The following is a 72,089-nucleotide window of genomic DNA, read 5'->3' on the forward strand; positions in this document are numbered from 1 at the left end:
TTGCTATCCTCCAGTCTTCAGGTTCAATGGAGGATTTTAATGATAGGTTACAAATTTTTACTAATAGTTCTGAAATTTCATTTTTGAGTTCCTTCAGAACTCTGGGGTGTATACCATCCGGTCCAGGTAATTTACTACTCTTCAGTTTGTCAATCAGGCCTACCTCATCTTCTAGGTTCACCGTGATTTGGTTCAGTCCATCTGAATCATTACCCATGAAAACCTTCTCCAGTATGGGTACCTACCCAACATCCTCTTCAGTAAACACCGAAGCAAAGAAATAATGTAATCTTTCTGCAATGGTCTTATCTTCTCTAAGAGCCCCTTTAATCTTAAGAACTATTTTTTTACAGAAAGGGTGGTGGCTGTGTGGCACAACCTTCCAGTGGAGGTGGCGGAGGCAAAAACAGCATCTGAATTCAAGAAAGCATGGGATAAATGTAGGGGATTTCTGATGGGAATTGTAAGGGCTGGTTAAATTGGACAAATGGGCAGACTGGATGGGCCATATGTTTTTTTCTGCTGTCAGGTTTTTATATTTCTGTGTTTCTATTGTACATTCTCATATCCAAGATGCGACTACAGTGGAGAGGTTGGATAGCCTCCTTCTTGTGTGTTTGTAGATGGTTTCTGAATGAGAAAAACAAGGCCTCATTAGTCCACCCAAGCCAACATTGTTTAAAACTGGAAAGTACTGGGGTAGAGATGCAGCACGCTTTCAGGACTGCTCAGGACATTTCTCTGCTAGACAAGTTCTGGGTTTAGCCTTTCTTAATAGTTGCTGCAAGAGAATGTCATCCACTGGAATTTCATGCTCCCCAAAATATGATTTAATGGTTTCCAGAATCTGATGTCATCCACTGAATTTTCACAATAGGCAAAGAATGATGTTTTATTGTTTTATGTTTGATTTATTGAATGACCTTATTGAATGGTGATTGATAAATATGTTCTAAATAAATAATTAAATAAAATGTCATCATCCAGTGGAATTTCATGGTCCCCAGAAGATGATGCCATTCTCTGGAATTTCCCAGTCTCCTAGGGAAGATGTCATCTGATTGAACATTGTAGCATGGTCCCTGGTAGATGAATCATTTTCTCATTTCAGATGTTAATCCCTCTCTACAAGAGCAATGGCCAAAAATGATTCCTCAGCTACTGAGCAGGACTTTTTATGTATGCATCTGCAGCACTACAGTCACCAGGCGATCTGAAATCCCTAAAAAAAAAAAGTAATTGAATCCTGTTTATGGTCACTGCTTTGCATGCCTGAACTTGTAGTCTTGATTATCTCTGGTAAACCAGATCTACAAATTCATTCGTGCAACCAGAAAAATCACAAGAAACCCTAATGGTGACTGATAACATGGAGTCGGGCTGCTACCTCACCAAGGTCAGTCCTCATAGACGGATCCAGTCCCCATTTTATCCTTTTTATCCATGAGCATGCAGTTCCTGCTTTTCCTGGAAATATAAGTCCGCAGGTGCAAGGGGGCAAAACAGATAAGAAAGAGGACACCTGGGGATTTAAGCAGATGCGTTGTCAGTGTCTTACAGATTAGCTATCCACACAGCAATTGAAAATCTACCGTACTATTGTCTGCAGGAAGCAGACTGTCCTTCCCAGCTCAGCTCAGGGATCACCTGTTGGGGTTACCCAAGGTTAAGCACTGATGACAGTCTGCCCTTAAAGGTCACTTGTTGGTGTTACCCAAGGATAAGGACTCCAGATGATCAAGGCTGGCCTGTGGTCACCGTGTCCTATTCCCTTACCTGCAGCAAAAAGGCATTTCAAAGCTGGAGAAGGAGAATGTGCCAATCACGTCTGGTCCTCTCGTCTTTCTCATGGCTGCTACCTGCAGTGTGTCTCCCCAGTCTTCCCTCACCCTCTTTCTTGTTACCCTTCTCTCTCCACCCCCCTCACCGCACCATTTCAGTTAGCTCAGGGACGCTTTTTAGCAGCCTAAGCATGTCAGGTGTACCGAGCCAATGTGAGACTCATGGGGTCCCCCTTGGATTTTGTGCCCGCAGCCAGCACTCATCCACAGGCCAAACCCACCCCAAATGGCAGCCCAGACGTTGCCCCTTTAAGGCACTATTGCAAAGCAGTGCTGTCCTGGATCAGCCAGAGCAACTATTAAAATTTTATGCGACGTGTAAATGGGCCAGCTCTCCAGCTTCCTCGCCACCAAAGAATGATTTATTACTCGCAAATACCACAGAACTAATTAGTATAGTAATTAATTAATACGAATTTGCATATTTGCATGTGCAATTAGTGCAGTGGAGTGATTACTCTGAAAATGAGAAGTTTGGGTTGTCAGATGTTAGTGTGAAGTGGACTGGAAAGCCCCCTATGCAAAACCATCTCAGCTTGCACCCGGGCACACGAGCGATGTGTGGAGGGGCCAGCCGGGGAGCGGAGAGCAGATCGCACCCCCCCCCCTTGCCATGTAGGCCTTTCTTCCTTCCCATGGCACGGCTCCAAGCTTGCTGGAATCAGACCTCATTGTTATGCATTCGGTTTCCCTCCTGTAGCTGAGCTGTGTGTAATGGGACGGTGCAAGCTGTTTCCCAATCAGCCTCTGGTAATAATAACATCCGCGGTCCTTCTCTTCCGTACACACGTGGAGGCTGCACCATGTGTGCTCCTCCAGCCAGGGTCCAGCCTTCTGCAAAGTCCCTGCTGTGTCATGCAAGATCCAGACAGGACCACTCAGCCCTGTTACAAAGTCCCTACTGTGCCTTGCAAGATCCAGACAGGACTACTCAGCCCTGTTACAAAGTCCCTGCTGTGCCTTGCAAGATACAATGCAAGACCACTCAGCCCTGTTACAAAGTCCCTGCTGTGCCATGCAAGATCTAGACAGGACCACTCAGCCCTGTTACAAAGTCCCTGCTGTGCCTTGCAAGATACAATGCAAGACCACTCAGCCCTGTTACAAAGTCCCTGCTGTGCCTTGCAAGATCCAGACAGGACCACTCAGCCCTGTTACAAAGTCCCTGCTGTGCCATGCCAGATCCAGACAGGACCACTCAGCCCTGTTACAAAGTTTGTGCTATCTCATGATAAAAATAATAGGTAAACACTAGGCTTTGTTACAAAGTCCCCACAATGTCATACCAGACACAATACAGGAACACTCTGTTACTAAATCTCCACTATTTCATAGCAGATATAATACAGGAATAGTCAGCCCTGCTAATATGTCCCTGCTGTGCTACACCAGGTATATTATAAAGGTCAATCAGTACAGGCACGTGATTGCACAGAGTTAAAAGGAAGTTTCTGCAGGGCCTAGCCCAGGTATTTCTCTTCCAGCCAAAAATTCCACCCCTTTCTCTGTTCTTCACAGAAGACAAAAGATGGACTGCATCAGAACTGAGCGATTTTTGCACAGTGCACAAAAATTATGCTTTTTATTTTTACTGATACGCTACTGCAGGCAGCAGAGATTGTAACTCTCTCTTCATGTATTTCTACAGGCTGTGGGAGATTGAACTCTCCTTGATAGCTTTCTGCAGGCAGCAGGGACTGGAACTCATCTTGGTATGTATTCCTACTGGCATCTGGTGTCTGCACCTCTCAGTACTACCAATGCTTATGCAACTACAGGCAAATGGGTCTGGAGCTCACCGTGGCATGTGTTACTGCACAGGATGGGTGGGGATTGGAGCTCATCCTGGTGTGTATTATTATGGGCAGCAGGGATTAGAATCTATGGATTAGGACAGTCCCAACATCCCTGGAAATGGAAATGAACTGAGGCCATGTGCAGGAGTGGGAGGCTTCAGGACTTATTCTGCTCCCTGCAAACCGGGTCTGACTGTTGCCAAATCCCTCCTGTTAATCCATGACCTACTGGCTGCGACTGCACATTCGGCCTCCCGCCTGACTTTGTCTCTTGGAAGATTTAGCAGCTCTCAGGGTGGCACCCACTATGGGCACAATGAAAGGGCATGTTCTGAACAGCCTATAATGGTTCTGTATGTCACCCAGACGGGCGCCGGGGCAGCCCTGGATTTGTCAGTAGGCACCCATTGTCTCTGTGCCTAGAGTGGTTAACATTTAGGGACAGCAGGCTGGCTAAGGTTTGCTTTCTTCCAGCTTTTGTGAATTTCATTCAGCAGAGTTCAGCCTCCCTGCTACCCTGTAACAGACCCTTATAGGAGGTTGGGGGTAAAAGCACCAAAAGTGCCTAGGGGAGGCGAAATCCTAAATCTGTCCCTGCAGCAGTGACAGTCCTTACAAAAGGATTTTCTTTCTCTTTGCCCTGGCAGCTTCTTTGCATGCTGGCATGTTGAAAGTGCACAGCTGGAACAGCTGCCCCAGGGAATTGTGGGAGAGAACCACGCATGTCAAGAGAGAGCTTTAGAAAGAGGGAAAGGATGCCAGATGTTTAATGGGGTAGGACTGGTCCCTGCTTTCAGCCAGGCTGCTCTTGATGTTCTAAGTGCCAAGGAATGGGACCTTCCTTGCTGTTTGTTTTGTATTCATTGGGGCCAATACTCCCTCATCCCATTCTATTGCCTGATTAACAAAGCTTCCAGGCCCCAGCACAGCAGCGCACAAGCCTCTCTCTCTCTCTCACACACACACACGCGAGCGCATGCGCACACCCCGATTCTGCTGAGAGGGAGTAAGTACAGGAGTGAGAGGTGAGTCCCCTCTGCCCTGTGCATTCACTTCTGGGCTTCTTTGTTGTGACGGTCACTCACGGTACTAGTAACTACCAAACCGTGAGGCTGGTTAAGTGCTGTGGGAACCTGTCCACTGAGACCAGCAACTCCTTTCCTGTGGGTCAATGAGTGGCTGTGAGCTGGGGCCACACGTCGGAGCCAATGTACCCTGCGGCTGCACTTAGGAGTCTCTTCCCACGACCAGGTGGCACATCTCAGAAATGCCACTGTAAGTCAGGTTGTTCCACCTTCACTTCCCCCTCCCCACACTGCATGATAGGGAATTTTAAGAGCATTTCCTCGCAGGAAGCCTGGTGGCCGCACCATGTGTTTGTCACTAATACTATCTCCACTCTGCTCCCCTGGTCACAGCTGCCACACTAAATTGAGACATTCAGTCGGAAAGAGGGAGGTGGTCATGGGCTGCCAAAGAGGCAGCTTCTGGCTGAATGGCTGCCAGCATCGCCAGTCTCCCGGAGGTGGGCTTTGGCGACAGACTGAAAGGTCCTTTGCATTCTGAGAGACTGACCTGCTACCACAGAATCACAAAAAACGATTTTCTACACAAAGTATAGGTGCTGCATGTTTCCAGCTCTCTTACTCTCTGACACACACACACACACACAGACATGTACCAACACTCTCTCTGTCTCACACACACACACACACAATCACCCTCACAAATACTCTCTCAAAACACATGCATTCACACATGTATTGACACTCTTTCACCCACACATGTACATTCATGCATATACACACACCCTCACACATATACACTCTCTCAAACACACACACACACACACACACACACACACATGTACCTACACTCTCTCTCTTACATTCACATGTACATTCACACATATACACACACATATACATCATCATGCATACACACTCTCTCACACACACACAGACACTTTCTCTCACACACACATTCACACACATACACACACTTACACCTCATGCATACACACACATGTACTCTCTCTCCCACGCATACATTCTCACACATACACATACATATATACTATCTCACACGTACACTCATGCATACACACATATGTACACATGCACGAACACGCTCTCTCTCACACACACCACACTTTCTCTCTCTCTCATATATGCCCACTCTCAGAATCAGTTCCATGTCCACTCACAAAAACAGAGATACACTCTCTCCCACATATATATGAACACTCACATACAGGAACACTCAAACACGCACAGCTTCTTTAAAATGGATGGCAAGAAATTTGGTTTGGCTTCCTGCCATTTTGACTCTTTCTCTTCCTGGACTGCTTCCAAGTCTCCTTGGTCAATCTGGTTTAAAGCCTGTACGGGGAATGGCAGATCTGGAATGTGTGTTGACAAAGACTCGGTTAGCTTTCCTGCCGGGTATGCAGGCTACCTAAAGGGAAAAGACCAGAAGGATTTGCCAGCACTGCCCTTATTTTAAAGCAAAGGGGAATGTATCAGTGTTTGGCCAGGTCATGGAACGTTAGACGTTTCGTTTTCACATGTAATATCACATTTTTACATTTCCAAAGAATTTCGCAAAGCAGCTTATGATAAAAGTCATATAAATGGGAATATAATTCATGACAAACTAATTCAATAGACCAAAATTACAAAAAACAAGAGCACAAATAAAAAGCCCTAGGATTCCACTCAACCCAGTCCTGACTCTCACTGGGGAACAAATCAGCAGCCACATTAATATAAATAAACAGCAAATATCATTACTGAAATAGCATAAATCAAAAACCAACCATCATCCTCCCAAAGAGCTGATCCACCTTCTTCCCTAGTCCTAGAAAAAACGTCACCCGAAGGAAGAGGGAGAATTAATGCAACCTATGACTGATCTCTTAGCTTACATAAACCTTCTCAAACAAGCACTGAGATAAATGTAATGGGTTTTCTGTCTTTGATAGAGGAGGGTGGCAATGTATTTATTTTCTGTATCCTTCAAATCTCTTTACTCAGGTCAGGTGTGAGGGTTGCTTCTTGCCTTGAAGGAGAGTCCCACTACACACAGGGAATTCAGTGCTGTGACTTCCTCTGAGGAGCTCCAATGTGTCAGCTCAGAAGAAGTCACAGCTCAACTAAGGAAAGGACAAGGCTGGGTTCCAGTTGCTAGGATCTTCTGCACATGATCAAATGCCAATGCTGAAGGCTGATAGTGGGGTCCATGGCAGACAGTCTTGCAGAGCTGGAAATGCTTGGGCTGTAGTGACTCCTGCATGTCCGTTTTTTCATTTGTAAGCTCCATCTTGACAGCCTTCGTCTTCCTGCAGTGCCTGGGATTGTATCAAGGTCAGGGCCTGACCTGGTTACTGCTATAGCCTAGGCAGAATGGCACATACTCTCCAGCCTAGATTCTGAATTGTACCCTAGAAAGGTTGCAGCCTTGGTTAAGCTTGAGAGAAGAATAAAAGACCATAGAGTCCATTGTGAATCACAGGCAACCTCTGGACAAACTGAGCCACAGAATCAGATCACATGGGGGAGGGGTGTCCCGTGATCACACTTTCTTTAACATTGATACCGTTTGATGCAGGCTTGACCTAGGGTTGATGTTCACAAACATTGTCTCAAATGGCCTGGGTCATACCGTGGCATGCTTTGTGTCAAAGCTTAGTTTTTGAAAATTTGACCTTTTCAATGCCATTGATGCTTCTATACTCCACTCAAGTTTGAAATGACTGGGAAGGGCAGAATAGGGAAAGGTTAAAACTGATCTGAATCAATGATCTGAATCAAATGCTGGCTGCATTACTTACTGTCTCCACTTTTTTCAAGATGGCCTAATACAGTCCAGATTTTGGCCCCTGGCATGCACAGACTTTTGTTTCATTTCCCTAAGACAAGAGGGACTGTAGATCCATGCATGGAGGTCAAACCGCACAGGAATAACAGAGCCCTGGATCCAGGAGGGCAGAGCAGTGCCCATGTAGTAGGTGTTTGATTCTGTTCAGTTTCTCCCCCTCTGTACCAAGAGCATGGCAAGGTGGTTGCAGGCACTCTACCCCTTCCAGAGGGCATCTCTTCATGAGCCTTCCGCACTATCTCAGCTCTGCTGGCCTGAGCTTCTCTCCTTTGGGGAGCGGGAAGGCACCATCTGGAGCAGAGCACTGGCATAAGGCTTCTGGGAGTGACAGGCTGGATCAATGTGCTAATGTGTCTCCCAGAGTCACCGTAAGGTAAATGTCAGCAGAGGAAATGGATCCCTGTGCCTGCCTGTGCCAGGCAGCGTGGAGAGCTCCTGAGGCTGCCATGCTGAACGTGGCAAACTCTCGCTGACTATACCCCTCACTGCAGCTCAGATGTCTCTTCTGACTGCAATAGAATTAAAAACTATTATTTCACAGGGAATATAAAAAGATCTCATCTCCAGTATCGCTGGCAGTTTTTAAAAATAGACACAAACAAGCTCACATGGTATAATAATAATTACACATCTCCTGTAGCAAATATGCGCAAGGTAACACATGGATACAAAGATAAACATATACAGCAGTAAGTCACTTGTTCTAGGAAATACACACACGGACAAATGTGTACACACAGTTAGGCAAATGTGCATGTTGTTTACACAAAGCATTGTATATACCTATTTAGCCCAAGCAAATCTGCTGGATCCAGTAACAAAAAGATGGAGAGGAGCAAACAGGCCACGTGAGCCAACTATAACACCCTCCAACACGTGTGTCCTTGTAACCATGCAACACTAGCAGCACAGACACACTTCTGCAGAGCTGCCTTTCTGATTGCATTTTCACACTGCTTCCAGGCTGACGGGATTGGCACAACCATGCCTACCCTTCCTCCCCCACACCCCAGAAAAGGTAAATATTCGCACCGCCCTTTGACCTGCTCATTGTGTAACACCAGGGCAAGGTGAGTTCCACAAAAAAGGTCCAGATAGATTCACTGGCATGGGGTAGGGTGGGGGGGGGGGGGGGGGGGTTGAGCTAGTAAGGGTATTAACTGGGGATCTCTATAAAAGCAGGAGATTTTAGTGAGAGTGGCCAGTGAGAATGTTCTACAGACATTGCCATGATCACCTGTGCTGTTCTCATCATTATGAATCTAAATAATTGAGAGGGTGCTACTGTGCTCATCACCATCAGACACTGAAACATATTAAGTATGAATATAGCGCAGAGAACAGAAGAACAGATCTACATCAGAGCCCCTTGCAGGCACCTCTGATACCTGTCAAGCACAAATGCAGCATGGACAGCTGAAGAGCGGAGCTTCCTCAGAGCCCCATGCAGGAGTCTCAGTGATACACATAAAGCATGCATACAGCACTATAACACTGTAGTAACACTGCTGTAATGTTGGAGTAGCAGTAAAGTAGGACTGCTGTAACACTGCTGTTGTACTGCAGTAACACACTTTAATAGCTATGCAATGCTATAGTAACACTTCAGTAATACTTCTATAAATAATGCTGCAGCTACACTGCTGCTTTTTGCTCTTTAAAAGGGACTTTAACAGGATATGGTGTAGGAATGCTGGGATACTGGGCTTTGGTTTCCAGATAATGCACTTGTATAGAAAATAAAAGCGGAGCTGGGCCAGCCCCTTCTGGGTGGTAAGTTACAAGGAAGACTGTGTGAGTTTACTGCTCTCTGCATATGGGAGAAAGGTGGATCCCAGCAAAACTGAATTCCCTGCAGACACTTCTGCGTTTACCCAACCAGTGAAAATTCCTGTGAAATCTGCAAAAAGTCGAAAGGGAGCAGCATGTTCACCCACAGATCAAATAAAATATGTCTCACCCACTTCCCCTGCCCACCCCACTCCACTCACACAAAAGTAGCTGGCAGAGATGATGTGGTCGGTCAGTTGGTCGGCGGACTGAATGAGATGTTTGGCCAATGATTAATGAAACCCTGATCCCAGGCTGTGTCTATGAGATGCAGAATCCTGGGGCCCATCAGCTCCAGGGAATGCCATGCTGCGCACTCAGGCATTGGCTCAAAGGGCACATGCTAAACCTGTGCGTGTGCCAAGAGCAGGCAAATGAATTGTAATCCCCCAGAGAGTGACTGACTGATGCAGAAGGTCACAGAGCCCTTCCCCAGCTGCTCCGCGGAGCAGGAAATGGAGTAGGAGCTGGCAGCAGCAGTGAGGGGTACAATCCAGTCCTCCTTCCATGGCCAGAAGATCACCACGAGGAGAGAAAGGCAGCCTGGGAGATGATTAAAAGCCTTGGCATAAAGAAGAAAGGGATTGGGCTATTAGGTTATTGGGGGAGATTCCCCCTGAAAAAAATAAAGTGCAAATGTTGTAGTTCTTGGTGTGTGTGAGGCTGGAAGAATCCGGTCAGCACTGTGCATCATGCACTGCTGCCATGCTCAGGGAAACCTTTCTGCAATGGAGCAGGCCAGCTCTGCTGCTGACTCTTCTCATCCTCGCTCTGGAGCCCCCCCCCCCCCCCCCCCCAGACAGAACTGATCTCACGTTCTCTGTTCTTGTGGTGGCCATTTGCAATGCGATGACCAGGGGTCTGGGCATGGGCATTGGGACAAGGTCACCAAATAAACAATAATAATAATAATATCTTAACTGAATTATCATTTCAAGAGTTTTTCAAGACTACTGGGATCTGCCCCTGCAACATCCCAGCTCCTGGGCCCTGTCATCTAATGCCACCCACCAGCCTTCTCTCCTCTGTCTTTTTAATTACCTCCACCTCCCTGCCTGTCCCCAATCCTTGAGCTCTCTGCAGCCTTTGACAACATTGATCACTCTGTTATTTCTGGATATGGATGGCCTTCTGTCTGTCTAACCAGTTTTTTCCGCTCTCTGGGTGTCCCACAAGGCTCGATACCTGGGCTCCTTCCCTTTTTAATTTACACCTCCTCCCTAGACACCCACATCTTCTCCTTTGGCTGCTCTTCTCATCCCTTTGCCCTTGATACTCATTTTTCTTGCTTTCTCTCACCCATCCTCTATGGTCTTCTCTCAGCCTGTCTCTCTGCTCTGTCTGCTTGGATGAGTTTCTATTTCCTGATGCTTAACCCCTGGAAAAGCAAAGTCAGTGGTCTTCATCCGAAAGCATAGGGGATAGACTTAAAGATCTAAACTTGCACACCCTAGAGGAAAGGCGAGAGATAGGGGGGAGATCTGATAGAGACATTCAAATACCTCAAAGGTTTCCATGCACAGGAGATGAGCCTCTTTCAATGGAAAGGGTCTAGAATGAGGGGGTCAAGAGATGAGGGTGAAAGGGGAGAGATTCAGGAATAATCTTAGGAAATATTTCTTTACAGAGAAGGTGGTGGATGCATGGAACAGCTTCCTAGTGGAGACGGTGGAGACAAAAACAGTATCTGAATTCAAGAAAGCCTGGAATAAACACAGGGGATCCTCGAGGGACAGGAAGGAACTATAAAGTTGAGCCTGAGATGTGTATTGTCAGACTGAAGAGGCCGCATGCTCTTACGTTTCTCTTTTTCCTGACTCAGTCACCCTTTCCATCTCCATCCTGGTTTTCTTTATGATGACCCTCTCCCTCCTCCTCAGCTCTTTTTTGACTGACTCCTCTTCCAGCACTTTCACCTGACTGTCCCTATTCTAGACAAGCTGCCATGTGCTTTTAGGCTCTCTTGGTAAAAAGCTATCACCGAATGTCCAAGATACTCCCTCTAGCAATCTCCTTCAGTGTCAGCTAAAACCCTGCACCCCAGTGACTGATCTGTTCCATCTGTCCCACCCTTCCACTAGAACTAAACGTTCTCTCATATTTCATAGCTTGTCATTTTACTATTTATTGTACAGGATAAGAAACCCTTAATCATTGGCAGCTCCCTCCTTTGGTCTGAATGAGCAGTCAGTCCATCAGGAATCGCAAGAATGGCACTGATGTGCCAGTCAATCAGATACTGATATATTGTATGTGAATGAAGTCATGCCTACATAGCTGAAATAATTGTTCAGTGACTGAACCTCTGTCCCTTACCTTCTACAATAGCCAGGTGTGCTTCTGCTCCTTACCTAGAACAGTAAGCAGTGTGTTTCTGTCTCTTACCTGATATGATAGCAGCCAGGTGTCCCTTACCTTGGATACAATAGTATCCAAGTGTTATTTTGTCTCTTGCTTGATAGTAGTCAGGTGTTCTCCTCCTGGCCATTACTTGGTACAATAGTAGCCAGGTATTCTGCTCACTGTTACCTGATACAATAGTAACTAGATATTCTCCTCGCCCTTACCTGTTACAAAAGTAACCAGATATTTTCCTCACCCTTACCTGATACAATAGTAACTAGGTATTCTCCTCACCCTTACCTGATAAAATAGTAACCAGGTATTCACCTCACCCTTACTTGTACAATAGTAGCCAGGTATTCTCCTCACCCTTACCTGATACAATAGTAACCAGGTATTCACCTCACCCTTACCTGATACAATAGTAGCCAGGTATTCTCCTCACCCTTACCTGATATAATAGTAGCCAGGTATTCTCCTCAACCTTACTTGATACAATAGTAACTAGGTATTCTCCTCACCCTTAACTGATAAAATAGTAACCAGGTATTGTCCTCACTATTACCTGATACAATTGTAGCCAGGTATTCTCCTCACCCTTACCTGATATAATAGTAGCCAGGTATTCACCTCACTCTTACCTGATACAATGGTAGCCAGGTATTCTCCTCATCCTTACCTGATACAATAGTAATCAGGTATTCTCCTCACTCTTACCTGATACAATAGTAACCAGGTATTCTCCTCACCCTTACCTGATACAATAGTAACTAGGTATTCTCCTCACCCTTACCTGATACAATAGTAACTAGGTATTGTCCTCACTCTTACCTGATACAATTGTATCAGGTATTCTCCTCACCCTTACCTGATATAATAGTAGCCAGGTATTCTCCTCACTCTTACCTGATACAATAGTAGCCAGGTATTCTCCTCATCCTTACCTGATACAATAGTAACCAGGTATTCTCCTCACTCTTACCTGATACAATAGTAGCTAGGTATACTCCTCGCCCTTCCCTGATATAATAGCCAGGTATTCTCCTCACCCTTGCCTGATAAAATAGTAACCAGGTATTGTCCTCACTTTTACCTGATACAATAGTAACTAGGTATTCTCCTCGCCCTTACCTGATACAAGAGTAGCCAGGTATTCTCCTCACCCTTACCTGATACAATAGTAGCCAGGTATACTCCTTGCCCTTACCTGATATAATAGTAGCCAGGTATTCTCCTCACTCTTACTGGATACAATAGTAGCCAGGTATTCTCCTCACCCTTACCTGATACAATAGTAGCTAGGTATACTCCTCGCCCTTACCTGATTTAATAGTAGCCAGGTATTCTCCTCGCCCTTACCTGATATAATAATAGCCAGGTATTCTCCTCATCCTTACCTGATATGATAGTAGCCCGGTATACTCCTCACTCTTACCTGATATAATAGTAGCCAGGTATACTCCTCGCCCTTCCCTGATATAATAGTAGCCAGGTATTCTCCTCGCCCTTACCTGATATAATAATAGTCAGGTATTCTCCTTACCCTTACCTGATATAATAGTAGCCAGGTATATTCCTCACTCTTACCTGATATAATAGTAGCCAGGTATACTCCTCGCCCTTACCTGATACAATAGTAGCCAGGTATACTCCTCGCCCTTACCTGATACAATTGTAGCCAGGTATTCTCCTCACCCTTACCTGATATAATAGTAGCCAGGTATTCACCTCACTCTTACCTGATACAATGGTAGCCAGGTATTCTCCTCATCCTTACCTGATACAATAGTAATCAGGTATTCTCCTCACTCTTACCTGATACAATAGTAACCAGGTATTCTCCTCACCCTTACCTGATACAATAGTAACTAGGTATTCTCCACACCCTTACCTGATACAATAGTAACTAGGTATTGTCCTCACTCTTACCTGATACAATTGTATCAGGTATTCTCCTCACCCTTACCTGATATAATAGTAGCCAGGTATTCTCCTCACTCTTACCTGATACAATAGTAGCCAGGTATTCTCCTCATCCTTACCTGATACAATAGTAACCAGGTATTCTCCTCACTCTTACCTGATACAATAGTAGCTAGGTATACTCCTCGCCCTTCCCTGATATAATAGCCAGGTATTCTCCTCACCCTTGCCTGATAAAATAGTAACCAGGTATTGTCCTCACTTTTACCTGATACAATAGTAACTAGGTATTCTCCTCGCCCTTACCTGATACAAGAGTAGCCAGGTATTCTCCTCACCCTTACCTGATACAATAGTAGCCAGGTATACTCCTTGCCCTTACCTGATATAATAGTAGCCAGGTATTCTCCTCACTCTTACTGGATACAATAGTAGCCAGGTATTCTCCTCACCCTTACCTGATACAATAGTAGCTAGGTATACTCCTCGCCCTTACCTGATTTAATAGTAGCCAGGTATTCTCCTCGCCCTTACCTGATATAATAATAGCCAGGTATTCTCCTCACCCATACCTGATATGATAGTAGCCCGGTATACTCCTCACTCTTACCTGATATAATAGTAGCCAGGTATACTCCTCGCCCTTCCCTGATATAATAGTAGCCAGGTATTTTCCTCACCCTTACCTGATATAATAATAGTCAGGTATTCTCCTTACCCTTACCTGATATAATAGTAGCCAGGTATATTCCTCACTCTTACCTGATATAATAGTAGCCAGGTATACTCCTCGCCCTTACCTGATACAATAGTAGCCAGGTATACTCCTCGCCCTTACCTGATATAATAGTAGCCAGGTATTTTCCTTGCCATTACCTGGTACAATAGTAGCCAGGTGTACCTGATTCATCAACTCAGTCCATGTTTGTGAGATGTGAGAAGACCATCAAACAGTCTTCTGAGTTCTGAATCTCATGCCATAGGGATGCTGCAATCTGTGCCCTTATACACAAACTCCACAAAAATATCAGAAAAGACTGATATAGGTTGGAAGACAAGACAGCTGGCAGGAAGAATAAACCAGACTTGGACATAGCTGCATCCGTTTTCTGCTGCCATCATTCCTACTGATTCTGCCATTCACATGTGAATCTCTATAGCCACAGAAGGCAGACTGTTGGGGGGAAGGGAGTACATGTTTGATTGTATTTGTTTAATATGAAGTCACCATGTAAATTCTGTAAGATGCCTTCTTTGTGTTCAGAGAGGAAACTTCTAAATGCTATTAAATAAATGAAGACATGAAACCATAAAGGGTGCATATCCATGTCTCTCCAGACGGAAGGTTTTTGTTTATTTATTTTTTAATTATTTTCATATTTATAAACCACTCTTCCCAAGGATGCTGCAGAGTGTTGTGCAACCAAAAACAATATAATCACAGGTATAAAAATGAACAATATACAAAAAAATACAACGACATCATGAATAAATCAAATAATAGAAGATAGAGACTAATCTAAATAAAATAACTGTTGCGCTGGTGGTGGATTCTTGGGCTGAGGTGGGGTTGACACAACCCATAGGCAAGGGCCTACGGGTCCCCACAGTCAGCAGGTGGATTGAGCTGAAGCTAGAGGCCACTGGAGCTTTACCTCTACCAGGCCACGTTCCCCTCGGGTTGAATCTTTGGGTGCTGGGGCCTGCAGGACTTAGGCGGGCCTTGAGGTAGAACAACAAAGGCGAACAGTTCAGCTCAGAGACAGCAGCCAGCAGGTAGCGTAGTGTTATCCTGGACTGGTCCCAGTACAGGAACTCAAGCACCAAGGAACGAGGTTTGACTGAAGGTGCTTGAGCAGAGAAAGGCCGGAGCCTTGAGAGTCCAAGTCCAGAGAATAGGGACAGAGGCTTCACTATCAAACTCGAATTAGAGTTGGCGGCAATGGAAAGATGTAACAAGTAATCGTAGAACTCTGGACACAAAGAGTCTATAGCGTAATCGTTCGTAGCAATGGTCAGGGCACAGAGAAGGCAGGCGTGGTCAGGCATAGCAGTAGTCAAGGCACGGAGAAGGGAATTGTATTCAGGCGTAGCAGTGGTCAAGGCACGGAGAAGGGAATTGTAGTCAGGCGTAGCAGTGGTCAAGGCACGGAGAAGGGAATTGTTCTCAGGCGTAGCAGTGGTCAAGGCACGGAGAAGGCAATTGTAGTCAGGCGTAGCAGTGGTCAAGGCATGGAGAAGGCAAGCATGGTCGAACGTAGCAGGGGTCAGACTTGGAGAAGGCAGGCAAGGTCAGGCGTAGCAGAGGTCAGGCTTGGAGAAGGCAGGCAAGGTCGGACATAGCAGAGGTCAGCACCAGTCGAAATGCAGACGAGACGAACGAAGACACAGGAACTGGAAGACACTCAGGAACATGGAACAAGGAAGCACAGAGGCAACGAGTACTCAGAACCAAACAGGGAACCGAGGAGACCTGTTGCAAAGGCAAAGCTTCAGTGCTAGGCTTGAGAAGGATCTGATGTCAGCATCCGGGTCTGTGGCCAGGTTCCCACCATGGGCCCTTTAAAAGTTTTACTGATGTGCGCACGTGTGCCTAGAGATGGGCACGGCGCTGCATGACGGCGTCTCTCTGCGAACCCCACGGAGAGGCCCGGGAGAAGTCCTGGGAAGTGGAGCAGGGCCAGAGGTGCTGGCAGAAGCCCGAGGTTGGAGCCGGCGGCCCACTGCCGCAAGCAATGGGGAGCTGGAGCCTAGAGGTTGCTTGGAAAGGTGAGAGAGCCGCAGCGCGGGGCTGCTGCAGGCAGCGAGCGCAACAATAACAGTATTAAAATTCATTAAAACCCCAAATCTCAAGAAAAACACATCAGTCACAACAAAAATACAATACATTACCCATAAATGAATTGGAATAATCAAGTCTGATGCATTTTCCTAACAGTGTTAAGATCGTTCAAAATTTGAAGTTTCCATGGGGCAAGCTCCAAGAGACTTGCAGGTCCTGTCCTGTGCCTTTTCTTGACGTTTTCTCCAGGATCTGCAGAAGACAACATTGACTTGACTTGCCTAATTTACATTATTTCCTAAAATATGTTCTATGAAGGCTATGGGATGGATAATAATCTTAAGAGGTCACAACACTCACACTACGTGCCTTACTCACAAGCTATACGGATTCTTATAGGAGGCTACCAGCCCACATGAGCCATTGTCCCACATACTCCTACAGTCATAACTCAGGCATCTCTCTGGTGGAAGCAGAAGATGGTAAGAACAGGAGAATTAAAGAGCTGGGAGTCACTGCACGTCCTGGAAGGGTGGGTTAAACTGCCCCTGCTGGAGGGATGAGCTTGGAGAGTTTGGTAATGTATAAGATGTCAGCCCATGAGGTTAAGCTGGAATCTGCCAGAAGGAAGAGCTGCCCCAGAGATGTGGTAGGGTGAGGTGGGGAGTTTTGACCCCTCTACTTTCCCCTTCTCCTCACCATCACCTTCTCCTCACCACCTTCCCCCTTCTCCTCACCACCACCTTCTCCTCACCACCTTCCCCCTTCTCCTCACCACCACCTTCTCCTCACCACATTCCCCCTTCTCCTCACCACCACCTTCTCCTTACCACCACCTTCTCCTCACCACCTCCCCCCTTCTCCTCACCACCACCTGTGGTTCCTTTAACTTGCAGAAGCTTGCACTCAGCTGTTTTGGTGAAAATTATGCAATGAGCACTCGGTGAAGAACTTGGGCTGCAGAAAGAGTTTCCTTACAAACGGCACAGACACATGGTTAAGTGGGAAAGCCTCCCTTCCAAAGTCCAGTGTATGTTTTTCACTAAGGAATGGACTGGCAGGAGGCTGCTGGCCCAGAATCTGGACAGTGAGAATGCATTCCAGCTGCAGCCTCCACAAAGCTCACATGCTGCCTTTAATTGCCATGATCGCTCCAGAGTGGGCACTTATCTTGGGCTAGGACCACATGGGATGTCTCTAGCCCATGGCTTAGCCTGGGGCCAAAACCCATTCAAGGCAGCCTGGCTGCGACCTCTCCTCTCCTCTTGTAATCTCAGGCACTTTCTTCAGTCAATCAGAATAAGAGGTTTTTCCTTCTAATTTACCAAGTTATAAATAATAACAATAATATCTGGTTTCTCCTGAGCTTCTGCAGACCGATCCCAGTCTCAGTGGTCACACGCACTGCCTTAAAAATGAGCTGGTAAAAGTTTTAGGAAAGAGCTGTTGAGGTTAAGAAACTGATTCTTTTCTCTTACCAGGCCAAATCTGAAAAATATGAGCCGGAACAAGTCATCTGGCAAGAAGAGGACAAGGGCATACGTGTGTGTGTCTGTGTGAGTCTATGTGGGTGTAATTGTATGTGTGGTGTGTGTGTACATATGTGTGAGTCTATGAGTGGTGTGTTTGTGTGTATGTGTGAGTCTATATGGGTGTAATTGTATGTGTGGTGTGTGTGTGTATATTTGTGAGTCTATGTGTGGTATGTGTGTATGTGTGAGTCTATGTGTGTCATGTGTGTGTGTATATGTGTGTCTAAGTGGGTGTAATTGTATGTGGTGTGTGTGTATATGTGTGAGTCTGTGTGTCATGTGTGTGTATATATGTGTGTCTATATGTGTGTAATTGTATGTGGTGTGTGTGTATATGTGTGAGTCTGTGTGTCATGTGTGTGTGTATATGTGTGTCTATGTGGGTGTAATTGTATGTGGTGTGTGTGTGTATGTGTGAGTCTGTGTGAGATGTGTGTGTGTATATATGTGTGTCTATGTGGGTGTAATTGTATGTGGTGTGTGTGTATATGTGTGAGTCTGTGTGTCATGTGTGTGTGTGTATATGTGTGTCTATGTGGGTGTAATTGTATGTGGTGTGTGTGTGTATGTGTGAGTCTGTGTGAGATGTGTGTGTGTATATATGTGTGTCTATGTGGGTGTAATTGTATGTGGTGTGTGTGTATATGTGTGAGTCTGTGTGTCATGTGTGTCTATGTGGGTGTAATTGTATGTGTGGTGTGTGTGTATATGTGTGAGTGTATGTGTGGTGGTGTGTGTATGTGTGAGTCTGTGTGTCATGTGTGTATGTATATGTGTGTCTATATGTGTGTGTGTATATGTGTGAGTCTGTGTGAGATGTGTTTGTGTATATATGTGTGTCTATATGTGTGTAATTGTATGTGGTGTGTGTGTATATTTGTGAGTCTATGTGTGGTATGTGTGAGTCTATGTGTGTCATGTGTGTGTGTATATGTGTGTCTATGTGGGTGTAATTGTATGTGGTGTGTGTGTATATGTGTGAGTCTGTGTGTCATGTGTGTGTATATATGTGTGTCTATATGTGTGTAATTGTATGTGGTGTGTGTGTATATGTGTGAGTCTGTGTGTCATGTGTGTGTGTATATGTGTGTCTATATGGGTGTAATTGTATGTGGTGTGTGTGTGTATGTGTGAGTCTGTGTGAGATGTGTGTGTGTATATATGTGTGTCTATGTGGGTGTAATTGTATGTGGTGTGTGTGTGTATGTGTGAGTCTGTGTGAGATGTGTGTGTGTATATATGTGTGTCTATGTGGGTGTAATTGTATGTGGTGTGTGTGTATATGTGTGAGTCTGTGTGTCATGTGTGTCTATGTGGGTGTAATTGTATGTGTGGTGTGTGTGTATATGTGTGAGTGTATGTGTGGTGGTGTGTGTATGTGTGAGTCTGTGTGTCATGTGTGTATGTATATGTGTGTCTATATGTGTGTAATTGTATGTGGTGTGTGTGTATATGTGTGAGTCTGTGTGAGATGTGTTTGTGTATATATGTGTATCTATATGTGTGTAATTGTATGTGGTGTGTGTGTATATTTGTGAGTCTATGTGTGGTATGTGTGAGTCTATGTGTGTCATGTGTGTGTGTATATGTGTGTCTATGTGGGTGTAATTGTATGTGGTGTGTGTGTATATGTGTGAGTCTGTGTGTCATGTGTGTGTATATATGTGTGTCTATATGTGTGTAATTGTATGTGGTGTGTGTGTATATTTGTGAGTCTATGTGTGGTATGTGTGAGTCTATGTGTGTCATGTGTGTGTGTATATGTGTGCCTATGTGGGTGTAATTGTATGTGGTGTGTGTGTATATGTGTGAGTCTGTGTGTCATGTGTGTGTGTATATGTGTGTCTGTGTGGGTGTAATTGTATGTGTGCGGTGTGTGTGTACATGTGTGAGTCTATATGTGGTGTGTGTGTGTGGGGGAGGGGGGCTCATTGAAGATGCTATACAAAGAGCAGATCAGACTGTAGATCGAGGAGAGACCACATTCATTCTAACCATTGCACTATGTGCAGCAATGCAAGTTTGGATAAATCAGAGGATTACATTTGAGCATCAGAAACCTATGTGGGAGAGGTAGTATATTTTTGGCAAAATCTGCCACCCCTGCTAGCTATGAAGCCCATGCTTCAGTGAGCAGCATCCCCCAGTGCCCCTGCAGGAGGAGGGGGCAGGGACTGACTGCTTGGGTTCCCGTCAGACACTCAGTGAATATTGCTGAGTGTATAGAAACAGATTTGTTACTTTCCTTTTAGGCAATGATAGGCTGATTGCTGTCTTACCACAGACAGGTGCAGGTTAAATGCCTTTCTGGATCAGATTCTGGGTCAGATATAGATGTTATAGTGTGTGTGTGTGTGGGGGGGGGGGGGGGGGAAAGTAGGATATTCATTGTGCATATATTGGCAAAACTCCAAATCCTATACCTAGATTGTAGGCATGTCCCATTTAGAAGGACTGTGCTGGGCTTTTTGTGACAGGTGCCAGAAAGGAGCGTCAGCTGTGCTGTCTTTGTGTAGCATGGAGAGTGGCATGATCTCTGCTGAGCTCTTAGGTGTGGCACATAAGCAGGTGTTTTGGTGTTTGATATTCTGGCCCATATTGCAGTGTGCAGACAACCTAAAGGCAACTGCGTGATCCACCGTCAGTGTGTATGTCTAAAAGAGACTGTGTGTTCATGCCTGTGTGTTCCTATGTGTGTTCGTATACCTGTGTGTGCTGCTTTGGGTTTGGGTTACCTGTTTGGGTCTGTGCTGAGAATGACGGTGTTTGTGTCTGCATGGTTGGGAGGATCTTTGTGTGTGTGTGTGTGTGTGTGTGTGTGTGCAGGGGGGGGGGGAGGTTCCGTGTGTGCCTGTATGGCTTCCTCTGTGTGTGTGTGCATGCAGAGTGGGAGCCTCCTAGGGTGGGAGGTCCTGTGTGTATCTATGTGCCTGGCTGCATGTGTTTTCCTAGACTGGTCACTTACCCCTGCTCCCGTATGTACTCTGTGCACATGAGAGCAGCTCCTCTGCCCTGTGCAGACAGCCTGAAGTATTTCAGCCAAGCTCGCCACCCCCCCCCCCCCCGCCTCATTCTGGGGGTGTGGGCAGATCCCTGCACCTCTGCCTTCCCTCTGCCATTGTGCAGGCAGCTCAGCTCTGTATCTTGCTTCCACATCTTGTCACTGCCCCATTTTGTAATGTGTAGGAAGATCTGTAGATGTGGAGAGAGAGAGAGAGGGTGTTTTTTTTTTTGAGTACAGAGTGACAGATGGCGAGTCCTCCTTCCCCAGGGAAGCAACTCTCCCTGAATGCACGCGCATGTCAATCAGCAGCTCTCATGTGATAGCTCCTGCGAATGACGTGCCAACCATATGGCCTGGCATCAGAGCTGGTACCCCAGCTCGGTAGAGAGATGTCACTCTCTCCTCCTTTTGGATAGCACAGTGAAGAAGGCTGCAGCACCTTAAGGAGCACTGCCCGACTCCCAGAAGATGCTGTGAAACAATGCAGTAAAGAATTCCTCCACTCAGCTTTGGAGGTAAGTTAGGGAAGAACAGGGAAGGGGGGAAAAACTTGGGCCACGGAATTGCAAACGTGGGTGGGAGGTGTGTGTGTGTGTGTGGGGCGGGGGGGTCAGTTTAGGTTTTTAAGTTCTGATGTCCTTTGATTGCAACAGAAAGAGAGAGACTTTCTCTGCCATAAAAATACAATAACCCTGGTCTTCTAGCAGTGGGGGCGGGGGAGCAGGGGGCTAGCAGTCGCCTTTGAAACAAGGGAGGGGGCATCTGAAATGATTTACACAATGCTGGCAGAATAATTGTTATTAATAACAGAAAGATTTTCTTCTTCGCTTGTATTCTGTATCGGTTGCTTATGAGATGAGCTTCTCTCTTTTTTGCTGCAATTGTATAAAATGTTTAATTTAAAAAAAAAAAAAAATCCAGGAAGGAAGCTTTGATATTAAATCTATTTCCCCTGCTAGTCTCTCGATTTTTCTTATTTTTTTTCCTTATTATTCTTATTATTATTATTTTGGTTCTGAAGTAATTCTGAAAGGAGAAACTCGTCCTAGCCTTGCAAAGCAAAAGATGATCACCGTAAGCTTAGCTACAATTTCAGCTTTATTTTTTTAAAGTCCAAATAGTTTCGGCAGCTTCTGCCCGGAGCATTGTCTGACCGGTACTTCAAAATTAGGATTTTACATTTACATTGCAGTGTCCACCCCCCCATCGTACGATGATTTATAGTTAAAAAAAAAAAAAAAAGAGATTTATATCCAATCGCAAAAGATCCCGTCACTTTCAATAAAATAGCAAAGTTAACCCCAGTCTGAGCCAGCCAGGTTTCCCCCCTCTCTGCCCCCAAGGGGCTGCACATTTTTTTTTAAATAAAAGCCAGAGCGAAATATCCCATTTTGGTAAAGCCGGAGAAAAAACTGAAGACTTTCGGGTTTAGCCACCGCGACTGTAAAAGTTGAAATATAAAAGGCTTAAGCCATTCAGGAGGCGATGGTCCGTGCATCGCCCTGGCCCAGAGACAGACAGACAGACAGACGGGAATTTACCGAGACAGGGCAAAGTAAACCCCTAAAGCAGATCGGGAACAAGATATTCGAAGCTGCCGCTAACAATTCCACGCGCAGAAAGAAAACGCGCAGACACAACTCGCCCACCCTCGGATTTACTGTTCCTTCCCCCACCCTGCAAAGGGGTGAAAACATGAGCCAAAAATTAAAGTTGCCCATGTGGCTAAAGTCATCTAAAAAAATGGAAGGCACTAATGAATTATTACTAGGATGTGTGTGGGAAGTCTGGGAGCTCTAATCCCCATTTTCTTGTTGTTCGAGTCCAGGGCTTGTGACCTTAATTCCGGCTTCTCCTCTCCCGATTTGATGATTCCCTTGCGGGGAAATGGTTTGGGTATTTTGTAAAACGCAATGACTGTCCCTAAAGTTGCTTCCTTCTTGTCTCTTGAATCTCCAGCAATCATGCTGACCAGACTCTTCAGCGAGCCCAGCCTCATCCCCGAAGTTCAAAAAATTCGCCAACTGGCAGATGAATGCGAGGACGAGGAGGAGGAGGAACGAGGAGGAGGAACGAGGAGGAGGAGTTGCTGCAGCGACAAGGAGGAGGAGAGGAAAGGCTCCCTGCGGGAGGGCCAGACAGAGGGCTCTCTGAGCGAAAGCAAGGAGGAGGAGACCTGGGAGGAGAGGAGGAGGAGGAAGAGAGGAGGAGGAAGGGGATGGAAGAAGCCGGAGGGGAGAGAACCCAAGAAGCGAGGTCCGAAAAAGAGGAAGATGACGAAAGCCAGGCTGGAGCGCTCCAAGATCCGGCGCCAGAAGGCGAACGCCAGGGAGAGGAACCGGATGCACGACCTTGAACTCGGCTCTCGACAATCTTGCGCAAAGTGGTTCCTTGTTACTTCCAAGACTCAGAAAACTCTCCAAAATCGAGACCCTGAGGTTGGCCAAGAATTACATCTGGGCTCTCTCGGAGATCCTGCGCTCCGGCCAAGAGGCCCGACCTGGGTGGCCTACGTGCAGACGCTCTGCAAAGGTCTCTCCCAGCCCACCACCAACCTGGTGGCCGGCTGCCTGCAGCTCAACTCCAGGAACTTCCTCACCGAGCAAGGCCAGGAGGCCGGCAGATACCACGGGCCCAACTCCTCCTTCGCCATGCACCCCTACACGTTCCAGTGCTCGCGGCTGTCCGGGGCGCAGTGCCAGTCCAGCACCATGGGCAGCTCCCACTACCCTGCGGACGCACGCCTACTGCACCACCTACGACTCCCTGTACGGGGAACGCCTCGCCCAGACTACACCAGCTCCAGCTCCGAGTACGACGGCCCCCTCAGCCCCCCGCTCTGCCTTAATGGCAACTTTTCCCTCAAGCAGGACTCGTCCCCCCCGACCACGAAAAGAACTACCACTACTCTATGCATTACTCAGCTCTGCCCAGCTCTCGGCCCTCCGGGCATAACTTGGTGTGTTGGATCTGGTATGCGCAGCGGAAGTCCATGCTGAGAACATTTTTATCTTACGATGTGCACCTCCACCACGACAGAGCACCAATGTACGAAGAGCTCAAACGCGTTTTCCATATATTCAACCCTGTGAGCACTGCATCGATTCCGTTTGCACATACAGATCCCCCATGTTTTAGATGAATGTTCTCCAGGACCGTGCTGTATAATTATAGATGTCTTTGCCCCTGACACACACACACACACACACACACACACACAACACCCCAAGCACATACAGGCACCACCAGACCTGCTGGGCCCAGTCTAAAACCAAACTTTGACCCATGTACGGGTAACCCCGGCCCCCGTTTGGATACTGACTGGTAACCCAAGGTTATCCGCATAGGACATGTTAGACTGTGTGCAGTACATCCAGTCATGAATTACTCTGTGGCAGGTTTGAGGAGCTTCCCCGTTGTTAGTGTCTGGCATTGTTGCACTTCAAAGTTGTAGAAAAGAGGAAATTTAAGAATTCGCACCCGAAATCAAGCCTAAAGACAGGGAAGAAACCTAGCAGTCCTACTCCAGGAAGCAGGCTCGTAAACTAGTAGATGCCAAGGTCTGCCACCGAGGGGTGGGCCTGAAGGGGGAGAGAGCAGGCAGTCACAGAGAGGAAAGCCGGAGGGGTGGAGAACAGAGTGCTGAGGACCTTGTTATCAAAGGCATTCAGATGAGACCAGGAGCATTTAGAGAGAGGAAGAACTTTAAGAAGCAATAAAAAAAAAGGCAAAAGAGAACAAAATCTATGCAAAGAAAATAAATGTATACCGAGGTATCCGAATATGGACCAAGCAGATTGTGAGACTAAAAGTGTGCACTTTTTTTTTATTTAGGGGGGAATTCCTTCTAGCGTCTCCCTTGGTATTTACAATCGGTGAATTCTTCTGCGTTTGAACATTCTTGTGATGACAGCATTTCGTTTCCCAGTTCTGTGCCCATACTTTTTTTACCTGTTTGAAAAGAAAGAATTTTTTTTTAATGACATGACAAATTCTTGTGTTATGCATGGTAGGAACAAAAAAAAATTGCAAATATGCAACCCCTAAAGGTGGTGGTGATAAGAACACTGTTTGTCCTATATGTTTCAGTTACTCAGATCTTTTAGGAAACTCTTAAGCTATTTATTTAGGAGATAAATTTGAAGAAACGTGTCTGTGATAGCATCCGTGGAGACCAGGACGTCAAACGCAAAACTTCCAGCCTTGCTCTTTTTTTTTTTTTTAAATATATATAGATATATATATTGACGATCACTGTACTTGAAATCTAATTTAAGTTTATTTCTTCGATTTTATATGCATTACACTTAATTTAATATAATGTATTTTTATTTATTTTTTACTTGCCTATATCACCTTTAAAAACATACCAGCATTTTTAAAAGGACGAATTTCTGATAAATGTTTGAAAAAAAAAAAAGAAAAAAAAAAGGAAAAAAAAACCCCCTTTAATCTTGTAGGGAAGGTGAAATGTCTCTCGGAGCCCGGAAGCGCTTTTTTTGTGTACCTGTTCGGTTTAATGAAGATGAATAAATATTTATGTGAAATGATGTGCAAAGATCCGGAACGTTTCTCGCAGTGATGCCCTCTCTACTTTCTGCTTAATCAGAAGCACACTTTATTTCCCCTTGAAATCTTACTATGCTTTGTATGCGTTTTTACCTGTGTTAGCATTATGGATTTTTATTTCATTCTTTTTTAAGTTTATCACCGACATTTTGGTTTCTCTCTTCATTTAAAAAAAACAAAAAACAAAAACCCTCATTAGATTTAAAGAAATACAAGAAAAATAAGTGTGTGAACGGAAGATCTGGGCAACAGGCACTAAAGTTTGTATTCTGATAACAATCAAGGTATAATATTCAGAGCTGTCTGATATAAAATGAATATTAAAATTCCAGAAAAAAATACCATTTTTAAAAAAAAATATGCTTAAGTAAAAACAAACAAAGTTATTTTTCCCCCCAAGAACTAACCTTTCATTCAGCTTGGATGTAAACCTTGTTCCCAGTGGAAACCTCAGTCTCCTTGACTGAACTCTGTGACACGCACCACCTGCGATTTCATTCCAAACTTAAATGAAGAAGCGTCTTAGAGTCATTTAATAAATATTAAACAGGGAGTGTGTCATGTTTACTGGTTTTACCTGGGAGTGTGCAGGAAATGTGCCCCCGCTCCCAATGTCCATCCCAAGACGAGGGGGGGGGGCACTTCCCATATTAAATGCTTTCAGGGACACAAGAGCCGTATAGAGAGAGGGGACGTCCTGTCTTTAGATCAGCCCAAGTGATAGTAAAGGATGCTCAAAACCTCTGCCTCATCTGATTGGTTTGTTTTAGTTTTCTGATGGTTTTTAGTAAGAGATGAGGAACAACGTTCCCCCACCCACCAACCCATACACATAACAAAACTGTTTCTCTCACCCTTGGTCTCTGGCCGAGAGCGGAAGAGACATTGTGTTTTCAAAGGAAATTACCCGTAGGGATAGGAGAGCTGGTCCATGAGGAAGAGGAATCTGCAGCACTGCTTATGTAGCGCTGGCGAGACCTCGGGGCAGGGATCCAGGCCGGGGAGCTGTCCGCGGAACCCCTGGTGCTGAAACCAGGGCTGCTCTGCCTTCCACCTGCTTCTGCATCTCTACCTTATTAGATCAAAAGCCAACACCAACCTCTCAGTCAGCAAGAAGAGCTAACATTTCAGCTGTATCGTTAGAATAATCCTTTTACTAGCCAAGGAAGGAGATGTCCGCGTTTGGCTGAAGAGTCAGACAACTGTAGAATATTTCTAACAGATAGCAAAGAATAGGGATCCCCCTTTTTTTTTTTTTGTTGTTGCTTTATAAATAAGGTGATTTTCAATTGTGTGCAAATGACAAAACCCGTTGGGGCTAAGCCTTACATTGATTAAACATGGGATAAATATTGGGAGAACTTGGCAAAAGCATTCAACCGCGGTAAAAATAAAACGTAAGCACTCTGATGGAAAAAATGATAAGGGAGAAATTGCTCCTAATCCACACGAAAGACCTAATCCACATGAAAGACCTAATCCACACGAAAGACCTACAGCCAGGAGGCTGTAGGTCTTCTCGGACTGTTTGGAATCACATCAGCTAACTCTGCTGGAGAAAGGACCGAGTCGCCTTCATGCAACTACCCACACTTATCCGCTGAGACCTTAACTTTTACCTGCCAACATACCGCAGTACTCCTGTGTGCGGCCAAAATACCAAGGTTGAAGCCGGATGAAAGTGAATAGAAAGGGCTGAGTGATTTAAGAGCCAATGTGACAGCCCCATTTTCTTCCTTCACATCAGTCCTGGACTGAAGCGAGGAAGACTCTGTAGTGGGGACATGTCCCAGGGGCCGCGTCCCATTCATTTGTAACTAGTTGTACTGAACTGTAAATCTTCTCTTTGCACTTTAAGTAACTCTGAGCCTCCCCGATAACCGTGCGACACACAGATAGACGGACAAACCCAAAAAGACAGACCCAGACACAAATAGACGCCTGCTCTATTCCTTTCTCCGAATTTGCCTTAATGACGTCTGTGAACCCCATGTGTGCACGCGATGGATGGAGAAGGAGCCCCAGTCTCTCCTTTCTAAGGTTTTCTTTCCAGCACAATTGTTTCTTCTCTCTCTTCACCACGCTGATAATAAACAATTCATTGTGCTTTGCATTTCTCAACAATAAAATTTGCAGAAACCTTATCTTTGCAGTTAAATACTTTATGTTAATCTTCGGTATTTTATTTTCTAACTTTTCAAGGACATTTTGAGTTAAAATACACACACACGTCCATGAACACTAATTCTGCCCATCCGAATAGCTGCTCTTGTATATATATATATATATGTGTGTACCTATATAGATATGCAGATATATATACGGCAGCTATTCGGATGGGCAGAATTAGTGTTCATGGACGTGTGTGTATAGGCACCTGAAACATGTATCTAACTCCATGTAGTATTAACTACATGCTTATAACCATATATTAATGTGCGTGTGTGTGTGTGTGTGTGTGTGTGACTGTATAGACGGATAGGTATTAATATATGGTCATAAGCATGTATTTAATGCTACATGGAGTTATATAGATGTTTCAGGTGCCTATCACATATACACACACACGTCCATGAACATTAATTCTGCCCATCCGAATAACTGCAATTTAAATGTATAAGGAAATACTGGGATATCATGCTCCTGTTTCGGAGTCATGCGTGCAAATGGGGATCATATAAAAGAAGTGATGGGATAGTATCGGCTATAAAAGTTTGGAGGACATCTGGCTGCGTCCCTTTGAAAAGAAGACGGAAAAGCTCGATTCCTAGAGAGGCCAGAATGCCTTGTGCAGATTTTGTCTGAAATTAAATGATACAAATAAAAACCTACAGTCACATCGTTTCTTTGCAAGAAAGAGGAGTAAAAATGACCGTATGTTCGCTAAAACATGTCATTTCTATTCCAGGCCATGATTTCTCACCTCACCAAATTTGTATGAAATCTAATTGAAAGAGTCCTGCTGGAAGTGAGGATTACTGGGTTTCGACGTGACTTAAACCCTCCTCCCCTTCCCCTTCTGCAGGAGAGATGGGTCTTTATATTCAGACCCCTCAACAATCAGAGGAAAAGATGGATCAGAATCATTTCAAGTTAAAACTCACTGCTTCATAAGACGTGGTGTTTACAAAATATTCCTGAGCTTCAATTACAAGTTAAGATATTGCATCAAGCAATATAGAAAGTAACCATCGCTAAGGTTTTGCTGCTAACGGTGAACGCCCCCTAAAAAGTCACACATTGGGGGTCATTCACTAAGCATTTTTCCCATAGACACAAAATGGAAGAAAACCTTTAGTAGATGACGCCCATAGTTTGGAATATTTGCTTAAAAATGTAAGACCAACATGTGGAAAGAATTTTAAAAGGACGGCTGCGTTTTGTGTCAGGTCTCCCCCACAAGTAAGGTGGCGTCTGAGGGCAGAAAATCAAGGATCGCCAATTTCCTCCTGTTTTTTATATTTAACAATTTTTATTGCTTTTTCCAATTACACTGAATTACATGACAATTTGCGAGATACAGTGTTTCTTCAGCATCCCACAACAAGAAGCAATACACGGTTACAGATCAATGTATTAAACCCCCCATTTCCTCCTGTTTCTATCACCAAAGGGAGCGGACATCATTGATGAAAAAAAAACCCCGAAACAAATAGCAATAAGCAGAATATCCTGTAAATCTGTATTTATTTATTTTTGCTGTGGATTTGGGGAGGTAAATAAATAGAGGAGTCGGGTACTAAAACTCAATCTGATTTTTATACCTGACCATTCATGGGGGGGGGGGGGGGGGGGGGTAGAAAATGCTCCACATATATTGAATAGGACTGAAGTGTGTCCTTCAGAATTATACGCGCAATGTTTGAGACTGGAGCGAGGCGCACAGCTTCCCCCTCACGAGCAACAGATGCCAGCGAGGACGTACAAAGATGAGAAAGGTGATCCGGGCTACTCTAGTTTTGAGCTTTGTCTTAAGTGTTTCCTTTTGACCTTGACCCCCTTTATTCATTTTGATGTAAATGCAAATATCTCTAACCTGCCAAGGACTCGATTCCCTTCGGAACTGATTTGGTTTATCTTTCAGAGCTGGTGAGTTTCATAGAGAGCTCAGCCCCGCAGTTCAAAGGCGTTGGATAGCGAGGGAGTAAAAGGAAGCCCCTCTTTGGGGATTTTAATGCCAGCCAGTACCCTGTGCCAACTGGAAGCTAAGGGGCACTGCTGGGAGGAGTCAGTCTCCACCGATCCCGATTCTGGGACATCTGTTCACTGCCGAGCCCCAGGACCAACGGCAGGGAAGTTTTACAGACAAACACAGGCTATAGGGAAAGCCAGGAAAGAGAGGGAAATAATACTGAGAAACGGGGAAAAGCGTGAAAAAGAAGGGAAGGGGGCAAAGAGAAAAGACAAAAAAATAAAAATAACCCCCCCCGAAGATGGGAAATCAGCTGATAAGTGCGGAATAAGAGCAGAGGAAGTGCCCTGTCTGTGCCACTTCTGAGACCTCACCGGGAAGCAGTTACCCACCCTGGCATCGTTACCCTGCCCTGCCCTGCCCTGCCAGCACACGCACTTGAGAGGTTTGGGGAGAAAAAAAAAGAGATTTTTTTTCCGCTTGGCTCTGATCTTTCGCCGTGGCTTTCCCGCCGCAAAGCTGCTAAACTCTTCCGTTTTCCCCAAAAGTTTGAAAGGATTGGTTTGCTCCTCTCTTTTACTCTTCTGCTCCTTTGTAAACGGAAGCCTGTTTCAAATAAACAGCGCGGTTATGCAACACAAACTCTCTTATTTCTGTTTTAAATCTCAAAGCCTTTTGCGCTCTTACACCTGACTCGGTTTCTTCCAGCCATTCAGTCTTTTGGTATTAATAGAGAGACAGGTCGAAATCTGAAGATGAATAAGCCTTGATAGGGTAAATATTGAGCGCTTTGGAAGAATGATCTCATGTCAATTAAAGAGTCAAGGTGGTCAGTGGTCAGGGGACCCAACTTTAAGTGAAGCTGAAAAGGACCAACACATGCCAGCCAGATAGGAGAGGGAGCCGACACTCATTTTATACAGTCAGTAAATTAACTTTTTGTATTTAAAAATAAAGAAGAATTAAAAAAATAAATAAATATATATATATATGCATTTTATGAGAAGTATAACCACGACTCGTTACACCCGAGCCATTCGGCGGGAAACGGAGACTGCTTTTGATATATTTTTATGTCGGTAAAAGTTGGTGCTGCGAGGGCGAAAACCTCTTTAAAGATGGGAGTGATAGGGGAGAAAAAGGAGAAGAGCCTGGGCAGGCTGGAATGTGCCAGTGCAGCTCGATGCCACCTTTGCCCAGTGCCCAGTGCCAGGCAAAGGGGGAAAGGTGGGAGGAGTCAGTGCTGCAGTTTAAATTCCGTGACATCTGTTCATTACTATACAGTGTGGATTTTTATATGGACAGCTAAATTAAAGACAGATTTTTGCCAGAATTGCACATACCATAAAAAAATGATGACACCATAGAAGTGGCTTTGCAAAAAAAAACAAAAAAACAAAAAACAACCTACCGAATTAAACACTTCTACCTTTTAAACCGAGGCTTTCTTGCAACCATGGGATTTTGATACAGATTTAAAACTTGTTTAGAGGTGAAGGTTCCCAGCAGTGCTGGCTCATTTCTTTTTAATCAGATCTATTTGAAAAATATATTCCGAAAGATCTGTCATAAACGTATATAATTTATTTAAAAAAATGTGAACAATTTTTTTCCAAACCGGACTGAACCAATTTATTCTAATTTTCTATTAGAAAACATGAGTAAGATGTCCTTCTTTTAGTATGATCTAAAGACAAATTAAGTTTTGTCTGAGATCAGACTAACCTGAAAAGGGGATGCTGGAAAGGTATTCTTCCTTATTGCCTTGAATGTAAACGGAATTTTCGTCGGGCACAGATTTTACGCGGCTTACAAATGTCCAGTACAGCCCACGAATAGCATCAGAAGGGCAAAAGGCAGGGTTTTATGAAGAAAAATTTACAGAATATGAACAAAAAAAAAAAAAGGAAGAAAAAATGTGTGCTCAGTCTCCAAACTGACAGGGTTCATATGAAAAGAGTTAAAACAGGGACATCTGTGCCTGGAATTACTGTGAATCTCAAAAGCTGCCAATAGTGCTGGCATGAGAAGGGTAGCAAAAGCCCTGGCAGCTCAGAGTGCCGGGGACCTGGTTCTTGGCATCCTTCACGGTGCCATTCCAGACTGGCCAAAAAAATTCCTCAAACTGTTTTGTGGGCAAATGAATTCTGTTTCCTTTATCAACTTAAGACTGCCAAGTTTACATTATATAGATACTATATAGTTATAACACACACACACACACATTCATAGGAGCTACGAAGGCGAATGCATAACATATTTTACAGTACACAATTATGTATATAAATTGCATATGATCTATATGCTTTGGGGGAATTATTTCCTCTTGATATGGCCAGTCTTGTAAGATCAGCTGTGATTTACAGATTCAGTTCTCTATCTGCCTTCTTTCCCCTCAGAACTATTTTTTTTCATCCGCCGATTTCAGAATTAAAAAAAAAATAAAATATATATATATATAAATTCGCCTTGATTTCAAAGGTAGGGACATTGATATGAAGTTTACAAATCATGCTGCTACTCGGAGACAATTCGGGCTGCATGTTCAGCTTTGTGGGTTTGCTGGAGATTCTTCAGTGCCACCATTTCCCGGACCCTTCTTTTCCTCTGGATCTAGCAGATCTAGCCACACTTTCAGCCTGCACCGGCCAGCTGGATTTTTCCCGGCCATAAAACTGGATATCCTGGCCAAGGAACCGGAGCTTTGCTTTAGGGGAGTCCAGTGGCACTCAGTAGCCAGTGCCAGCTGAGGGCATAGCAAGGGGGCGTTTACTGAGCCTTGCAAATTCCAGGACATCTGTTCCGCAGACCAGGGGGACAGGAGTCCTGGGGAAGGCACTCGCTTCCTGACTGGAGCTCGCAGTCCTTGGCAATCTCTCTGTCTCTCTCAAAGATTGATATGACCTCGCCGGTGCCAGGGTGGGCAGTAGCCAGGGCATTCGTTACTCAGGCCTTTGGAGAGTGCAAGGACGGACTGGTAATAGTTTAATTGGGGAAGCAGCATTTTCCTAGACTGAGGCCCCATAGGGCAGGGCGGGTCCTCTTCCCGCAGACAGATTCGGCAAAGGGGATGTGGCACCGCAGGCCTAAAGGTGAAAGGGCAAGCCAGGGCCAGTTAACCCGTTAGCAACCGGTTTAATATGATAAAGGGACTAAACAAAAAGAAACTCTGGAGGACAAAAGAAAGCTCCCGAGGAGCAACAGGAGTTTAAAGAGAGAAGATGTGAGGTCGGGGTGGTTGGATCTCTCTGATCTGCGGGCATCCACAGCCACCTGCACAGCCCAACGTGCAGCAGTGGGGCAAGGCCTAGAACCCCAGCAGGGAGGCAGGGGGGCAGGGAGGCAGGGGGGCAGGGGAGGCATGGGGCAGGGGGGCAGGGAGGCGGGGAGGCAGGGGGGCAGGGAGGCAGGGGGCAGGGAGGCAGGGGGGCAGGGGAGGCAGGGGAGCAGGGGGCAGGGGAGGCAGGGAGGCAGGGGGCAGGGGAGGCAGGGAGGCAGGGGGCAGGGAGGCAGGGGGCAGGGAGGCAGGGGAGGCAGGGGAGGCAGGGAGGCAGGGGAGGCAGGGGGCAGGGGAGGCAGGGGGGCAGGGAGGCAGGGGAGGCAGGGGCAGGGGGCAGGGGGCAGGGGAGGCAGGGGAGGCAGGGGGGCAGGGAGGCAGGGGGGGCAGGGGGGGCAGGGAGGCAGGGGGGCAGGGGAGGCAGGGAGGCAGGGGGGGCAGGGAGGCAGGGGGCAGGGGAGGCAGGGAGGCAGGGGGCAGGGGAGGCAGGGAGGCAGGGCAGGGGGCAGGGGCAGGAGGCAGGGGAGGCGGGGGGCAGGGAGGGCAGGGAGGCAGGGGCGGGAGGCAGGGGGCAGGGGAGGCAGGAGGCAGGGGGGCAGGGGAGGCAGGGGAGGCAGGGGGGCAGGGGGGCAGGAGCAGGGGGCAGGGGGGCAGGGGGCAGGGGGGGCAGGGGGGCAGGGAGGCAGGAGCAGGGGGCAGGGGAGGCAGGGTCAGGGCAAGGGGAGGCAAGGGGAAGCAGGGAGGCAGGGAGGCAGGGGAGGCAGGGGGCAGGGGAGGCCAGGGGAGGCAGGGAGGGCAGGGAGGCAGGGGGCAGGCGTGAGGGCAGGGCGAGAGCGGGGCAAGGCGGGAGGCCAGGGAGGGCAGGGGGCAGGCAGGGGAGGCAGGGGAGGGCAGGGGGCAGGAAGAGCAGGGGAAGGCAGGGGAGGCAGGGGGGCAGGAGAGCGAAGGGAGGCAAGGGAGGCAGGGGAGGCAGGGGGCAGGAGAGCAGGGGAGGCAGGGGAGGCAGGGGGCAGGGGGGCAGGGGAGGCAGGGAGGGAGGCAGGAGAGCAGGGGAGGAGGCAGGGGACTGCTGGCTCTGCGGTGCAGGAGACAGGAAGCTTGGGCGTCTGCGTTTTCCAGCCTTCCTTCCTTCCTTCTTGGAGGCTTCAGCTGTCCAGATAGCGCTCTCTGGAGGGTCGGCCGTTTCCTGACAGCACAAGGGTCCTACAGCTATGAGGACTCCACCGTGTTGGACCAGATTTTCCTTTGCTTCAACTAAAATAACAGTGTTTGGCAGCTAGCACTGAATTTCCCTAAAACGCTTTCACGAAGTCCCTTGTACAGAGAACTGCGCAATTTAAAGTCGGAAATACAGACAGGGGTCTTCGTCTATGAAAGTTTGGAATCGCAGACAAAATATTGCTAAAAGCCCATTGAGCAATGCGCTGAGCCCGCTTCCCTTCCTGCTGCGGAATAAAGGGGCTGCGGTGGGGCTTCAGTAAGGGAGAAGGGTGGGAGAGAGGACATTTTAGGAAAGAGCGAATCCCCTGAGGGACTTGCTTGGCAGGACTGGGTGTAGGAAGAAGCACTGGTGCTAATTTTAATATAACACGGCCCCCTGAATACCAGCAGGGGGTGCTCACAGGATCTCCTGCCGGGGGAGGGGGAGGCGAGGCATGCACTGCAGGGCAGGGGCAGGGGCAGGGCTGGGCTCCAGAAACTGCCTGAGAGCTGGGGCAAGGTCCCCCGCTTTGCAGGCAGACTGGGGGCCTGGGGCCTCTCTCCAGCTCTTGATTTCCTTCTCTGGTCTGCATTCTGCCGTCTTTCCATGGAAATGTCTTTTGGGTGGGGGGCGGGCTCGTCTTCCTTCCCCCTCTCCCTGGTGACTGGCAGCAGCCGGCTTGCCATGCTGGCATTCACAGCTGTAACCCATCTGCTTTGATGGAGCCCTGACAGCGAGGAGACGGGCGCTGCCTTTCATGCCTTCTCCTGCTGACTGCGGCACAAGGCGTGCACACACAGCACAGTCTCTTATCTAAGGGCTCCTGGAAGAGAAGAGCAAGTTTAAAATAATAACAACAACAAAAACCCCCCAAACCCCATCCCCCTCAAGGGTCACCACTTGCCACGTGGGATGAAAAAGCCAGAGCAGCCTGCGGGGATTAGAGCCTCCGCCACCCTTTGTCCAGTAACCATCTCGGCCAGGAAGGAGGCGGACTGTGCAGGGAACTGTGTGCAGGGCGGATTTTCTCAAGTGGTTGGGCTGAGTGGAAGGGAGGGGTAATACAGAAGCTTGGGGTCTGTTTTCTTTCCACTGATCCTGGTGAAATACTTTTGGGAAGAAGTGGTTGGGAGGGGCTATTCCTTCAGAGAAGGCGCTGCTCAGCTTTGATCCCAGGACACATTTGGGTAATTTACAAGCGGGTTAAGCTCTGGTGCTTCCTTTTAGGCAACTACGTTGACAACAACTTTGCTTATAACTTAAACGATCTTTTGCCCAAACCGAGTCCTGCTGTGGCTCCTTGTGACCTTGGGCAAGTCACTTTACCCTCCATTGCCCCAGGCACAAACTTGTAAGCCCTCTGGGGATAGGGAAATACCTACAGTACCTGAATGTAATCCACTTTGAAGCACTGAAAAAAAGTGCGAAAAGCAGACTATAAATCAAAATATAAACAAAACAAAAACGGGATTTATGGTAGCTGTCCAGAAAAGCAGGGACTGATTCTCCAGAGCAGGACTTCTGGAGCCAGTCAGGTTTTCAGGATATCCACAGTGCATGCAGCTCTCTCTCACTGTGGATATCCTGAGAGCCGGGCTGGCTGCGTGTGTCCCAAGCGAGGACTGCTCCAGAGTAGGGAGCATCAGAAACTTACAATTAAAATGAGCAAATCTACTCCAAGGCTATGCAGATAAAGTTTTTATTGCACCCAGCTATCGGGAGAAGAGATGGCCAGATTGCGGGGCTCAGGTTTCGGGTGGATAGATTGGGCTGGCTTATACCATCATGCAAACTGCATTGCAGACACCAGGGAAGAGCAAGAGCCTGAGCTACGGGATAGGCGCCCCATCCAGATCTAGCATGAATCCTGGCTCTTCTGAGGTCGGAAAAAGGGAGTTTGGAGAATTTGGGAAACGCAGAGCGGTTTATTTTTATTTTTTTGTTAGGGGGGTATTGTTTATGGGTAAGTTCGGTTTTTTAACGTATTTAGCAGCAGCTAAGACCTCTTGTTATACTGTTTATTAGTTATTGGTTGTTATGTTTGCTGTGTTGTGTTTGATTTGTGTTTGTACATTGTACACCTGTTTGAGCAGTCTTCTGAGACTGAGAAAGCGGTTTAAAAGGACTTTGAAATAAATACATCTCAGGACACCAGTCACCATTCCCAGATTTGCCGCGGATTCTGTGCCACCCTGGATAAACCTCTGGAGCCTGTTTTGGAAAGGACCGTGTAATCTTGACCAAACTCTCATCTCCCAGTGTCGCAATACCCAAACGTGAGCTGTAACTATTCCCTTTCTAGCCTCTTCAGGTACACTGGGTACACTCACCGCACATGATGGATAATACTAATGGTATTGTCTGCTCTGGTAATTTATTAATGAATGTTACCCTCAACGAAAGGAGAACGCAGGTTCAAAGTCGATGCTTTGGAGAGACGGAGGGCAACGGTGGAGCAGGGCTGTAACTTACCCCCGGCTGCCTCTCACACTCCCATCCCCTAAAGAATAAGGACAGACACATGACTTTGGTACAAAACTTCTGATGCCCAGCTCATATTCTGTTGAAAACCAAAATGGAGAGCTATGGTCGACCAGTTAAGTAACCACAGAGAATGCCTGGAAATGATAATATATGTTTTCTTCTCCTGAAGAAGAAATTTGAAAACTGGAAAAAGAACCTCCTCTATTCTTAAGATCGAAAGAATCTCACATTTGCAACGTACTTGCTTTAATATCATATGCTGCTTTCTTTCATTTAAAGAAAGCTTGTCTCCAGATTTCAGAGCAAAGCAAGTCTTCAGCAACACTGAAAGGGTTTCTATTCTCCACGGGTTGAAAGCTGTTTTGCCTTATTTCCCTTCCTGTAAGTCTGAATGCTTAACAATCCTAAAATTAAAAGTTTCAAAATAATACTATTCCAGCAAACCCCGGTTTCTAAGGGGAACAATTGAGCAGCTGGTGATCTTAGTTTGCCTGTTTGAAAAACACCAGCTTGGTGATAGTTTTACCGGTAAAAGGAGAGGAAATCCTAAAATCCAAATTCGTAAAAAAAAAAAAAAAAAAGGTCTCATACAAAGAACATTCTCATTCTCAGTCGCTTGCATCATACAAATACTTAATACAGACGTATCAGTCTTTCAAAACTATTTTAATGAGCGCGCTGCATGATCACCGGAAAAAAAAACCCCAGAGCTTACATCTTTTAAACAATGAGTACTTAATTCGTAAAAAATACAACCCCCCCCCCCAAAAAAAAAATAAAAATCCCTAAGCAACATAAACTACCATGCGAACAAAATCCTGCTCACCAACCAAGATGCCCACTGTGCCCGGAGACTCTTAACCTACATGAAAATCCCTGAAGATATTCCTAAATCTTGAGTGACCTTACTCTACAACCCTCAGCAACAGAGGACATTCGGACGTCATGGAAGACAGTAGCTGTGTTGTCCAGTGACCTGTTTGCCAAATGGATCCTACTAATTCGAATGAGGACAATAACAAAAACTGATCAAAATAATAGGAAGATCCCCATCTGCCTGCTGAGAGCAAGAAACGCATGTGTGCAAGATGCAAGAATCAGATTGCAAAGGATCTATTCAACCATGAATAATGCTTTGCCTGCGCCCAAACCTATACAGGTAGACATCATGGCTTTCTTGCTAATGTCCCCGTAATATACTGCTCCCAGCATTGGCTGGGTCCCTGCAGCTCCGGGAGGATTCTGCCACTGCCAACAGCTGGATGAGCCATCTGCAACTCCCGTTCTCCTCCTGGAACCAGGGGCGAACAGCAAAACTCAAGCAGCCCTCAGTTTTAGCGGCCTTAATGACTGATACCACTGGTGCTGATAAGGACAATACTTCACTGTCATTCGTGCACCTTCAGCAGTCCCGGGCCAGGTGGGACCCAGGATCGGATTCACATTCAAATTAGGGTGCTATGGATCTCACCGCTCTTCAAAATAAACCCAGCTCTCTGGCAAGGTATGGGCCTCCTCAAATAAAACTGTGATTTAAAAAAAATATTGAACTTCACTTTCCTCCCACTAAAAGGTTTATTGGCATCATAGACCCTTTTAGGGGAGGATGGCTTCAAGCTTATATATTGCATTTCAGCATGGCCCACTCCTAGAGACCCATCAGAAGGACATGGCCACACAGGGGAGCCTATAAAGAGAGTCGAGGTGTGAGACCAATAAGTAAACAAAGGTAATAATCCAGTGGAAGTCTTTTAAACAGCCTTTAGTACTCCTGTTGACGCCTAAAATTAAAACTTCCACTGGATTATTACCTTTGTTTATTCAGAACAGCACAATTTATTGGTCCTATAACTTGACTCTGTTTATCACATTCCTTTCACCGGTTTGATCCTGGATGAGGATGGGGTTTTGCTATAAAGTTTAACTTCCGGCTGAATGCTTATGCTCTCGGTCAGAATCCAATACTCCTCAAGAAATCGATGTAATAGCTTTAAGACAGGCGGACATGTGGATGTAAGTAAAGACTAGGGCCCAAATTCAGGGACATATGCGTTAGCAGTGGATTCGAAACTCTATGGGGGGGGGGTTGAGCGGATTAGTGAGGGAAGTCCCACTGTGGTGCTGCATGCTCCCCTTCCCAGGTTGCGGAGATGACTGCTCACTTTCAGGACCACGGAGAGCAGCAGCGCTCAGCTGCCGGGCAAAACGTGGAAGGGCTCGCAGAGCCCGAAGCAACCGCAGTGACTCCGCATCCCCGGGAGCTGTCAGCGCTCGCATCTGCCATCGCAGCTCTTTCTTGCCAACAGAGCAGCCCCGAGACACCCCTGGGTGTGCAGGGGGTAAGCCTGGCAGGCCAAGTGCACACATTCTGAGACCTGCTTTCCCAGCCAGCCTGGCACGGCTCCGTCCTGATTAAATAAAGGACCTAGAAGGGGGATGAAGTGCTATCCTGTCATTGGGAGGTTGCCACAGCTGGGGCCTTCGTTGCAAATGTAGGTTTCAGGACAACCACCCCATGGATAAAGAAGTACTGCCCCCCCCCCCCCCGAAGGCGAGCACATTTCTACCTCCCACCATGACACAGGCACACTAACTGCAAGCAGAGACAGAGCAGAGCCACCAGAACAGTAGTAGCAAATAGCATGAAATACACACATTCGTGGATTCTGATACTGCACTGCCTTGGTAAAATACCTTTCTATATTCACCCCCCCCCCCTCCCAAATAAAAAACTCCAACAGGATCTTAGTTTCAGAGAAAGAAGAAAAAAAGAGCAAAGAGAACAAAACAAGAAGAGAGAGTATGCCTGGGGGAGATTGAAGCCTTGCACGGAAAACAAAGGTGGATTCTGGATTTGTATCACAGAACGATTGCCTAACTAGGCAATATGATTGAGGGGGTGAGAAGCAGGTTAGCCATATAACCAAATACCCAGATTAAACCCTTACCACATAAATTCTATGATTCCAGAGGATCAAGTCCCCTAATTACATTTCACTCAGCCAGGGAAGGGGTCAAGGCAATCTGCTGCCTGAGGTAAGGACTGAGATGCCCCTCCCCCACAAGGCAAGGTACAGGTCAAGTCATTGAGAGGGCCCCTTGGAGGCTGGCCCTTTCAGTGAGTTGAAATGCTGCAGAAGGGGAAAGTTCTCAGAGGAGTGGCAGGTAGAGGGTCAGTGATATTATTTCTAGGAAACCGGCAATCCTGCCACATTCCCAGGAACCTGCCTTCCACCCTTCCCTAGCATTTGTACCCCCAGTGAAGTGGGAGATGGGTGAATGGTGGGGTTCTGTGTGTGGTGCACTCTCTCCAGATCAGTGCAAGGATATTAGGTGCCCTAGGTGAACGTTATAGCCTTCTATCCCCTCCTTCCCAGCCTTCACCACACACACACACACACACACACACACACACACAATTAAAAATTATGCATGTAAATAACAGATTTTACATGAAGAAGAACAGCCATAGTCTTATGAGGTAAAAACATCACAACGTATATATTAATTTATTTGCACTGTTATGGTACCAACCAGAAAAACCTGCAAAAAAGACACTTGGAATCCATTTGGTACTAAGCCTATTGTAAAGTGTGCTTCATGTTGGCTTGGCTCTCAGAAAGCCATGAGTAAACTGTATTTTAATTACAATATAATAACCCTCCAATACTAAAACAGCACTAACTGCCAACATTCAAACAGCAACAATCATATCTATGAAAAGGCAATATTACACCAGGCTCTAACGCACAAATACTCCTTTTATTAGGAAAACAGAACAAGCCAGGCTGCCGTAGACCAGTATAGAAACTACATATCAGCAGAATACGTCAGCTCAGTCACACGTGCAGAACACAGACAGACTCACACCAAATACAGAATAATGACACCATAAAGTATAAATAGAAATGTGCAGGCAAAAACTGAACTGAACACTGCAAGAAGCCAGACTCTGTATGCAGTGAAACAATGGAAAAACAGAAACACCATCATTCCTCATAAAACAAACAATAAAATCAAGAAATATAAATAAAATCAATCCTAACAGTAAAACTATATTAATAGAATAAATATTTCAAAACAGCTGGTAAGCAGAACATCATTCAATAATTAACCTCAAGAAAATTTATATAAAGTTCTCAAAAACAAAAACATTTCAGAACAGACACATCAAATATAATACTCAATAATGTCACACACACACACACACACACACACACACACACACACAGATACTCACTCATACCCTATCTTTTACTCTCTCTTTCTCTCAAATACACATACAACATAGGCTCTCACTCTGTCTTACACACACTCAGAGCCTCCCCCTCTCTTTTTCAGGCTGTGGCCATGCTGCTCTTCAGGCCCACCAGGCCTCTCTTTTGAAAGCAACAGGATGAGTTCCACTGCAGCCATGCCACTCTTCGGGCTTGCTGGGCCTCTCTTCCAGCTGTGCCATGGCCATGCAAAGTTTCTGGGTGCAAGCACTTAGGAATCATATCTGCAGCAAGGTGAGGCAGCCGCTGCAGAAGTATTTTCGGAGGGTGGGGGGTATATTTTGCTGCTCTCCAAATTTTGCTAGCTGAGATGACCGCCTCACCCCGTCTCATGATAGAACCACTCTTATATAAACCTTTCCCTTAAACATAATTGAATAAAAGCATACCTTTCCAATCATCCCTTTAGTCCGCAATCTTCTGTGACAGTGATTAAGCCCTTCCCAAAGGTAAACCCGATAGAATATAATGAAATTCTTTATAATTGCAGAAACAAACAAACTCACAGCAAAACTAATTGTATTTTGAACCTGTGTGATAATAATCCTAATTCAGCCGTTTGGTGCGTAAGTGTTGAAGCTTCTCAGTCAGTCTTTTTCTCAAATTGGAGAGCAGAAAGAGATTCATTCTGCCCAACTCAGGGAAGGATTGTGGGCAGGGTCTCTAGTCCCAGCTGTGCCTTGTGGTTCCTGGAGCCTGAGCCTTTTCAAGTGGACTGAGACAGAACATGTTTTAAGGCAGGGACCCAGCTGTGCAGTCAAAATCCAACTTTCATCCTGTTCTGCCATACAGGGTGCCATTTTGGTTACTAATCACAGATTCCCCGATGGCACACATTGGATCTCACTCCAAGAGGAAGGACAACATTCAAAGCCATTTGTGAAGGTAAATAACAATTTATGCCATACATTTGCCATCAGAAAACTGCTCTTGATAGGCGAACGTTACTTCCTTGTTAGACAAGGTGCAGATTTGTAGCTTCATTTAGGGGAAGGTCAGAAAACAGCAGGTGTAAATTGTATTTTCAAATCTACCTGCACAATCAATCAGTGAAATTTCTTGCCAAAGGAGATGATCAAGGCAACAAGCATAGCGGGGTTTAAAAGTCAGTTGGGGCAAGTTCCTGGAGGAAAAATCCATAAACCATTTTGAGTCAGGTAGATTAGAAAAAGCCACTGCTTATCCTTGTTATGAGCAAGAAGACTGAATCTATTCTTTGGGATCTGCCAGGTACTTATGATGGTTTGGTCGCTGTCAGAGACAGGATGCTGGACTCGATGGACCTTTGGTCTGAACTTTTTATGTTCTTATTTTCCATGAAAAAAGAAAGACCCACAAAAAACTGGGTTGAAAATATCTGTGGGTACAAGTTTTCAGTTCAAAATAGACACCTACTTTCTCTTTGAAAACTGGTGCAGCCTGTGGGTAAAACATACCTACAGACTTTGTCCCAAAGCCAAAAGTCTGAGAAATCCACCCAAAAGACGAGTGAAAGGGCAATGCTTTCCTCTCCATTCCTGCTCAGGTACTTTCACATCTCACTGGGTTTATATTTCATGTGGCACTGCCAGTAAGCAGCTCCTCCACTCCACACAAAAGGGAAGACTTAGAACAGTCTAACCATGTCTTGCACATTTAGAAACATCTTGGGTTGCATAGCTAGGGTGCTATTGTCCTAATCATATTCGATATTCCAGTCTCATTAGACTATGTTTCTTTCATTTACAATGCAGATGTTCACAGCCTGGGCACACAGGCAGGTCTCCATTATATACAATGCAGATGTTCACAGCTTGGGCACACAGGCAGGTCTCCTTTACATACAATGAGATGTTCACAGCCTGGGCACACAGGCAGGTCTCCTTTACATACAATGAGATGTTCATAGCCTGGGCACACAGGCAGGTCTCCTTAACATTCAATGCAGATGTTCACAGCCTGGGCACACAGGCAGGTCTCCTTTACATATACATAAGAACATAAGAACATAAGAAAATGCCATACTGGGTCAGACCAAGGGTCCATCAAGCCCAGCATCCTGTTTCCAACAGTGGCCAATCCAGGCCATAAGAACCTGGCAAGTACCCAAAAACTAAGTCTATTCCATGTAACCATTGCTAATGGCAGTGGCTATTCTCTAAGTGAACTTAATAGCAGGTAATGGACTTCTCCTCCAAGAACTTATCCAATCCTTTTTTTAAACACAGCTATACTAACTGCACGAACCACATTCTCTGGCAACAAATTCCAGAGTTTAATTGTGCGTTGAGTAAAAAAGAACTTTCTCCGATTAGTTTTAAATGTGCCCCATGCTAACTTCATGGAGTGTCCCCTAGTCCTTCTACTATCCGAAAGAGTAAATAGCCGATTCACATCTACCCGTTCTAGACCTCTCATGATTTTAAACACCTCTATCATATCCCCCCTCAGTCGTCTCTTCTCCAAGCTGAAAAGTCCTAACCTCTTTAGTCTTTCCTCATAGGGGAGTTGTTCCATTCCCCTTATCATTTTGGTAGCCCTTCTCTGTACCTTCTCCATCGCAATTATATTCTTTTTTTGAGATGCGGCGACCAGAATTGTACACAGTATTCAAGGTGCGGTCTCACCATGGAGCGATACAGAGGCATTATGACATTTTCCGTTTTATTCATCATTCCTTTTCTAATAATTCCCAACATTCTGTTTGCTTTTTGACTGCCGCAGCACACTGAACCGACGATTTCAATGTGTTATCCACTATGACACCTAGATCTCTTTCTTAGGTTGTAGCACCTAATATGGAACCCAACATCGTGTAATTATAGCATGGGTTATTTTTCCCTATATGCATCACCTTGCACTTATCCACATTAAATTTCATCTGCCATTTGGATGCCCAATTTTCCAGTCTCACAAGGTCTTCCTGCAATTTATCACAATCTGCTTGTGATTTAACTACTCTGCACAATTTTGTGTCATCTGCAAATTTGATTATCTCACTCGTCGTATTTCTTTCCAGATCATTTATAAATATATTGAACAGTAAGGGTCCCAATACAGATCCCTGAGGCACTCCACTGTCCACTCCCTTCCACTGAGAAAATTGCCCATTTAATCCTACTCTCTGTTTCCTGTCTTTTAGCCAGTTTGCAATCCACGAAAGGACATCACCACCTATCCCATGACTTTTTACTTTTCCTAGAAGCCTCTCATGAGGAACTTTGTCAAACGCCTTCTGAAAATCCAAGTATACTATATCTACCGGTTCACCTTTATCCACATGTTATTAACCTCCTTCAAAAAAGTGAAGCAGATTTGTGAGGCAAGACTTGCCCTGGGTAAAGCCATGCTGACTTTGTTCCATTAAACCATGTCTTTCTATATGTTCTGTGATTTTGATGTTTAGAACACTTTCCACTATTTTTCCTGGCACTGAAGTCAGGCTAACCGGTCTGTAGTTTCCCGGATCGCCCCTGGAGCCCTTTTTAAATATTGGGGTTACATTTGCTATCCTCCAGTCTTCAGGTACAATGGATGATTTTAATGATAAGTTACAAATTTTTACTAATAGGTCTGAAATTTCATTTTTTAGTTCCTTCAGAACTCTGGGGTGTATACCATCCGGTCCAGGTGATTTACTACTCTTCAATTTGTCAATCAGGCCTACCACATCTTCTAGGTTCACCGTGATTTGATTCAGTCCATCTGAATCATTACCCATGAAAACCTTCTCCATTACGGGTACCTCCCCCAACATCCTCTTCAGTAAACACCGAAGCAAAGAAATCATTTAATCTTTCCGCGATGGCCTTATCTTCTCTAAGTGCCCCTTTAACCCCTCGATCATCTAACGGTCCAACTGACTCCCTCACAGGCTTTCTGCTTCGGATATATTTAAAAAAGTTTTTACTGTGAGTTTTTGCCTCTACAGCCAACTTCTTTTCAAATTCTTTCTTAGCCTGTCTTATCAATGTCTTACATTTAACTTGCCAATGTTTATGCTTTATCCTATTTTCTTCTGTTGGATCCTTCTTCCAATTTTTGAATGAAGATCTTTTGGCTAAAATAGCTTCTTTCACCTCCCCTTTTAACCATGCCGGTAATCGTTTTGCCTTCTTTCCACCTTTCTTACTGTGTGGAATACATCTGGACTGTGCTTCTAGAATGGTATTTTTTAACAATGACCACGCCTCTTGGACATTTTTTACTTTTGTAGCTGCTCCCTTTCAGTTTTTTTCTAACAATTTTTCTCATTTTATCAAAGTTTCCCTTTTGAAAGTTTAGCACGAGAGCCTTGGATTTGCACACTGTTCCTTTTCCAGTCATTAAATCAAATTTGATCATATTATGATCACTATTGCCAAGGGGCCCCACCACCGTTACCTCTCTCACCAAGTCCTGTGCTCCACTGAGAATTAGATCTAAAATTGCTCCCTCTCTCGTCGGTTCCTGAACCAATTGCCTCCATAAAGCTATCATTTATTCCATCCAGGAACGTTATCTCTCTAGCGTGACCCGATGATACATTTACCCAGTCTATATTGGGGTAATTGAAGTCTCCCATTATTACTGCCACTACCAATTTGGTTAGCTTCCCTAATTTCTCTTAGCATTTCACTGTCCATCTCACCATCTTGACCAGGTGGACGGTTAGTATACCCCTATCACTGTAGTCTTCCCTGATACACAAGGGATTTCTACCCATAAAGATTCAATTTTGTATTTAGTCTCATGCAGGATGTTTATCCTGTTGGACTCTATGCCATCCCGGACATAAAGCGCCACACCTCCTCCCGACTGCTCCTGTCTGTCATTGCGATATAATTTGTACCCCGGTTATCGCACTGTCCCATTGGTTATCCTCTTTCCACCATGTCTCTGAGATGCCAATTAAGTCTATGTCATCATTTACTGCTATACATTCTAATTCTCCCATCTTACTTCTTAGACTTCTGGCATTAGCATACAAACATTTCAAAGTTTGTTTTTTGTTTGTATTTTTATCTGCTTTTTAATTGATAGGGATAAGTTAGAATTTTTTTAGCTCAGGTGAGTTTTTAGTTACAGGCACTTGGACTACTTTTCTAATTATTGGAACCTCACTGTCGGGATGCCCTAATTCTAATGCATCATTAGTATCCTTTAAAGATACATCTCTCCGAACCATGCGCTGCTGAGCGACTGTCGGCTTTCCCCTTTGTTCTAGTTAAAAGCTGCTCTATCTCCTCTTTTAAAGGTTAGCGCCAGCAGTCTGGTTCCACCCTGGTTAAGGTGGAGCCCATCCCTTCGGAAGAGACTCCCCCTTCCCCAAAAGGTTCCCCAGTTCCTAACAAAACTGAATCCCTCTTCCTGCACCATCGTCTCATCCATGCATTGAGACTCCGGAGCTCTGCCTGCCTCTGGTACCTGCGCGTGGAACAGGGAGCATTTCAGAGAATGCTACCCTGGAGGTTCTGGATTTAATCTTTCTACCTAAGAGCCTAAATTTGGCTTCCAGAACCTCCCTCCCACATTTTCCTATGTCGTTGGTGCCCACGTGTACCACGACAGCCGGCTCCTCCCCAGCACCTGTCTAAAATCCTATCTAGGTGACGCGTGAGGTCCGCCACCTTCACACCCAGGTAGGCATGTTACCAGACGATCCTCACGCCCACCCGCCACCCAGCTATCTACATTCCTAATAATCGAATCACCAACTATGACGGCCCGACCCTAACCCTTCCCTCCTGGGCAGTAGGCCTTGGGGAGATATCCTCAGAGCGAAAGGGACAATGCATCACCTAGAGAGCAGGTCCTTGCTACAGGATCCTTTCCTGCTACATCTGGTTGGTGCTCTCCCATTATGAGACCTTCTTCCTCCAAGGCAGCACCAGGGCTGCCAGACTGAAGTTGGGACTGGACTACTATGTCCCTGAAGGTCTCATCTATATACCTCTCTGTCTCCCTCAGCTCCCTCCAGGTCTGCCACTCTAGCCTCCAGAGATTGGACTCGTTCTCTGAGAGCCAGGAGCTCTTTGCATCGCATGCACATGTACAACTTCTCACCGGTGGGTAAAAAATCATACATGTGACACTCGATGCAAAAGACTGGGAAGCCCCCCTCTTGCTGCTGGACTGCTGCCTTCATCTCAATTTTGATCAGTTCCTAGTTAAGTTTTAGGTTGCTATGGGAGTAGGAATGTGTCTAAGTTCCTTTAAATGTATTAGTGAATTCACTATATGTCTGGTAGTGGCCTACTGGGGTCTGATCGAATTCTCAATAAAGTTTTTTGTTGATGGGGTTTTTTTTTTTTGGTTTTTTTTTTTGTGCAAGTGGCACCTGCCTATAAATTAAGGGATGAACTTGGGGTGGGAGGGTTGAGAATTACAAACAGTCTAACTTTAGTTAGTCAGCCTGAGTGACTCACAGCTCCCTTGATTAACAAATGTTGTTCCCTATTCAAACCTAATCACACTACCTCAACACCTTTCCAAGGTGAGTAACTGAGCTGAACTATTCAACTTTTTTACTTTGGTATATACTGCTCCTAGCTTATTTCTAGCTTCTGGCTACTTTTTTGTGGGGGGGTTTTTTTTTTTTTTTTTTGTGTTTTTTTTGTTTTTCAATACAATGCACTCAGTTATTTATTAAATAAAACACTTAGCTCTTTAAAAGTCTGGGCACACAGGCAGGTCTCCTTTACATACAATGCAGATGTTCACAGCCTGGGCACACAGGCAGGTCTCCTTTACATTCAATGCAGATGTTCACAGCCTGGGCATGCAGCAGGTCTCCTTTACATACAATGAGATGTTCACAGCCTGGGCATGCAGCAGGTCTCCTTTACATACAATGAGATGTTCACAGCCTGGGCACACAGGCAGGTCTCCTTTACATACAATGAGATGTTCACAGCCTTGGCATGCAGCAGGTCTCCTTTACATACAATGCAGATGTTCACAGCCTGGGCATGCAGCAGGTCTCCTTTACATTCAATGCAGATTTTCACAGCCTGGGCATGCAGCAGGTCTCCTTTACATACAATGCAGATGTTCACAGCCTGGGCACACAGCAGGTCTCCTTTACATACAATGCAGATGTTCACAGCCTGGGCACACAGGCAGGTCTCCTTTACATTCAATGCAGATGTTCACAGCCTGGGCAGCAGCAGGTCTCCTTTACATACAATGAGATGTTCACAGCCTGGGCACACAGGCAGGTCTCCTTTACATACAATGCAGATGTTCACAGCCTGGGCATGCAGCAGGTCTCCTTTACATACAATGAGATGTTCACAGCCTGGGCACACAGGCAGGTCTCCTTACATACAATGAGATGTTCACAGCCTGGGCACAGGCAGGTCTCCTTTACATACAATGAGATGTTCACAGCCTGGGCACACAGGCAGGTCTCCTTTACATACAATGAGATGTTCACAGCCTGGGCACACAGGCAGGTCTCCTTTACATACAATGAGATGTTCACAGCCTTGGCATGCAGCAGGTCTCCTTTACATACAATGCCAGATGTTCACAGCCTGGGCATGCAGCAGGTCTCCTTTACATTCAATGCAGGATTTTCACAGCCTGGGCATGCAGCAGGTCTCCTTTACATACAATGCAGATGTTCACAGCCTGGGCACACAGGCAGGTCTCCTTTACATACAATGCAGATGTTTCACAGCCTGGGCACACAGGCAGGTCTCCTTTACATTCAATGCAGATGTTCACAGCCTGGGCATGCAGCAGGTCTCCTTTACATACAATGAGATGTTCACAGCCTGGGCACACAGGCAGGTCTCCTTTACATACAATGCAGATGTTCACAGCCTGGGCATGCAGCAGGTCTCCTTTACATACAATGAGATGTTCACAGCCTGGGCACACAGGCAGGTCTCCTTTACATACAATGAGATGTTCACAGCCTGGGCATGCAGCAGGTCTCCTTTACATACAATGAGATGTTCACAGCCTGGGCACACAGGCAGGTCTCCTTTACATACAATGAGATGTTCACAGCCTTGGCATGCAGCAGGTCTCCTTTACATACAATGAGATGTTCACAGCCTGGGCACACAGGCAGGTCTCCTTTACATACAATGCAGATGTTCACAGCCTGGGCACACAGGCAGGTCTCCTTTACATTCAATGCAGATGTTCACAGCCTGGGCATGCAGCAGGTCTCCTTTACATACAATGAGATGTTCACAGCCTGGGCATGCAGCAGGTCTCCTTTACATACAATGAGATGTTCACAGCCTGGGCACACAGGCAGGTCTCCTTTACATAACAATGAGATGTTCACAGCCTTGGCATGCAGCAGGTCTCCTTTACATACAATGAGATGTTCACAGCCTGGGCACACAGGCAGGTCTCCTTTACATACAATGCAGATGTTCACAGCCTGGGCATGCAGCAGGTCTCCTTTACATTCAATGCAGATTTTCACAGCCTGGGCATGCAGCAGGTCTCCTTTACATACAATGCAGATGTTCACAGCCTGGGCACACAGGCAGGTCTCCTTTACATACAATGCAGATGTTCACAGCCTGGGCACACAGGCAGGTCTCCTTTACATTCAATGCAGATGTTCACAGCCTGGGCATGCAGCAGGTCTCCTTTACATACAATGAGATGTTCACAGCCTGGGCACACAGGCAGGTCTCCTTTACATACAATGCAGATGTTCACAGCCTGGGCATGCAGCAGGTCTCCTTTACATACAATGAGATGTTCACAGCCTGGGCACACAGGCAGGTCTCCTTTACATACAATGAGATGTTCACAGCCTGGGCATGCAGCAGGTCTCCTTTACATACAATGAGATGTTCACAGCCTGGGCACACAGGCAGGTCTCCTTTACATACAATGAGATGTTCACAGCCTTGGCATGCAGCAGGTCTCCTTTACATACAATGAGATGTTCACAGCCTGGGCACACAGGCAGGTCTCCTTTACATACAATGCAGATGTTCACAGCCTGGGCATGCAGCAGGTCTCCTTTACATTCAATGCAGATTTTCACAGCCTGGGCATGCAGCAGGTCTCCTTTACATACAATGCAGATGTTCACAGCCTGGGCACACAGGTAGGTCTCCTTTACATACAATGCAGATGTTCACAGCCTGGGCACACAGGCAGGTCTCCTTTACATTCAATGCAGATGTTCACAGCCTGGGCATGCAGCAGGTCTCCTTTACATACAATGAGATGTTCACAGCCTGGGCACACAGGCAGGTCTCCTTTACATACAATGCAGATGTTCACAGCCTGGGCATGCAGCAGTTCTCCTTTACATACAATGAGATGTTCACAGCCTGGGCACACAGGCAGGTCTCCTTTACATACAATGAGATGTTCACAGCCTGGCATGCAGCAGGTCTCCTTTACATACAATGAGATGTTCACAGCCTGGGCACACAGGCAGGTCTCCTTTACATACAATGCAGATGTTCACAGCCTGGGCATGCAGCAGGTCTCCTTTACATTCAATGCAGATTTTCACAGCCTGGGCATGCAGCAGGTCTCCTTTACATACAATGCAGATGTTCACAGCCTGGGCACACAGGCAGGTCTCCTTTACATACAATGAGATGTTCACAGCCTGGGCATGCAGCAGGTCTCCTTTACATACAATGCAGATGTTCACAGCCTGGGCACACAGGCAGGTCTCCTTTACATACAATGCAGATGTTCACAGCCTGGGCACACAGGCAGGTCTCCTTTACATACAATGAGATGTTCACAGCCTGGGTACACAGGCAGGTCTCCTTTACATACATGCAGATGTTCACAGCCTGGGCACATAGGCAGGTCTCCTTTACATACAATGCAGATGTTCACAGCCTGGGCACACAGGCAGGTCTCCTTTACATACAATGCAGATGTTCACAGCCTGGGCACACAGGCAGGTCTCCTTTACATACAATGAGATGTTCACAGCCTGGGTACACAGGCAGGTCTCCTTTACATACATGCAGATGTTCACAGCCTGGGCACATAGGCAGGTCTCCTTTACATACAATGCAGATGTTCACAGCCTGGGCACACAGGCAGGTCTCCTTTACATACAATGAGATGTTCACAGCCTGGGCATGCAGCAGGTCTCCTTTACATACAATGAGATGTTCACAGCCTGGGCACACAGGCAGGTCTCCTTTACATACAATGAGATGTTCACAGCCTGGGCACACAGGCAGGTCTCCTTTACATACAATGCAGATGTTCACAGCCTGGGCACACGACAGGTCTCCTTTACATTCAATGCAGATGTTCACAGCCTGGGCACACGACAGGTCTCCTTTACCTACAATGCAGATGTTCACAGCCTGGGCACACGACAGGTCTCCTTTACCTACAATGCAGATGTTCACAGCCTGGGCACATGACAGGTCTCCTTTACCTACAATGCAGATGTTCACAGCCTGGGCATGCAGCAGGTCTCCTTTACATTCAATGCAGATTTTCACAGCCTGGGCATGCAGCAGGTCTCCTTTACATTCAATGCAGATGTTCACAGCCTGGGCACACGACAGGTCTCCTTTACATACAATGGAGATGTTTTATTTATTTATTTATTTAACACTTTTCTATACCGACCTTCATAGTAATAACCATATCGGATCGGTTTACATCGAACAAGGGTCAAAAACTGAATCGGCAACTAAAGTAAATTAAACAATAGAAGTGGAAGGGCAAAGTTACATTCAACAAGGAAGAACTTGGAAGCTTAAACAGCTGGAAAGAGGTTAACGCAGGTATTAATATAAATATAATACAAAGAGAAAACAGGTTAAAGCATAATGGGGCGGATTTTCAGAGCCCTGATCGCGTAAATCCGCCCAAAACCGGGCGGATTTACGCGAGCAGGGCCCTGCGCGCCGGGAAGCCTAATTTACATAGGCCTCCCGGCGCGCGCAGAGCCCCGGGACTCGCGTAAGTCCCGGGGTTCTCCGAGGGGGGCGTGTCAGGGGCGTGTCGGGGGCGGGCCCGGTCGTCGCAGCGTTGCGGGGGCGTGTCGGCAGCGTTTTGGGGGCGGGTACGGGGGCGTGGCTACGGCCTGGGGCGGTCCGGGGGCGTGGCCGCGCCCTCCGTACCCGCCCCCAGGTCGCGGCCCGGCGCGCAGGAGTCCCGCTCGCGCGCGGGGATTTACGTCTCCCTCTGGGAGGCGTAAATCCCCCAACAAAGGTAGGATGGGGGTTTAGACAGGGCCGGGCGGGTGGGTTAGGTAGGGGAAGGGAGGGGAAGGTGAGGGGAGGGCAAAGGAAAGTTCCCTTCTAGGCCGCTCCGATTTCGGAGCGGCCTAGGAGGGAACGGGGGTAGGCTGCGCGGCTCGGCGCGCGCAGGCTATACGAAATCGATAGCCTTGCGCGCGCCGATCCAGGATTTTAGCCGATACGCGCGACTACGCGCGTATCTACTAAAATCCAGCGTACTTTTGTTTGCGCCTGGAGCGCAAACAAAAGTAGGCTATTCGCGCTCGTCTGAAAATCTACCCCAATGTGCTTAGGGGTAGATTTTAAAAGAAGCGCGATCAGCCTACTTTTGCTTGCGCATCAGACTCAAGCAAAAGTACGCTGGATTTAGTAGATACGCGCGGAGCCGCGCGTATCCACTAAAATCCTGGATCGGCGCGCGCAAGGCTATCGATTTTGTATAGCCTGCGCGCGCCGAGCCGCGCTGCCTCCCCCCGTTCCCTCCAAAGCCGCTCCGAAATCGGAGCGGCCTTGGAGGGAACTTTCCTTTGCCCTCCCCACACCTTCCCCTCCCTTCCCCTACCTAACCCACCCGCCCGGCCCTGTCTACACCCCCCCCTTACCTTTGTCGGGGGATTTACGCCTCCCGGAGGGAGACGTAAATCCCCGCGCGCCAGCGGGCCTGCTGCGCGCCGGGCCGCGACCTGGGGGCGGGTACGGAGGGCGCGGCCACGCCCCCGGGCCGTAGCCACGCCCCGTACCCGCCCCCAAAACGCTGCCGACACGCCCCCGGAACGCCGCGACGACCGGGCCCGCCCCCCGACACGCCCCCCTCCGAGAACCCCGGGACTTACGCGAGTCCCGGGGCTCTGCGCGCGCCGGGAGGCCTATGTAAAATAGGCTTCCCGGCGCGCAGGGCCCTGCTCGCCTAAATCCGCCCGGTTTTGGGCGGATTTAGGCGAGCAGGGCTCTGAAAATCTACCCCTTAATGTGCTCAAAAAGTGCCAGTCCGTCGTTCAGGTATATGATAAGGACAAATTATTGTGTGTCTGGGGGGTCAGAGAAGGCTTGGTGGAAGAGCCACGTCTTGAGTTTTTTCCTGAATATTAGAAGGCAGGGTTCCAGTCTGAGGTCTGAGGGGATGTTATTCCAGATAGATGGGCCTGCTATCGAGAACGCTCGGGCTTTGGTCGCGGTGAGGCGTGTGGCTTTAGTTGGGGGAAATTGCAGAGTTCCTTTGTGAATTTCTCTAGTTGGTCTGTTGGAGGAATGTAGTTTGAAGGGGATTTCAAGGTCAAGTTGAAGTTGTTGGTGGATGGATTTGTGTATTAGGTACCGTTTTATATACCATTTTATATACCGGATGTTCACAGCCTGCCAGGTTTCCTTTATATTTTCAGGGCTGGCTTAGATTCACTCTTTTAGCTCTACATATCTTGCGCCAGCAGCATGAATGTGGTGTTATTTCATAAGAACATAAATAATGCCATACTGGGTCAGACCACTCCAGCAGTGGCCAATCCAAGTCACAAGTATCTGGTAAGTATCCAAACATAAGATAGATCACAAGCTACTATTGCTTATTAATTACTAAATTAGCAGTTTATGGATTTAACCTCTAGGAACTTATCCAAACCTTTTTTAAATCCAGTAACACTAACTCCTGAAACCACATCCCCTGGCAATAAATTCCAGAGCTTAACTATGCGCTGAGTGAAAAATAATTTTCTTCAATTTGTTTTAAATGAGCTACTTGCTAACTTCATGGTCCTTCTATTATCTGAGAGAGTAAATAACCAATTTACATTAATCTGTTTAAGTTCTTTCATGATTTTGTAGACTTTCATCATATTCCCCCTCAATCGTCTCTTCTCTGAACTGAACAGTCCTAACTATTTTAGCCTTTCCTCATAGTGCAGCCATTCCATGGCCCATATCATTTTGGTCACTTTTCTCTGCACTTTCTCCAGTGCAGTTATATCCTTTTTGAGATTCTGTGACCAGAATTGTACACAGTATTCAAGGTGCAGTCTCACCATGGAGCGATACAGAGACATTATGACATCCTCCGTTTTATTTTCTATTCCCTTCCTAATAATTCCTAACATTCTGTTTGCTTTTTTGATCGCCACAGAACACTGGGCCAATGATTTCAATGTGTTATCCACTATGACGCCTAGATCTCTTTCCTGGATGGTAATTCCTAAGATAGAACCTAACATTGTGTAACTATAGCATGGGTTATTTTTCCCTATATGCATCACCTTGCACTTGTCCACATTAAATTTCATCTGCCATTTGGAAGCCCAATCTTCCAGTCTCACAAGGTCCTCCTGCAATTCATCACAATCCGCTTGAGATTTAACTACTCTGCATAATTTTGCATCATCTGCAAATTTGATCATCTCACTTGTCGTGCCCCTTTCCAGAACTTTTATAAATAGATTAAAAAGCACCGGTCCAAGTACAGATCCCTGAGGCACTCCACTGTTTACCTTTTTCCACTGTGAAAATTGACCATTTAATCCTACTGCTTGTGCAGTGTTATTAAAGTGGGAATGCATTTTAATTTCAATGTGAGTGCAATGGTATTTTCCAGCTAATGCTATGTTATTTCAGTGTATTCCAAATGTACGCTTTTTATGAAAAATCAGATTTTATTTATTTTCCACTTTTCAGCTCTTCAAAGCAGATAACATTCAAGTACTGCAGGTATTTAGTTGTTCCCAGAGGGCTCACAATCTGAGGCAATGGAGGGGTGATGTGACTTGCCCAAGGTCACAAGGAGCAGCAGTGAGATGTGAACGTTGGCTTCCCTGGTTCTCAGCTGCTGCTCTAACCACTAGGATACTCCTCCGCTCAGTTAGCAGCTGGTGTCTCCTGAATGTTCCTGTGTTGTACTGTCTTTGAATGAAGACATGGGCACATCACGAAGCTGACCACAAACCATATCCAGTAACCTGTTTCCGAGGCTGCGGTGACGAGCCATAGCCCATGGGTTGGCAGTGTGCTGGATGCCCAGGGTGTACCACAGAGGTTCCCTTCTGCCACAGAACCAGGGAGCAGGAAGTGCTGCCGGAGAGCTGCCATTCCTGCTGGATGCTTAGGAGCTGGTGTTGTCTTTTTCCTCATCGTTTTCACTAGTGACTGGCAGACTCGACACTTCCTCACACCCCAGAGTAATTTAGGTTTGATTACTCATTCTAGGCAGCTTTCCAGACTTCCAAGGAAGGGATTAACAAATCTCAACACCTCTTCTGATATTATTCTCCCAAAAGATAACCTTGAAGCTGAGTACAGAGGCAGCATCAGAAGTGCAGGGAGTAAGAGGCAGACTCTACCCTCCAGAAGCGTGTGTGTAACATGCTCTACCCACCATTGCCATCCCTGAATGACTGCCCTCTGGGTTCATGTGTGTGTATCCCTGAACTTAGAAACATTGTCAGGAGCTTGAAATGGGATGCTAACCCCTGAGGACAGGAAGACCCTGAGGTGTGTTACTAACTCCTGAAGACAAGAAAAGTCCTGAGATGGGTTACTAACCCCCGAGGACAGGAAGACCCTGAGGTGAGTTACTAACTCCTGAAGACAAGAAAAGTCCTGAGATGGGTTACTAACCCCCGAGGACAGGAAGACCCTGAGGTGAGTTACTAACTCCTGAAGACAAGAAAAGTCCTGAGATGGGTTACTAACTCCTGAAGACAGGAAAGCTCCTGAGATGGGTTACTAACTCCCGAGGACAGAAAGATCCTGAGGTGAGTTAGCAGCCCCTGAACTTATGCACGGCTATGGCTGGGTACAGAGATAAACCAGAAGATTATCTGCTGTGCTTCCCAGGCAGGCTGGAGAGCACAGCCAACCACATGGCAGCTTGCCTCTCTGTGCCAAGGTCAGAGGTTGCATTACCACATCTGGGACAAACAGGGCAGCTCTGCCTGACCTTTCTGTACTGGGATCAGAGATCCCATGACCACATCTGGCAGAAGAACCCCACCTGATCTCTGTGTGCTGGGGTCAGAGGTACAGCCCCACTGACCTCTCTGTGCCAAGGTCAGAGGATGCCTGGCCACATCTGGTACAGGTAAAGCCCTGCCTGCACTTTCTTTACCTGTATCACTGCCAGTTTGGTACAGGTAAACCTCTGCCCAGAGTTTAACAAGCCAGGCCATTTACTTCATTTTAAAAAGAAAAAATAAATAAATATGGTGCCATGAACAAGAGAACAAAGGAAAAAGCAGTCGGTCCTGACATCCCGGATCCTCGGTAGATCCCAGACAATAATCAGCAGCTTGCCATGGGGAGCTCGGCTCCCACACCACCAGCACAATGAAAACTTTGGGATTCAGCGCAGCTAAAGGCTTGTTCAGGGCCAGGAGGGAGAGAGAGGAAGATGATTTGCATCTTTTGAACATACCTTGGGGAGCATTTCCTACAAATGTAAATGTGGGCTTTTATTAAACTTGCCAAAAATTTGTGTTAGCTAATGAGTTCTTAATTCTGTCGAAAACGAGAGAGGGAAAATGATGCTATCCATCTTGTGTTGGTTTGAAATCACATCTGACATCCTATCGATCTTACCGTGCAACATTAACTCTTTGGATCGAACCCAACTTCTTGCACTTGGGCTCTGTTAACCACTTTGCTGCTGGAGTTTGGCAGCTGCTTGTAGGCCCTGCATTTGTTCAGCTGGGTTATTTGTGTTTCCCATTAGTGCTGACCCTTAAAAGGGATTGGCCTGCTGCGCCAGCTGTTAACTCCGCACAGCAAGAGGAGCGGACCATTAGCCACCCTCAGAAGGACAGGGTCCAGTCCAGAGGACAGGGGGGAACCCAGTGCCATGGCTGGCGAGATCTCTGATGCTAAAAGTTTCCATCTCACAGCAGATGGAGGGGCACTAAGCTTTCTCTTCAGACTCATGTGCACTATGGGAGAGAGGAGCTTCAATGCATCTGTTTAAGCGGGTTCCTAACAAAAGGGATGCACTGTGCTCCTCCAGATCTAAGGAGCAGGTCGATCTGCTACATGTGAGGCCCAAGCTGGACACAGGCATTCAGAAGCTTCTCTCCACTCTATCTACCCTTTTCAGGAAGTTTTTAAAGGAACACGCTGCTACAAAATTCAGGGCTTCTGGATGCTCTTTTACTGCAGCACCCCATTCCTGCCCAGCAGTGCTCCCTGCTATTCCAGTACTGAGGACCACACGCACACACAGCTCTGCCAATGCACCTTATTCCTATCCTGCTGCAGCCCTGCTATTCCAGTCCTGATACGCTGACACTCACTTCTGTCAATGCACCTCACTGCTTCCCCTCAGCACCCCCTGCTATTCCCTTAGAGAGCCCCACAGTTTGAACATTCCTGCTAGTTTTAGGGCTCCATTGGGTTGTGCCTGTTTTGTGCTGGATTTGGGACCACATTGCCTGTGGGTCTGACTCCTGCTGAACACGTCTTCATCCAGTTTGATCAAGGCTTTAATTTGTGCTTTTGGCACCACGATAACATGTTCTGTGGAAAGCAGTGCACTTTGAGGCTCAGGGGGACCCCTCTGCAGCTGCCTGCCCCTGACAGAATCTGGAAGGGTCTGCTGACGTCTGTGTCGGAGTCCGCCTGTCGTCCAGGAGCTGTTGCCAGCCATGGTGTTAACAGGAATGAGGATTGCTACTGGCATGGGGAGGGAATGTAACTCTCCCTACATCTGTCTCAGTGGACATGAGTCAGTCATAAAATCTGCACTAGGAAAAACGGGAAGGGGTGAGGGAATCTGAATGTCCCAGACAGGTGGAACTCTGGGCCTATTTTGGGCCCCTGGGGCCTTGGTTTGCTCAATTTTAATTGTCAAGCAATGCAAATATTATTATTTTCTTCTTCCCTCACCAGTAAGCGAGGAGTTGGGACATTCACCCCGGAGCTGATTGCTTGCCTGCTTTTGAAAGTGCCCATCAGATAGAAGCTGTATGGCTCCCAGTAACACTTGTGGGACCCTGTCAGTGTGTCCAAGAACAATAGCCCCAGCAAGGACAAAGAAGGGCGGAGGTCAGGCACAGACAAACTCAGAGTAATGGCTCAGAGAAAGCCATGCCCATGACCAGTCTGCATTAATCGAGGGGCGGCGTGGGCTGCACAAGCAAGTCAAGTTGCCATGGTAACACTAAAGTTCTCTCCCTTCCCAGACTTCTGCCTCCCTCCGCCATTTACACTTCACCTTTCATGTCTGCTCTCCTCCTTAAGAGAAAGCTCTGATTGTCCTCTTCTCCATCCCATGTTCCCTTGGTAAAGCGTAAACATCTTCCAAGAAGAAGTGCTAAAACCAGAATTTGTGAACGGGGAAGGCGGAAGTAGGGCCTATCTGAGGTTGGATACTCTCATCAGAGAGCCCTCCAGTCCACATTAACCCATTTCTGGGATTCTGACAGACAGAACATCTCAAGCCTTTCCACTAAGACAGCCAAACCTGCATCACAGACCTGCTATGTCCTGATTGGCTGAGAATAGCCTGCAGGCTTGTGACATCACAAACAGCTGACCATTCAGAGAGAAAAGAATGACCAAAGTCTTTTCATCAAGAGCCAAAAACCTCTTTAAAGGGTCAGATGTGCTACACACATTCCCGAGCTGAGGAAATCATGTCTTTTTGGAAGTGCAATAAGGAACCACAGGATTTGCTGGCTGGCGTGAAGCTGCCTTCCTGCCTGGCTTTGCATGCTGGACAGCTGCACTAGGGAGAAAGACCAAGCAGCCCGTGCAGTCTGCCCAGTCATTCCTGTCCACAGTGCAAGGATCTAGCCCGGCTGCCAGTGTGGCTGCTTTTCTTTCTGTACCTCCCTGAGTAGATATGTGGGCAAGATTCTAGACTTGGTTTCCTTCAGCTCCTTCATACTTTCAGTTCAGTTGGAAATGGGATCTGGGTTCTAGTGCTGTGAGCTTTCATTCACAACCACCCAGGGATTTTTCCCTATGTTTTCTATCCCCCGTGCACCCCACCCATCATATCTAATCTGAACATTGCAGTGGAAGTCCTGGGCTGGGAACCCTGAAATCATAGGCTCTGAATCTGGTCAGTAGGTGTTGCATTTGAGCAGTGACTATGACTCCCTCCCACCTCTCCCAGCATCTGTGAGAACTGCCTCTACAATATCTGCCACCCTGGCTGACCTGAGAATGGAAGATCCAACCGGGAGATCAAACTGGACCTTCCATATGGCAGTGCACAGAACTTACCATCTGAGCCACTGGGCTGGCCCAATCCCATAATCCAACCTTCAGCCCCCTCCTCCATGTCCCACCACCTAGCTCTTAAACAATCCAAGCTGTTGCCCAAAAGTCTGGCCTTAGGATGCCAGGGCCTTACTGGATAGTACCCAGCCTCTACAACCAAGCTGCTGGCACTAACCTGACTGATGCCTGGGGATTTGTACCTTGCTGATGCCAACCTGGCTACCCCCATGGCATGCACTATCACTAGGCCATGCCAACCTGGCTACCCCCTTGGCATGCACTATCACTAGGCCATGCTTCCATTCTCCTTCTCACCTCTCCCCTGGCCTCTGCTCTTGAGGGAGTGAATGGTGGGTGGGTTGCATTACTGCAACCTCCCAAACCTGTTTCCAGCACTGTCATAGAAAACAACAGCAGATAAGAATCACAAGACCTATCTAATCCCTGCCCAGCTTCACTCCCGATGCAGTGCCAAAGACCCCAGCTGATCTCTTACAACTGGGGATCCTCTGTACTTGTCTCTGGTTGATGTTTTTTTACTTCTGTTACTCCACTGCGAGTCCATTCCATGCATCTTCCATCCTATCTGTGAAGAAGTATTTTTTATGCTTCTCTGGAGTTGTAACCCCCAGAATCTTTGGCGAAGAGCAACTCTGAGCTTTTAACTGCTACAAGGAAATCCTCAGATCAGGAAGAAAAATAAAGTCCCCAAAACAGTACACAGCGCCAGTGTCTTTGAATACAAAACCGGATGATTTATCTCAGGCTCACTAATCTATAGTTTCCCAGATCACCCCGATGCCCTTTTTAAAGATTGGAGGGTGACCATTGTAACAACAATCTTCACGTACAATAGATCAGTATTTCCCAAACTCTCCTGGAGGTACACCTAGCCATTCGGGTTTTCAAGATTGCCACAATGAATATGCATGAGATAGATTTACATACACTGGAGACCCAGGCTGTGCAAATCTATCTCATGCATATTCATTATGGATATCCTGAAAACCTGACTGGTTAGGTGTGCCTCCAGGAGAGGAGTGGGAAATGCTGCAATGGATGATATTAGTAATAGGTTACAAATTAGTAGTAATAAGTCTACAGTTTCATTTTCCAGTTCTTTCAGTACTCTGGGTGTATACCTCTGGTCCAGGTGATTAGCTCTGCTTTAGTTGGTCAGTTTGCCCTATTACATCTTCCAGGTTCACTGTGGTTTATTTCAGTTCCTCCGAATCATCACCATTAAATAATGTCATAGAAGGTAGTGATATGATGTGAAATTGGAACAAAAGCACATCTCCTGAGAAAAGAAAGCAAGAACAGGAGAAGAAAAACATTCGTCACTGCCAACATTCAAGAATCAGGACCGACTGAAGGACAGTGATCTGTGTTGCCTCTGCTGTCTTACAAGTTATGGATTTGGTGAAGAAAGGATCTTTTTTTTTTGTGGGAGGTGGGTTCTCAAAACTATTTTGTTGTAGTGTTTCTGAGTGTATAGAATAAAGTTACACACAATTGTTATTGTACTTGTTGGTTTAGTGTCTTTATTGTCTGGTAGCTTTCTGCTGGCATTGAGAAAAGTCCCCCAAGGAATCAAGATTGCTAAGCAGCATGAGTAATAGACCAATAGTGGTAGCAAAGTCTTTCCCCTTGCAGCCTCCTACTGAGCCCTCTTGTTCTAGAGCATTCTTTCCTTTTAGAAAGTCTTGCTGCTTTTGTGTTCTTTATATCTTTCAGGTATCTGAATCTCACTATTATATCCCCCTCTCCAAATCCTGTCTGTCCTCTCCTCTAGGGTATCTATCTTTAGGTCCTTATCTAATATGGATTTTGGTACAGACCCCGCACCATTTTGGTTGCCTCACTCTGGTCCATCTCCATTCTCTCTATATCCTTTTAGAGGAATGGCCTCCAAAACTGGACTCAATATTCCAGGCAAGGTACCCCCAATGCCCTGTACAGAAGCAGTATCATCTCTTTCTTTTTACAGGTTCTGCCTCTCTCTGTCTGCCCCTACATCCCTCTGGCTCTGGTCACCTCCTTCTCTCACAGTTTAACTTCCTTGAGCTCATCAGACACCGTCACTCTGAGGTCTCTTTCCTGATTAGTTCATGTCAGGATCTCACCACCCACCGTGTGCTGCCATTGCAAGCACCACCCATGCTGCATAGCCAGTGGGAAGAGGGGGGAGATCTGCAAGTGAAGGCTGGAAAGTTAAACTGTGGTGGTGTCTATTAAATGGGCACTCTGCTGATGCCAGGCTCGCACCTCCACCTTCCTCCAACAGCCTGGGGAGCAGAAGGCTGCTACTGTCCCCCTCGGGCTCCAGCACAGCACGTGTGTGGCTGCCTGCAGGAAGGGCAGAGGGTGAAGGACTGGAAAGGTAAAGAAAGAAGTAAAGAGCAAATGGAAGAAAACCTAGCCCTTTATAAAATCGTCTTAACAATGCTGCCAACTGCACTTAACCGTTGTCAAGGTGCAGTTGCTATGAGACAAATAAAGCTATTGCTATTCAAACCCAGCCATGTAAAGTTCCTGTGGCACGCTCACACATGCATACACATCCACACGCCAAGGCCTGTGTTCCCAGAAGTCTCTGGAGTAGCTGGCACGGTTTCACACTCCTCTATTTCCCCCGCGGTGAGCCTGTATGCAGGGCAGACTGAGATTGATTCCTTCTGCACCGAGCAGGCAATGGGTTCGGGGAGGTAGGGGCAGGCTACTGAGGAAGAAGATGAAGGAGGGGTGCTGGCCACATCTGTAGGGGTGACGCAGCCTCTGGCTCTGACTGATGGGATCCAGGCGTGAGGCCCAACCCTCTCCCACTGCCCTATGACCCACAGCGCCTGCGCTCAGAGTGGAGCTTGCAAGGCAGAGCCTGGAGTGGAGGGGGATAGGTTGAGGTAGGACAGAGAGCACGCTCTTGCCCAGGCTGTGCAACACTGAGCTGTATTTGTTTTTAGAAAAGAGACTCTTATATTGAAACTATAACATTAATAAAAAAATGAGATGTGTTAAGTCACCAGCTCCTCCCCATGCAAGACAGGCAGGGAGAGACTACCAAGGGCCTGTAAGAAAAGATTACATTTTTACCCAGTAAATGTGTGCATTCAGGCTGCCCAGCAAGCTGTTTAAGGTCGTAACTGTCACCATACAGAGTGCCCCCAGTTCTTCCTTTCCATCCTTGTGCCACTAGGGATCCTCTGTATTTATCCCACGCCCTTTTGAATTCTGTCACTGCTCTTTTCTTCACCACCTCCTCTGGCATCCGGCACTCTTTTCATGAAAGAATATTTCCTGATGTTGGTCCTGAGTTTGCCACATGCTAATAATGCTGTCTGTAGCATGACATGGACAGCAGCAAGGCCGTGCTCCCTCACACACACACACACACACACACACACGCACACAGATATGCACTGTCCCACTGCACACAGACACACACACAGATATGCACTGTCCCACTGCACACACACACACACACACACACAGAGATATGCACTGTCCCACTGCACACACACACGCACACACACACACACACACACAGATATGCACTGTCCCACTGCACACACACACACACACACACACGCACACAGATATGCACTGTCCCACTGCACACACACACACGCACACGCACACACACACACACACACACACACACAGATATGCACTGTCCCACTGCACACACACACACACACACACACGCACACAGATATGCACTGTCCCACTGCACACACACACACACACACACACACACAGATATGCACTGTCCCACTGCACACACACACACACACACACGCACACAGATATGCACTGCCCCACTGCACACACACACAGATATGCACTGCCCCACTGCAGGAGAGTATGGGCACAGGCAGGGAGATGGTGAAGCAACATCTACTCACAAAAGGGCCTTTCTGCTCAGGAGTAGCAATCCCAGCTCTTACCCGCTGCTTGTGCCAAGACCTAAGTGGCCTACGGTGACCCTTACAGCCTACTCAATTACTTGATCCCATCCGCTTGGACATATTAGCCAAAAATGTCAGGGAGTTGCGTGGTAGATAAGGATGTCATTGTGAAAGAGAGAGACAGACGGAGAGTCCATGGTCATTTCCTGTTTGTGAACCTGAGAAATCACAGAGAGAGGGAAAAGGGAGCTGGGTAGGGGTCATATTGTTCGCTGTTGGCTAGGTCCCTTCTGAGATGTAAAATCCTGCCTCCCTACAGCAGTGTCTCTGAACGTGCAGCTTGCATGTTACACCAGGACAATGCGCAGACATTTGGCAGGAGAAGCCCTTCAATAAAACAACACATGGATACAAGCAATTCACTGGCCTGGTGCACTGGTGTGGGGGTGTGCATGAGTTTGTTGAATCTGTGCCTCTGCGTGAATCTAAGATTATGTGAGTCTATCTGCGTGTTTATGAATATAACCCAGATGCATCCCTGTGCACTTGTGTGTATCTGTGTCTCTACAGAAGTGTGATTGCTTCCGTGTGCGAGTGGGAAGAAGCGTGTGTTTATCACTACTGGAATCTGGAAAGCTTCCATCCTTCTCTCTCCTTTACTCCGTGGAAGGTGAGTTGCAATGCGCTGTACATTATATACAGCAGAGTCTCTATAATTGTATATTATATACAGCATTGTCTCTATAATTGAAGTTCCCTGCCCCCCCTTTCGTTACCTCCAATTCTATGTAATTGATCCTATAATCACGTCTGCCTCTTGCTCTGAGTACTCTGGTAGGGGAGCGAGTAATAAATCCATTTAATAAATAAATAAATACATACATACCGTAGTCAGTGTCTCCCTCTCCCCTAAGTTGATATCTTCCTTCTTGGAGGAGACAGATGTCTCCTCTGAAGATGATACAAGAATTTGGCTGCAATCCTGTACAGCCCTAATTCATTAATAGGTTTCCAGTGAGCTCAGGAACAGGTGGGGTCAGAAAGCTATCAATTCTCCAAAGAGCCTGCTGAAGGAAAGAATGACAAGTCAGCCAGGCTGCCAGATGAGGCAATGAGCCCCCCTGACAGACCCTGATACAGCTCCCTCCATGTCCCCCGCTTCTGAAGCAGGGCCTGCAGGGCTCTGAGGCTAAAGGAGCAAGAAGGACATCTCTGCCTGCTCATGTCCTTCCCTTTGTTCCTGAACTCTGTTTCGTGATGGAAAAGATAAGGTTTAGAGCTCTCTGTTTATGAAGAAAGCAAGAGGAAGACTTTAGTTGTGGATATGGACACACGGGGGAAGGTGTGTACAGGCCAGTGCAAGGGAATGAGGTGTCCTAGTGAAACTTTCAGTCTTGTGCCCTCCGTCTTACATACTTGCCCATCGGTGGTAGTTCTGGCACAGCATCTCCCTCACATACCCCAGTTAGCATCCATCTCTCACTTTACTCACACCCTCTGCCAAGCGCTGCATCCCCTTCCCTGCTGGCTCCTGTCTACTGTGCCAGCATCCTTTCTCTCTGTCTCCCTGTCCAGCATCTCTCCTTTTTTTGTTTCCTCTCCAGCATCCCCCTCTTTCTCCCCGTCACTCCCTGCTCAGCTCACCAGCATCACCACATTTCTTTGCCCCCTTTTTGCAGTAAATCGCATCCTTTCTCTCTCTACCCACTATCTGCCCAGAATCCTCTCACTCTCTCCATCCCATCATCACCTGCCCAACTCTCTCTCTCTCTCCACAACTTCCCCATATCCCCACCCACCCAGCTTCCTCTCTGTCTCCACCCTCCACATTCATTCAGCTTCCATTTCCTTCTCTCTTGTGGTGCTGTGCTTACAGTGGGTAGGTAGTACCTGAAGGTTTCTAGGAGTTTTGCTGCACCCCTCCCACAAGAATTTTGATGTCCTAGGTAACCATCTAGTTTGTCTTGTGGAAAAAATGGTCCCGGGGCTGCAATAATAGCCAAGAGCATTCAGAATCAATCCAAAAGTCCCATGACTCCTTTTAAGAGATTAACATCGGCAAACTCCAATAGTCTGTCCACTATGGAAAGTCAAAAAATGCATCTTCAGAGGAATTAAGGCATTGTTTGTGGCATCAGCCTTGAATCTTCTCAGCTGGGAGATAGGCAGCCCATCTGGGCCAGAACACTTCACACTCTACACACAAGGTGTGCCTGCATTGCATTGCAGATCAGATATGAAACCTGTGAATTTCCAGGTGCATGATTGCATCCATGAGTGTGTGAGAGTGTGCAAGACAGAATATGTAACTGTAGCCAATGTAATGCCAGTTATTAAAAAGAGCTCCAGGGGTGATGCAGGAAACCACTGACCAGTAAGTCTGATATCAGTGCAGTGCATAATGGTAGAAACTATAGGTAAGAACAGAGAAGTCCATATTCAGTGCATTTGTTCAGTTTGGACTTACTGTAACTGCAGAAATTAGGGATTTAAAAATCTTGCCCATCTAACCACCCCAAACTTAGCTGGCTAACTTTTATCCAGCTAAAAGGTTATCCAGCTAAATCTGGAGCTGAGCTGGTTATCCAGCTAAGGAGTCGGATAAATGCCAATTTTCAGCATTATCCAGCTAATATATCCAGATAACTTTAGGCCAGCCGACAGGGAAGAGCAGTCTAAAGTTAGTCAGATGAAGTTACCTGGCTAACTTTAAGATAGTTGGGTACATTCAGTGGTGCACCTGCACTGCTGAATATCCCATCTAAGGCAGATAAACTTACCTGGCTAACTTTCCTAGCCGGCCAGAGACTGAATATGGATATGACCATGAATATGGATCTCCAAATTATTGGGATTGATTGGGCATAGCTTAATGGAAAAACGCCAACATGGTTTTAGCAAAGTGAAGTCGTACTTTATCAATCTAATAGAAATCTTTGGAGCTGTAAATAAACTGGTCGATACAATATAGCTGGATTTTCAGAAAGCATTTTGATAACGTCCCACATAAGAGACTCCTCAGGAAATAAAGAAGTCATGGGGCAGGAACAGAGTCCTATTGTGGATTGGTAACTGGTCAGTTTTCCAAACAAACAGAGAAAGGTAAATAGTGGAGTACCATAGGGATCTGTACTGGACCCGTGCTGTTTAACATATTCATTAATGACTTATAAAAAGGAGCAATGAACAAAGTAATCAAATCTGCAGATGACCCAAAATTATTCAAAATAGTTAAAATACAACCTGATTGTGAGGAATTGCAGAATGACATTGCAAGACTGAAGAACTTGGCATCTAAATAGCAGATGAAATTTAATGTGGAAAAGTGCAAAGTGATGCATGTAGGAAAGAATGATCCCAACTACAGGTACACGATGCTGGGTTCGGTAATGGGAGTTACCACTCAGGAAAAGGACCTCGGAGTCCTTGAGGACAATACATTGAAATCCTCAGCTTAGTGTTGGTAGTGGTCAAACAAGCAAACAGAATGCAAGGAATTATTCAAAAAGAATAAATAAACTGGAGCATACCATAATAAGAACATAAGATGATAAGATTTCCCATATTGGGTCAGACCAAAGGTCCATCAAACCCAGAATCCTGTTTCCAACATTGACCAGTCCAGATCAGAAATACCTGGAAGGATCCCAAGGGGTAGACAGATTCCAAGCTGCTTATCCCAAGAATAAGCAGTTTCTGCAGCTCTACTTTAATAATGGTTAATGGACATTTCCTCCAGGAATTTGTCCAAATCTTTTTTCAATGCAGCTACACTTCTTAGTGTTTGGGTAATTGCCAGGTTTTTGTGGCCTGGTTTGGCCTCTGTTGGAAACAGGATGCTGGGCTTGATGGACCCTTGGTCTGACCCAGCATGGCAATTTCTTATGTTCTTATGTTCTTATACTAATAACTTTAATCATATCCTCTGGCAACGAATTCCAGAGCTTAATTATGAGTTGAGTAAAAAAATATTTTCTCTTATTAGTTTTAAATGTATTACCCAGTAAATTCATTGTGTGTCCCCTGGTCTTTGTACTTTTCGAAAGAGTAAACAACTGATTAATGTTTACTCGTTCCATTCTACTCATTATTTTATAAACTTCTATCATATCCCGCCTCAGCTGTCTCTTCTCCAAACTGAAGAGTCCTAACCTCTTTAGCCTTTCTTCATAAGGGTATTTTTCATCCCCTTTACTATTTTGGTTGCCTTTCTCTGTACCTTTTCTAATTCTGCAATATCTTTTTTGAGAAGGGGTGACCAGAACTGCAGATAGGGGCAGATTTTCAGAGCCCTGCTCGCGTAAATCCACCCAAAACCCGGTTTTGGGCGGATTTACGCGAGCAGGGCCCTGCGCGCCGGGAAGCCTATTTTACATAGGCCTCCCGGCGCGCGCAGAGCCCCGGGACTCGCGTAAGTCCCGGGGTTCTCCGTGGGGGGCGTGTCGGGGGCGTGTCAGGGGCGGGCCCGGTCGTCGCGGCGTTTTAGGGGCGTGTCGGCAGCGTTTTGGGGGCGGGTACGGGGGCGTGGCTATGGCCCGGGGCGGTCCGGGGGCGTGGCCACGCCCTCCGTACCCGCCCCCAGGTCGCGGCCCGGCGCGCAGGAGGCCCGCTCGCGCACGGGGATTTACTTCTCCCTCCGGGAGGCGTAAATCCCCGGAGAAAGGTAAGGGGGGGGTGTAGACAGGGCCGGGGGGGTGGGTTAGGTAGAGGAAGGGAGGGGAAGGTGAGGGGAGGGCGTTAGAGGATTCCCTCCAAGGCCGCTCCGATTTCGGAGCGGCCTTGGAGGGAACGGGGGTAGGCTGCGCGGCTCGGCGCGCGCCGGCTATACAAAATCGATAGCCTTGCGCGCGCCGATCCAGGTTTTTAGCAGATACACGCGGCTCCGCGCGTATCTACTAAAATCCAGCGTACTTTTGTTTGCGCCTGGAGCGCAAACAAAAGTAGGCTATTCGCGCGCCTTTTAAAATCCGCCCCCAAATACTCAAGATGAGGTCGCACTATGGCATGATATAGAGGCATTATGATATTCTCTGTTTTATTCTCCATTCCTGTCCTAATAATCTCTAGCATTATATTTGCTTTCTTGACTGCTGCTGCAGATTGAGCAGAAGATGTCAATGTATTATCAACAATGACACCTAGATCCTTTTCCTGTATGGTGACTCCTAATGTGGAACCTTGCATTATGTAGCTATAATTTGGGTTACTCTTACTTAAATGCATCACTTTGCACTTGTCCACATTAAATTTAATTTGTCATTTGCATGCCCAATCTCCCAGTTTTGCAATGTCCTCTTGCAATTTCTCACAAACCTCTTGTAATTTGACCATTTTGAATAATTTTGTGTCAGTGGCATATTAGATCACCTCACTTGCTGTTCACATTTCCAGGTCATTTATAAATATATTAAAAAGCAGTGGTCCTAGAACAGATCCCTGGGACACTCCATTATCCACCTTTTTCCATTTGGAATATTTACCATTTAGCCTTATTCTCTGTTTTCTATCTTTTAACCAGTTGGCAATCCACAATAGGACACTGCCACCTATCCCATGACTTTCTAATTTCCTAAGAAGTCTCTCATGAGGGACTTTTGTCAAATGCTTTCTGGAAATCTACACTATATCAGCTGGTTCACCTTTATCCGCATGTTTATTTACACCTTCAAAAAGATGTAGCAAATTTGTGAGGCAAGACTTCCCTTAGCTATATCCATGTTGGCTTTGTCCCATTAACCTATGCTTATCTATATGTTCAGCAATTTTGTTCTTTATGATAGTTTCTAGCATTTTGCCTGGCACAGATGTCAGACTCACCTGTTGCGATTCCGGGCTGCCCCCGGAATCTTCCCCTACCTCGTCGGCGCTCCGCTCGGGCCCCGCGCGCCCCGGGCCTCCAGGGACCTCGGCCGCCGCGGGCCCGGCGTCTCCCCACCTCGCCCGGGCCTGCAGACGCTTCCCCTGCTGCCTCCTTGCCGCGCCGGAGCAGCCGGCGTCTCGCGGCGATAAGCCCCGCCCCTTAGACGCGCGCGCCCCGGGTCTATATTTAAAGGGACCAGCGCGGGAATATTCGGGGACGCCTCCTGGTGATGTCAGACGCTGCAGGGTACTTAAACCCTGCAGCTGGGCCTAGTCTTGGCCTTGCAACAAGGTTCCCAGGCTTGTTCCTGCCTTCTGTTGCTGCGTTTGGACTGTCTTGTCTCCTTTGGGCTTCGGACTCGGATTGGCTGACGTATCTTCTTGGCTCCTGACCCCGGACTGGTATTTGGTATCTTCTGGCTTCTGACCCCGGACCGGCTTTCGTTGACCCCCTGGCTTCTGACCCCGGACTGGCTTGCGTTGATTCTCTGGCTCCTGACCTCGGACTGGCTGACAGCGATCCTTTGGTTCTTGATTCTGGACTGGCGAGCAACGACCCTTCGGCACTCAACCTTGGACCACAGCTGACCAGGCCCCCGCGGGCCCTCCTAAGTCCCAGCGGCCGGGTCCCTACGGGCTCCTCCTGGGGGGACTCCGGCTTCCAGGGTGAATCTCCTAAGTCCCAGCGGCCGAACTCCTACGAGCTCCTCTCGGGGGAGGATCGGCTTCCAGGGCGAAGGTTTCCTCGACACAGTGCCAGCGCTTTCATCACCTCTGCCCTCGCCAGAGCTCTTGGTCGCATAGGGCTCCCAGAGTTCCACCTTCGGCCAGCCACTAGTCTCTCCTCTCCGCCGCCCGGTCGGGGTCGCTGCTGCAAACACCTACAGCAGCTCCTCTTCAGGCTCCGATCGGCCCAAGGGTCCACGAACTTAACAGATTGCAAGGCCATGGACCCGGCGGACCTTGCCGGTCTAAAGGCCATTCCGGGCATAGCCCAGAAACTGCAGCAACAGCAGTCCTGCCTGGATACATTGATGTCTGCCGTACAACGACTGGCGGATCGCGTGGATGGGGCCTCCGCAGCTCACCCCGCAGCCTCCACGTCTCAGGCCAACCCGGCTTTCCCCGTTCCGGTACAGATGCCAGCACCCCCCGAGGTACTCGGGGAATCCGAAGGCGTGTCGGGGATTCCTTAATCAGTGTTACATTCGTTTTGACCTCCTACCGGCGCAATTCACCACGGATCGGGCAAAAACGACCTACATCATTTCCCTTCTGGATGGGAAACCTTTGACTTGGGCTTCCTCCCTGTGGGAGCGCCAAGACTCCCGCTTGAATAGTCTCGTGCAGTTTGTCAAAGCATTTCGGAGGATTTTTGACGAGCCATCCCGGGCCTCCACCGCTGCCTCAGAGCTTCTTCAGTTGAAGCAGGGTAATCGCCCCCTAGAAGAATTTGCGATGGAATTCCAGACTCTGGCCACCGAGTTGGCCTGGGGCGAAGATAGTTTGCAGGGGATTTTCCTGGAGGGTCTCTCTCCTCGGCTCCAGGATGAACTTGCGGCCCGGGACCTTCCGGACGATTTACAGGAACTCATCGAGTTGGCTGGACGCGTGGACCGGCGTATTCAGCGTCGGTTCCGAGAACGAAGGTCCACCCAGGGGTCGTCCGCCCGTCGAACCACGCCTCCTCGGATTCGGGCCTCACCGTCCACGGCGGCTGCCCCTCCGCCCGAAGAACCCATGCAGTTGGGACGGGGTCCACTTTCGGCCGAGGAACGAAGATATCGACGTTCACAGGGACTTTGCCTCTACTGCGGTGGTAAGGGGCATTTTCTGGCTCGTTGCACTGAGCGTCCGGGAAACGCCAGAACCTAGAGCCAAGGGGGGAGGTGACTCTAGGCAGTATCTCTCCAGACTCCCCATTCACAGTTCCCGCTAAACTCTCTCTCCCGGGAGGAGGGCTCGACACCCTGGCTCTACTAGACTCTGGCTCTGGAGGGAACTTTATCCTCCGGGACCTGGTGCAACAATTTCACCTTAAAGTCGTGCCTCAGGAACCCCCGTTGCGAGTATCATCAATCCAAGGGGTTCCCCTTCCGGGGGCCATTACCACTCGCACGAGCCCCCTCCGGCTACAGGTCGGCCTCCTCCATACGGAGGAGATCTCATTCCTCATCTTAGAGAGATCCATTCACCCGCTCATCCTCGGACTGCCCTGGCTAAGAAAACATTCGCCGGTAATCGACTGGCACACGCTTCAGATCTCGTCCTGGGGACCCGCCTGCTTCCACAGTTGCCTCCCTGCTTGTCCGCTTCAGACGCTTCCACTTCTTACCGCTCCGCTGACGGTACCATCGCCGTACCAGGTCTTCAAAGACGTCTTCTCTAAGGAAAAGGCGGAATTGTTACCGGAACATCGTCCTTTTGACTGCGCAATTGATCTGCTGCCAGGTACCACACCTCCTCGTGGGAGAGTTTATCCCCTGTCCTTGCCTGAAACCAAGGCCATGTCAGCGTACATCAAGGAGAACCTAGACCGAGGATTCATATGACCATCGAAGTCCCCGGCCGGGGCCGGCTTCTTCTTTGTAGCAAAAAAGGATGGGTCTCTCCGGCCCTGTATAGACTACCGGGGCTTAAATCAGATCACCCGACGAGACCGCTACCCGTTGCCCCTCATTCCAGAGCTCCTGGATCGCTTGCAGGGGGCCCGCATCTTTACCAAATTGGACCTTAGAGGGGCGTACAATCTCGTACGGATTCGACCGGGAGACGAGTGGAAGACCGCCTTTAACACCAGGGACGGCCATTACGAGTATCTCGTCATGCCATTTGGCCTCTGCAACGCCCCGGCCGTGTTTCAGAATCTAATGAATGAGGTGTTGCGCGATCTGTTATACACCTCCGTAATTGTCTACCTGGACGATGTCCTGATTTTCTCCCAAAACCTGGAAGAACATCGCCAACACGTACGCCAGGTGCTGCTAAGATTACGAGAGAACCAGCTGTACGCTAAGCTGGAGAAATGCCAGTTTGAGAAGGAATCCTTGCCCTTCCTAGGGTACATCATCTCCTCGTCTGGCT

At 47.0% G+C, this 72,089-nt stretch overlaps 1 protein-coding gene across 1 annotated transcript; it reads left to right on the plus strand.

Annotated features, from left to right (window-relative positions):
• The first annotated feature begins 22,894 nt into the window (after window positions 1-22,894).
• Window positions 22,895-40,979, plus strand: NEUROD2 (neuronal differentiation 2). The gene is given in 10 exon segments (XM_029572251.1): window positions 22,895-23,096; window positions 23,099-23,172; window positions 23,174-23,281; window positions 23,283-23,423; window positions 23,426-23,656; window positions 23,658-23,702; window positions 23,705-23,809; window positions 23,812-24,018; window positions 38,735-38,932; window positions 40,935-40,979. Coding segments are annotated over 10 exon segments (1,356 nt in total).
• The last annotated feature ends 31,110 nt before the right edge of the window (window positions 40,980-72,089 follow it).

The sequence above is a fragment of the Rhinatrema bivittatum genome, chromosome 12 (assembly GCF_901001135.1).
Source record: "Rhinatrema bivittatum chromosome 12, aRhiBiv1.1, whole genome shotgun sequence".
NCBI classification, from domain to species: Eukaryota; Metazoa; Chordata; class Amphibia; order Gymnophiona; family Rhinatrematidae; genus Rhinatrema; species Rhinatrema bivittatum.